This window comes from Sciurus vulgaris (genome assembly GCF_902686455.1).
Source record: "Sciurus vulgaris genome assembly, chromosome: 9".
Taxonomy (NCBI): domain Eukaryota; kingdom Metazoa; phylum Chordata; class Mammalia; order Rodentia; family Sciuridae; genus Sciurus; species Sciurus vulgaris.
In genome coordinates, this window is record NC_136469.1 from 3,276,077 (window position 1) to 3,347,338 (window position 71,262).

At 51.2% G+C, this 71,262-nt stretch overlaps 1 protein-coding gene across 1 annotated transcript; it reads right to left on the reverse strand.

The window, feature by feature from the left end:
* Positions 1-1,509: 1,509 nt before the first annotated feature.
* Positions 1,510-38,463, reverse strand: QRFPR (pyroglutamylated RFamide peptide receptor). The gene is made up of 6 exons (XM_079153064.1): positions 37,988-38,463; positions 10,886-11,044; positions 8,144-8,205; positions 4,359-4,594; positions 2,792-2,889; positions 1,510-2,101 (listed from the first exon to the last, which is right to left on the reverse strand). Exons 1-6 carry the CDS (start codon positions 38,325-38,327, stop codon positions 1,704-1,706), a joined length of 1,293 nt encoding a protein of 430 aa, XP_079009190.1. The 5' UTR covers positions 38,328-38,463; the 3' UTR covers positions 1,510-1,703.
* Between the last annotated feature and the right edge of the window lie 32,799 nt (positions 38,464-71,262).

The following is a 71,262-nucleotide window of genomic DNA, read 5'->3' on the forward strand; positions in this document are numbered from 1 at the left end:
AGAGCTTTGGCCAACAGAAAGACACCCTCCGTCACGGGCTCCCCTGTGCTCCTTCCGCACTTTCTAATGGAGCAGGTTATCCTGTGGGTAGAAGGAGCTTCCCCTTCTACCGGCGTCCGGAGATTCTACAGCACACGGTCGTCAGCACCTAGTATCTACGTGCTCCTAGACCAAGCTCTGCAAGGCTTACGCATTTCAGAAAACCAAACATTAAGTGGTCAACAGCCATTGATCAGCCATTTTTCTCCTTCTGGAACGTGTGTACCCCGTTTAAATAGTTAGGCGAATATTTCCTGGTTAAGTAAGGAGAGCCCACATCGGTGAATCTGATCCACTTTTAATGGTCAATATTTAAGGACAGTGTGTTGCCACAAGGCAACTGGACACAGCAGGTAAATCACAAGATGCCCCACCTCCACCCGAGCTGGCCATCTGCCCCGTCTCCACTCTAGTTTCTGTGGTTCCTTGGTGGCTTCCCGTGACCACACACTTTATCATTGTCAATCACGTAAGCTTTGACATATAAAGTTAAAGGTAACTCAAGGCTTTGAATGGCCTGGGCTCTTTGGTCCCCAAATCTTAAAGCTTAAATCCTAAAAGGTCCTGAGAGTTGCTGGACTTCTCTCCCTTCCTGTTGCCTCGCTGGACGAGTGAGTCCTGGAAAACTGGGGGCAGAAAAGCCATCTTGACCAAGAGGCTCTTACTGGGCCCCGGGAGTCTCAGATTTAGAGGGGAAACGGTGGGGCAGTACGGTGGCCTTGGGTCCCTGACAGTCAGGAGTCGGAAGACTGGAGAGAGCAGGATTGGGTTCAAGGAGGCTGAGGGAGGAACACCAGTGGAGCCAGCTCCTCCTGAGCCAGCTCAGGGGTTCATGGAGAGTCTCTTCCCTGTAGGAAGAGTCTCCATTCTGCTAGTGAAAACAAGGGGCTGAAAATCCTAGTGGAGACTGGTAGAGGGGTCTCAGTACTTCACAGTCCCTTGGCAAATGGCACCTCCAGCTCTTCTTGGAGTCAGAGACACCAGTTATAGAACAGGCACAGGGAAGTTGTGCAGGGTTGGGCGGATCTCAGAGGGACCGGGACAGAAGAGGAGCTGGGGGGCAGCCAGGACAAGGCTGTGGAGCTGAGGAGCTCAGAAGACAGGGGCCTTCCACCCTGGACGCACTGTGCCCGCAGCGACTGCAATAGACAGGGCTGCCTGCAGTTCAGGAGGGACATGGGCAGACAGAGGGCTCAGAGCTACACGGAGCTACCACACAGGCGTCTGCCCCTGGGCCTCGCCGCGTGCCACCTTCTTTGACTTCATGGTACGGACCATGTGCACAAAAGACCACATCCCCTGAAGCCACCAGGGCACTAAGAATCCCAGCCCAGCCTTCAGCCATTAACCTGACAGTCAGAAGGCACAGCTGTCATGTCTTCATTCAATCCAGCAATTCACAGAGAGCCACGCATGGACTGCACAGGGGACCACTGCCAGCCAAGAACAAAGACCTCGGTACAAGACAGTTCAAAGAACACTTTAATGATCAACAAGGATGGTTCAATACTTTTCCTAAATTCTATCTGCATGTGCCATGCAAGATTAAACTGGAAAAAAATGATGTATTTCCTTCTCGTCATCATTCTAAAAATAAAGCCTCTGACCTTGGCTCAACATGATCTGCGATCACAGCCTGAATGACGAGCCCAGAGCTGCTCCAGTCAGCGCCCACCGCCTGGGCCAGGGCTCTCTGAGCACTCCCGGCTGAAGAGGGCGAGCGGGCGCTTGAGGCTCCTGGGGCCCCGCGGTGCCTCCCACAGCTTGGCCTCGATGTTGCCGTCACTGAAGGCAACCTTGGTCTCCTCTACCGGGTTCTGTCTCCCAGACAGCTTTGCCTCCTTCTGCATCATGGTGATCCCCAGGTTTCCAGGCCGCCGCGCCGGGGAGCAGGGTTCTTTCACTAGGCAATAGCAAACGGCAGACAAAAAACTCTTTTTGAAGTTCTCATTCATAAATGCGTAAATGATGGGATTGCAGATGGAGTTGGAAAAGCCGATGATTTGAACGATAGCAAAGACCATCTTGATGGTGACGTCATCGTACTCCTTTTCGAAATTACCTGGAATAAAGCAATAATTTAGAATGCTTGTTTGTTTCATCAAGAAGTAGACAGGCTGCGGCTCGTGCCTGTCTTCACCCCAAACTTACACTGACACAGTGGGTAGAGGCCTGGAAAGTCTCGACACTTGGGGAGGCACCTGGTGTCTGAGTAAATGACCTCTGGGATGGGGCTGCGTTCTTAGGAAACTTAGTCCTGCCTGCATAGCCTGGTGCCCGCACATGGACTGTCCTTCAACCCCAGGATCCAAGTGTCCTGCCAGCTAGAAGCAACAGCTGCCTGTGAATGTTGGCTGGTGTTCCAAGACAGGATCACACCAAGACCCCGCAGGGTCCTGGATCACCAGGTAGGATTCACTGAGGGTCGGGCTGAAATCCTCAGCCTCACAACACGATGCTGGGAAGGCCGGCCCTAAATAAAGAAGGCCCGTGAGGAGCTCGCCTCGATCAAGCTGCCAGGGAGAAAAGGAGGAGCAGAGTCGCAAAGCTTCTCTTTGTCTTCATGGTCATTGACAACATGGCCACAGTTGTGCCTACTGGCCTCCCACACAATGACTGGCGGTCCTCAGCCTGAAGGAACGGCATTCTGCATTTGGCATGAGGTCACCCAAGTGGGGAGAACAAATCCCAGAGACTCCTCTCCCACCAGCAGCCCACGAAGCAGAAGCCCTCACCCGGCAAGGACACTCACTGTACTCGTTCATCATGTGGACGACGTGGAACGGCGCCCAGCATGCAGCGAAGAGGACCACTACTGTCACCATCATGATGACCGCTCGCTTCTTCCTCCTAGACCCACAGGAAGACACTGGACAGTCATCCCGCCTGGCAAGTATCCCCGGCAGCATCCGCCAAGGGTGTGCTCACTGCGAGCTGGTGCTCAGCTGGCGACCGGCAGGACTCTGCCATGCGCCTTCCATCAGGCCACCGCGGAGGTGCAGCCAGAGGCAGAGAAGCTGAGGTCCTTCGCCAAGCACCAGTGGGTGCTTTGGATTTGAATTTGGGCAGTCTAACTTCAGTGGCCACGCTCTCATTCACTGCGTGTGGAAGAGCATTCACACCCGTAAAGTGTGTGTTAATGTAAAGTGTTAATGTCTATGAAATGTGTGAGCCTCAAGGATAGAACAAAAACCACAGCCTGTGATGACCAAGGAACAAGCTCTTTACGCAGGTGGGCACCAGGGGGCACTGCACACTCGGACTGACGGAAGCCCGTGGGCTGCTCCACCCCTCCATACCAGGCACTGCTTAGCTTTCTAGGAGTCACGAAGCACAGACTGTAAAATAAATAAATCACGTGGACCACCAGTGTCGTAGCAGTGAGTTGTGTTTTAAAATGCTATTAGTGGATCAGATAAGAAAGTACAGCCTTAATACAAATAAAATATCAATAATACTAATTTTTAAAAATAACATGCTCCAAATAGCATGCTAAGTGAAATGAGTCAATCCCAAAAAAGCAAAGGCCAAATGGTTCCTCTGACATGTGGGTGCTGATCCATAATCGGGGGATGGGGGGCGAGGGAAGAATGGAAGAACTCTGGACTGAGCAGAGGGGAGAAAGCGGGGAGCGGAGGGGGTATGGGGTGGGAAAGATGGTAGGATGAGATGACATCATTATCCTGCATACACGTGATTGCACCATGATGTGATCACATTGTGCACAACCAGAGAAAGGAAAAGCTGTGCGCCTGTTGTGCACAATGAGTCGACGTGCATTCTGCTGTCACGTGTAACTAACTAGAACAAACAACGACAAAAGCATACGGTGCTCCAGTCTGGAAGGATTTTCACACATGCTGTTGCAGGGTTTTGAGTGACAGCTTTGGTCGGGGGAGAATGGAGGTATCAGGCCCCTCTGACTATGAGGAAAGCAGGGGCCCCTCTCCAGGGTGCCAGCCTACATCATGGCTGGCCCACCTCTGAGAGAGCCCCAGGGGACCACAGGTCCTGGCACCAGCCCTCAGCTCCCGCCAGGCCATCTTCACACACGGATAGCAGCATAACCGTGTTCCCAATGCCAAGGAAGTTTCTGTCTACAGCCGGAGCTTCTGTTTTGACCTCTGAGCTGGTCACCTCGCTCTTCCTGCCTCACACATCATCTCGCAAAACCTCAGGCTTCTTAGTCCAGCCATGCCCTACCTTTGAACCAAGAATGTGCTGTGACTAGATGGCCGAGGGTCGGGATCCCTGGCGAATGCCCCACCCCAGCACAGCTGAGAGCTCGCGGACAGAGCCGAGCGTCTCGTGGGACCGACCTGGTGATCTTGGACATTTCCTTCCCGTGAATGGTCCGGAGCACAGAGCCGTCCCCCACCCTCTTCTTGACCCAGAGCGCGTAGCCGATCTTGCCGTAGAGGAGCAGCATGAGCAGCAGCGGCAGCAGGAAGAGGGAGACCAGGATGAAGGTGGCGTAGGCCCTCTGGTGCGCCGGGCTGGCCCACTCTTCCAGGCAGCACACGTGCTCTTGGTCATACAGGAAGTCGTACTTGACCTTCACAAGAACACAGAGGGTCAGGAGCGCCAGCAGGCAGCGGTCCGAGGGCGGAAGCCGACCCGCTCGGCTCTCAGACTCGCCGCTGGGCCTCTCCCCGAGAATCGCCTTCCCACTGCTATTTGGTTATAAAGTAGTTTCCCACCCAACCGCTCAAGATCTTCAGAGTTTGTGACTTTATTTTCATTTTTTATCTTTCTCAACTCTTATTTCCATGGGCCACAAGCTTTCAGTTGGCTGAAAAAGCACAATTAATTAAGTAAGGTTGAAAACATTTTGCCAGTGAGCTCGATATTCACTGAGATAGTTAATTGGACTTTTCTTTCCTAGTTGCTGAGGAAGCAGGTCTGGGGAGGCCTCAGACTTCTTCCTAGCAGAAGGTTCTGAAAAGCCTTGAGGTTTACTACAGTTTCACAGTGGAATGAGCGGGTTGCTTGGAAAGGTATCAGAGGGCAATGGAAGGATTCTGGGATGGAAGAGAAATTGGATTCAAACTTCCATCAGATTGTATTTACTTGCTGACGTGTTTATACGGTTTCTGGAGGACTCGTCCTCTACGTTCAAAAATGTTATCATCAACCATGACAACACCACATGGTTACTAAAGGGCTGATTTCCAGGACACACTAAGCATTTGGAACACATCTGAAAGTCATGTCTGTGCGACAAGAATAGCAATGAGGGAATTTATCCAAAGTACCAGAACACTTCAATCATGCGGAAGGTTCCCGATGAGTACTTAGGTATCGGGCATACTCTGCTTACATTCCCTGCAAATTCTATCACAAATCTTCAACATCAGTTGAAAAGGTAACAAAATTCAAGTTCTGATCCAGGTGTTGAAGAAATGAGGAAAGGTAACACAGTGGGAAAAAAATTCTAAGCCCCCAACTCCCTGGGTGTAGGAGGACAAAAGGAAACTCATTCTGACTGCAGATAAGCATCCCTACAGGGTCACAGGGGCCTGTCCCAACACATCCCACAGCTGCTTTTGAGACTGGCGGCATCCACACAGGGTCCTGCAGCTCTAGGGACCAGGCTTTCCGACAGCACACTCTGTTGGACTTAGGACAACCAGAATCAGGTCCCTCATTGCTCTGGCTGGCCCTGGGCAGGGACATGCTGGGCCCACATTCCCACCTCCCCTTTCATAATTGCCCTTCTCCCACCTGGTAACGTGCCCTCTCCCACCCTACCCACACCTACCATGGAGCACCAAGGAGAGAGTTCCAGTGGCAGCCATCAGCAAAACCCTGGACCAGGCAGCCTAGCCCACGCCAGGCCCTCCTGCTTTCCCTGCTTTTCCTTACTCAGGGTGAAGACTGGCATTTGGGGAAATGGTATTTTGACAGGTGCTGGGACACTGTGGATTTGCATGTCACAGTGAGGGAGCAGAGGGGATGACAACTTTGATTTAATCACCTGCTTGCTTCCGAGTCCTGGAATCTGTCAGAGACATCTCTCCTGAGAGGCAGGCCCACAGCAGGCTGGGGGGCTTGGGAGCATTGAGGCAGGAGATGCCGCCCCCACCCCAGGTGGAGCCCCGGTTCCCGCACCTCCCACGCCCCGCACCCTGCTGACACTCAGGAGCCAGAAGGTGGCCCTACTAATGCACTTATGGATCTCAAGAAGGAAATCCGATGTGGCTGATCTGTCTGACAGGGCAGCTTTGGCAATTAGATGATGCAGTACACGTTTCTCAAACTAAATAGATGATATATATATTTAAAATACATTTACAGTACACAATAAGATGATTTTATTTAAGAACTTGATAGATCTTTTTCTTCCCCACGGGTCAGAAATGGAGCCCACGTCATGGTCTGGACCTGGAATGTCCCCCAGAGGCTCCTGTGCTGGAGGCTGGCCCCAGGGCAGCAATGGCCACAGGGGGGCTTTGGGGAGCGATGCGATGGGGAGCCCCGAGCTCCTCAGCGGATCCACCCCCTGCGTGTTCATAGGCGAGTGGAGTCCTAGGAGACAGCGGAAACTGGAGGAGTCTCCTTCCTGCCCCGGGGCCACGTCTCCCTGGCTCTTGCTCTGCTTCCTGGCTTCCACCAGGAGAGAGGCTCCCTCTTCCACAGCCTTCCACCATGATGCTCTGCCTCACCTCAGGCCCAAAGCACTGGAGCCAAAATACTGCTTCTCTCCTCTAAGTCATTTTCCTCAGGTACTTGGCCACAGCAGGGAAGAGCTGACTCTCATTCCCTGATTGAACTAGGCTGAGTCATCTAGGCTCCATCCTCATGAGCTTCCTGTTGGACATGAGGGTAGGGTCAGCATCAGGAGCTGGGGCCCAAGGTGTGTGGCACTGAGGGGTCTTCCTGAGCAGCTGGCTGGAGGGTGCAGCCTTGGGAAGCCTCGGGCTGTTACCTGGGGAGACCCAGGGGGTAGAGTCAACATGGGCCACAGCCCTCCCCAGAGGGCACCAATTCCAGGGGACATTTGCCCTCCCTCTCCCCACTTGCCGAGGAGAGAGAGGCAGTGAGTCGGTTAAGAAGGGACCGAGAGACCAGAGGCGAGGCAGAGAAGGACCCTCCGTGGTTCTGGGCCTGAAATCATTCCAAGTGGAGGGAAAGGCAACATTTAAATGGATTGCTCCTATGAGTTGGTGTGACCCTGTCTCTGGGCTGGATGTTTGACAAGGGACTGAAAGTGACCAGAGGCAGGTGTTATCTGTGTGACTGCAAGAGTGATGGTGTCCACCTTGGGCAGCAAGAGATGGCATAAAGCCAAGTTGGTCTCACTACGGAGCCCGGCTCACTCAGCAGGGCTCACCGCGTTCACCGGGAAGCATGGGCTCCTTCTCAAGTGTGCTGTCACCTTGAGGCCCACTGGATTTCCTTGCTGGCCACGCAGTGTGCCTAAAGCTTCACGTTTGCCCATCTCCATTTCTAAAAGAACAGAGGGGCACGTCCCTTTAGACGTTGCCTTGGTACATGGGTGTCCCCTGTCTCTGGAGCCTGCTCTGAGCTAGGATCCCTGTGCAGGACCCTCTAAGGCACAGCCAGGGGACAGGCTGGGCCACCCACAAAGAACACGCTGCTCCCTTTACTGTGAACCCCAGGCCAGGCTAGGCCTGTCTGGGGAGGTGTGGGAGAGAAGTTGGACAAGATGACCCCTTCACATATTTCCAATTTCCATTTGTCAATAAGTAAGAAAGAACTTACAAAGGCAGGTAAGAAAGAGGTAAGGAGACAATCTCAAAAACAAATTTTTATGTGACTTAAAAATATAAGAAAATTCCACAGCAATCATTGAACTCTTAAAATGCAGCGTGACTGAGAGACCCAAGGGAAGCCTGCTCCCTTGCTCTGAAATGCCCAACGTGGTGCTGTGAATTCAAAAACATCTACTATAAGCATTAAAGTCTTTACGATATCAAGAAGACCTGGATAAAACGGGGGAGGAGTCTCCTCTCACTCCGGTTAGAAGACTTCCTGTGAATGACTGGTCACACGTTTGCTCAGCGCTCGTGGAAGAAGGAAAATGACTGCCATTAGGATGGGAAGGGTGGCCCAGGGAGGCGCCTCAGCCCGGCCAGCGTACCTGCAGCTGCTGCACGTGCCACATGGGCAATCCCACGATGACGGCCACCAGCCAGACCACACCTGCAGAAGGCAGACATCGTCAGAACGGGACTCCGCCGGGAGAGCACCTGGCGCCGAGGCCAGCTGCCCACCGTCCCTGCCCACCCGTCTCCTGCCCTGACTGCCACCAGCCAGACCACACCTGCAGAAGGCAGGCGTCGTCAGAACGGGACTCCGCTGGGGAGAGCACCTGGCGCCGAGGCCCAGCTGCCCGCCGTCCCTGCCCGCCTGTCTCCTGCCCGCCTGTCTCCTGCCCTGCCCGCACAGTGAGCTCACGGGTCCTCAGTCCTTCGCCCCTCAGAGTTGCTGTTGGAATGATCTTCCTAGGCCAGTTTTAAATATTAAAGACTCTTTAATGCCGTTCTCTTGTCTGTAAGGTCCACTGACTCTCGGGCATGGCTGGAGTCCTCTCCCTCAGGGCCCCGTCCTCCGCTGAGGATCCATGCCCAGCTGGTTTCTGTTCGTGCACCACAGCGCCTGCCTGCTCCCTGGCCCCAAGCATTACCAGGACGGGCCACCCTGTCCTCACCATCCCCCCACGATCTTCCTCTCCAGGATGATTCGGGACACCTTCCCCAGTGTCCCCGAAGGCTCCTACCACTTCCAAATGAACTGAGCACCCAGTTCCTGTCATCAACTTGTGTCCCTACGCAGCCCCTCACGGCCTGACAACCCCACTCTTTCTTCTCAGCTTCTCCTTGAGGCAGGACAATCCACTCACTCTTTTGTTTCCTCAAATAAAATTCCAAGGAAAGTTTCTGGCCCTCAGTGGGAGCTGATCCACATCTGCTGAGCAGGCAAGGAACTTTATGCACGCCCTAGCTTCTTCTTAAATCTGAAGTGCATTATGCTAAGCAACATAACATGGGCAGTATTCGCTGGTCTAGGAAACAAATAAGTGTGACCAGCATGCTTTAGAAACCAGCATGCTCTTGCTGAATATCCTACCCCTCCGTCATGCATTTGCCGAGAGGAGTCACTTTAATGATAGGATCTTAGCAAAGAAGAAAAAGGATATGAATTACCAAGGAGCATCTCAACCTGTGCATTTTAATGAGTTAAAGGCCCCTCTTTGATTTTGGGGAAAATCAAAGTGTTTTTTTTTCTTTTACTGGGTGAGTCATAAAACAGCACATTGCTCTGGGTTCCAAGAAGCTGAGACTCAGGCCATAACCTGGGGTTGTTAGAGGAGATACTTGTACTGGGGCTACCAGCAGAAAGTCCTCAGTGATTCCTGGTGGCTCGGGGCTCTTGGACCTGTCTCCTCAGTCCACGCCTCTGTCCATATCTATTCTATTCCAGTCAGTGCAGCTGCTGTGTGTCTGGCCATTTTTCCTGATCTGTAGCAAATCTGGAGGAACTGAGTCTCCCGGCCCTGGTTCACTGCCAATCCTTTCCTGGGCTCCTTGACCAGCCCTGGACGGTTGGCACAGGGTGAGAGGGACAGGCTCATACAATCCATGACTACTTCCAGGCAGGAGAGCCTAGGAGGCCCCCCAGATGGGACTTGGGGGGCAGTGTCAGCGAGAAGGAGACACAAGGCCAGGGACCCAGGTGTGACTGAGGAGGCTGGTTCACAGGGCCAGGAGACCACCTCTGGGGAGATGCCGGGTGCAGGGTTGCGCCGCGCCCAGGGTCTGCTTGACTGCTGAGCTGGTCTGCCTTCTCGGCTACTGTGTGTTAGACCCCTCACTCCTCCTTCCCATCTGGTCACTCTGCCTCCAGGAGTCCCTTTCCTCACCCGCCTCCCACCCACACTGACTGACACACTTCAATGCCGGAGGTTGTCAATTATCCAAAGCCCAGAGATCTGTGAATTCTTTGTAGAAAAGGTGTGACATACATTTGAAGATAACTGAAACTGATGAGTTTCTCCCTGTTGATTTACCTGTTCATTTCCAACTATTTAAAGTGAGTTTAGGAGTGGAAAGCCCTCAGGAATTCTCGTGTAATTCCACAATCCAGTACTAGCTAAATTCTCATTAGCAGGAACAAATGTTTGCCAATGGCTTTCACATGATATCTTAATAAAAACTGCTCTCTCGGATGACCACTCAGTGGCCTGCTATGCCTCTGCTGGTTTAGCAGCAATAGATCCCGTCAGTGTCTGAGTGCTCAGCTACCCACTATGGAGAGGAAAGGTCTCCCGTGTTACTGTGCCAGGCAACTGGACGCACTTCAGATGTGCCGCTTGGCATGTGGCACATTCACCCATGCAGCTAAACGAGCAGCCGGAACAAGCTGAGGGTCCAGGGATGCCTGGGGCACAGGGGTGACGTGGGGCGCCTGACTGGCCGGGCATCCAGGAACCACTCTGCTCTCAGGCAGAGTGGCTTCCTGCTGTTCGCTCACCTCCAGGTGCACCCCTGGGCAACACCCCTGGGCAGTACCCCTGGGCAGCATTCCAGTCCTCTGCTTTTCTGGCCACACATTCCCTGCCACCTCAGGACCTGCCCAGCTCAGAGCCTGTCACCTCGGGCGACAGTTCCTGGTCCTGCAGGTTAGGGGCAAGGCCGCTGGCGGGTCCAGAGGAGCTTGCTGAGAAGGTACGTCTTCAAGAAGTCGGTGCTGGGACAGTCCTTAGCAGCGATGGGTGGGCTAGCAAACGGGGGGCAGTCTGAACCCCTCTAATCGCACCCAGTGCTGGCAGGCTCAGGGGTGCGTGCCTCAGGGCATGCCCGAGGTCCTCCCCGAGCCTCACCTAGCATCGTGAGAGCCCTCTGGTTGGTGTATTGCCACTTCATTTTAAAAGGGTGGACGAGGCCCTGGTGCCTTTCCACAGCAATGCAGGTCATGGTGAGGATCTCCGTCACGATGGCGGTGGACTGGACAAAGGGCAGCAACTTGCAGACGAAGGCACCTGCAGGAGGGAAACAGGACAGGTCACTCAGAGAGCAAGGTCTCCCTGCCGCGGGAGGCGCACAGCCTCTGCTTGAGGACTCATCGCTATAGCAACACACAGACACAGCAGCAGAGACGGCGCCTTGGCTTCTGCTTTCTCTCTATTGGACTCCCAGTTCCTAAGTGCCACATAATTACGTACGACCACAATGGTGGGGGACAAATCGCTATCTAGTCATTGATAACAGGTAGGAAACAATCAACAGCACCATCACGTGGGAGAGGCAGCGTGAAGTGGTCTCCTGAGGTCTAAACTGAACAAGTCTTAGATTCTTCTTCCTTCTTGGTTCCCTGTCAAGTCGTCACAAAGGCACAGTGCTCATTAAACACGCCTGATTTCTTCTCTTTGACTCCCATCCAGAACTCTATATGCAGATCCTGCCATGCACTTTTAGCTGATTTTACTTTCTCTAATGCAAAGGTTTCAAGCTGGTGGCAGCCAGCCCAGCTATGGCCCACAATCAAGCTTCGTTTGCTTCAGATAATATTTTTTAAAAATTTATTCTAACTCCATCTGAGATACCCATGTCATTTTCATCCTTAAAAAATCCTTATGAAATATATCAACATCTCTTTTGAATATAGTTTAAAAATGATATACAATGTTTGATTGTATCCATTGGTTTTCCTCATTTTATTTGATTGGGGCTTTTTAAAAGAGATTTATATGAATATAGAGTGTAAATATAAAAAAAAAAAAAAAAATCTGAGTTCATTGCCGATCCTTTAAAAGTCGATGCAACCTGTCTGGCCCCTTCCCCATCTGGGTTTGTGAGCTCTGGTCTGGCATCTCTACTCGTGAATCCACCCTGCTCCCTGCACCCGACCCTCAGAGAACCAGAAGCTCGAGTGTGTGAGGACCGGAGCAGATCGTGGAGGCCCTGCAGTCCAGGCTGGCACACAGGGCAGAAAGAAATGTGCTCGGCTCGACTCGCAAGCCCGGGGCCAGGCTCAGCTGGCCGCCTGTGGCTGCCTCTCCCAGGCATAACTCCCCCGCGCGGCTCACTGGAGTCTGCTCACCCGTCACTGCGGCGGATGATGTAGGTGTCAGGTCGGCTGGGCTAAGGGATCCCAAGACAGCTGGCAGCACACTTCCTGTTTGTGTCTAAGGGTGAGTTTCTGGAAGGAATTGGCCTTTTGATTGACAGGCAGCGTAAAGAGCACTGCCTTCGCCTCTGCAGTGGGTGGCGTCCAGCCTGTGGAGGGTGCAGACAGAACGAGAGTGCAGGCAGGGTGACCTGCCCTCTACTTCCCTGGGACACACGCCTTCTCCTGCCCTCGGAGGTCAGCAGCCCTGGCTCTCAGCCTTCTGGCCTGGACTGGAGCTGCGCCCCTGGCTTTCCTGGGCCTCCAGCTGCAGGTGGCAGGTTGCCAGACTTCTCAGCCAATCCCTCAACAGGAGTCTTTCTAACATCTCTCCATCCTGCTTCTCTGGAGCTCCCTGACTGACCCGGCCACCTTCCCATGAGGCCCAGCTGCTCTAATGACCCTGTTTCAAGCAGCCTCTCTTGTTCCATTCCCACACCCTCTGGCTCCTCGTCTTACCTCTTTCACCTTCTGACCTACTGACACAGACAGCTATAACAGATACACACGTAATTTCTACTTGCTGCTATTATTTATTGGCAGTCTCCCTGCCCCTACTAGACTATAAACATCCCAAGAACAAGGATGTTTGTCTATTTTCTTCGCTGATGTATTCTCAACATTTAGAATGGCACACAGTAGGCCCTCAATAAATATTCATTGAATTGAAGAAATGAATCACTAGGAAGCCCTTAACCTCCAAAGGCATCCCATTCAGTTTTGAAGAGGCTCTTGGGGGAAAAGGTGCTTTTCAATTTCAATCTCTTTTGAGTTTTGCATTCAGAGAATCTCAGAACCGGACAACTACCTTTCCCAAATGTGTATATAAAAAGGGCTTTCTCGTCACTCCTGGGCCTAGGCTTCCCTAATGTCCCTCGCCGTTCCTCATCTGACATGCCCGTGAGACCTCTGTACTGGCTGGACCATGCAGACAGGAGCCCCCTGTGCTGAGGATGCAGACAGGCCAGGGCAGAAGCCTCCTGGCATGTGAGCCTCTGAAAGTTCACACCAGCCTTTGCAAACAGTGGGCTGCTATGGACCCTGAAATCAACCTGGTAATCCAAGATGCTCTCACCTCCTCTCCTAGGACTAAGGGGACTGGGGACTTAGAGTCACTCCATCCCCTGTTAGAACTCTAAAGAACAACCCAACAGCCAACCCCAGGCACTCCCAGTGCCTGCTCCAGTCTTCCAAATCCTAACCCTGCTGCAGGTGAAGACCCTTCCTTGTTCAGAAGCCACTTTAGATGCCAAGTGCAGAAATGACCGTCAGTGGTGACCCTTTTCTCTGTCTGAATACTTACACCACCAGTAAGTCAGCTCACCTCGAATCCTGTTTAGGATGTGGCTGTGGTTTGGATCTGGAATGTCCCCCAAAGGCTCATGTGCCAACGGCTAGTCCCCAAAACGCTGATGTTCAGAGGTGGGACTCTGGGGACGTGGCTGGATCAGGGCTTCATCCAGTGATGGAGTCACGGCCACGTGGACTACTGCAAGGTGGTGGAAAGTGTGCAAGGTGGACCTGGGAGGAAGGAGGCTGAGTGGTGTGCCCTGGAAAGGTGGGCCTCAGCCCTGGCCCTTCCTCTCCTCTCTCTCTCTCTCTGCTTGCTGGCTGCTAGGAGGGGAGCAGCTTCACTCTGCCATGCCCTCTGACATGATGTTTCTGGGCCTATGATAAGGCCAGAAATAATAGAACCAAGAGACCATGGACTGAAGCCTCAGAGATTGTGAGCCAAAAGAAACCTTTTCTCCTTTGATTCTCTCAGGTATTTTAACACAGCAACAGAAAGCTCACACAAATGTGATGCTTGCACAAAGAAATATGTGAATAACTGTCAATCCTATTTCTTATAGGTTTTCCCCCACTATTTCTGAAAGCTTGATTGGATTTCTCAATTCTTTTGATCAAATTGTTCATAAAAATGTTGACCAGTTCAAGGATAAGGGAACGCCAGATGGAACTTTTCATAAAATGGACACGTGCATTTTAATATATTTTAGGGAAAACCAAGCAGATAAGAATTTGTATTGTAGAGTTCACTGTAGAGTTATCTCATCACAAACATTTTCATTTTTGTTCATAATAACACGGGATACATATCACTGGTTTCTCAGTATCAGGATATACTCTGCTCCTGACTGATCTGTTGGCCACACTGAGTTTCAATTTCATCATTTATAAAAAAAGGTCAGAGAAACCCACCTGCCACAGACCAATGTAAGCGGTTTAAAGTCCTGAAAGCCCAGTTCAGAACATGCTCTTTAGTAAATGGCCTTTCTTCTCTCATCAGGCAGCCCAATTAAAGAACTGAGGTCAACCTGAACTCTTGGGGCTGATGGGTTATTTGTTGCTAAACAGACGATTAAAAGACGATTAATTTAAAAACTTATCTTCTAGATAAAGACACTGTGGTTCAAAGGGGTTCAATGATGTGCTCATGTCTACAGGCTACTTGTAGAGAGAGCGAGGTCGTGAACCCAGCTGCCTGACTCCAGCCATCGCATCACGTCACCCCAATCTGTCTTGATGTGGCTCTGCTACGTGGCAGTCTCCTTGTCGGTGTGCTCACAGATCCCCTGGTCAAGAGCCCACTCGACCCTACACACCACACCGAAGTTCCGGGATCTGTCACGTTAGCCTGCTCACGGATCCCAACAGCACTGGCTCAGCTCCTGACACCCTCAAACCACTATCTGAAGGGCCCCTGACGGGGCTGCCCGGCCATGTCTAGGAGTCCCTGTGATGTGTGACCCCGGTCTGTCCAGGATGCAGGTCTGCACTCTGGCCACCACGGGCACGTGCTTCTGTGACCTGCCCTGTTCTCTGGGGTGTTTGTTTCCTTCAGCCTTTGCTGGGAGGCCGCCTCAGCCTCTGCCGTGCAGCAAGCCTCCGTACTACCCTCCCTTTCCCATCAGTTCCTGTTCTGGTCACTTCTCTGTTGTCATCTCTTCCGTCAGCCGGCTCCACGCCTTAGATGTCCCAAGGCGAATCCTGTTTTGTAACAAGAAGTCCCTGGTGACATCTCCTCTCAAAATCAGCCACTTGAACTGCTTGTACCCTACATCCTTCCACCAAGCACCGTTTCTCAGGATGCCCGTCCGCGCTTTCCCCGCAGGAGCCCTGACGTCGAGAGCAGAGCTGTTTCTTGACCCGGCCGCGCAGGGGTCTCCCCACAGTTTGATGATCCCACATCCGCCTGCATTTCTCCTGCTGGCAGCGACTTCCTCTCCCGGAGGCAGGTTGTGTCAGGAGCCTCTACTGAGAAGGAGGAGGAGGGACAGGCAGGACGCTTTGGTGTCCCAGTGCAGGAGCAGAGGCTTGAGACGGGAGGTACTTGTTCAGCGGGCACCTGCTTCCACTGCCGCCACCCAGGGCGCCTGGACCCTGCCTGCGGGAGTCCACCCCCCAGCTTCGGACTGACCCCTGGGCCCCCAGCTCCTCCAGCCCCTTCCGTGAAGCCACTCCGTACCAGCAGCTGCTTGTGACCAAGTAAGCTTCTTTGACAAGCTTTCCTGCTGACTCTCTCTACTGTTTCCTACAGCAGCACCCCAGGGCTGGCGTTCATGTGCTCCGCTGCCTCTAAGGTAAGGCAGTCCTGAGCCCCCCATGCAGGCTGCCCACGCTGCTTTCCTGTCTGCCGCGTCCGCCTCTTGGTGGGAAACCTCCGTCGTCTGCCTGGCTGGCTGGGTCGGGAACCATGCTGTGGTTCCACAGCTGCCGGCCACGTCCAGCCCGGACACACTCTGCTGACACTTCACCATCAACATGACACTCACCCTCAGGGGGAGAGGGTTCAGGGTCGCCACCCGCTCGCCACACCCCGCCACAGAGAGGGCAGCTCTGTGATCCAGGGAAAAACCAGACCACAGGCCTGAAAACGGAAACAGCTGGGACAGTGTCTGTGTCCACTGTGGCCTGACAGTGACTTTAAAAAGGATCCAAGCGGAAGGAACAGGATTTTGAAAAGAGAGCATTCATTCGTAGAAAAGATTTTTAGAATTGTCTTATTAGTTTAGAAAATGACATAATGAATTATAATGGTGTGAAAGTAGCTGAGGAGCATGAGCACTCGGCCTATGATGAATCGGCTCCAAGGCGGGAGAAAAGCCACATTAGTTCAGTTCTACAAAAGGAAGCCTGCCTCATACAGCCACGCTAAAGCACAACCCCACAGGCCGCAGCAACCGCGCGCCATCGCCCCGATTTCCTGCACCACACTGTGTCCCAGAGGAGCCACACGCCTGTCCCCATACAGCCTGCACGTTTCCAGCTTTGCCCAGCATGGCTTTTAGGCAGGGGCTGATGGGCCCCGGCCCCTTTCATACCTCAGCTGTGTCCTACAGGAGAGTGGGGTACAAATTAAAAACGGCCCAGATCAGAACTGCCACCGAGCTGTGGCTGAGGACCACAGGGCGGCAGACCACAGCATCCCTCCCCTGGAAAGCACTCCCGGCGAGGACCAGGCGTGGTGCATCCAGAGCCCTGGGAGGGGCTCCGGTCTCCAGCCTGTCCGGCTCTGGTGGCTGGGGCTGCAGCACAGAAGCCACCCACCAGCTTAGAGATGTCAGAAAGCCCGACGTGGACGACCCTGGCGATTCTAACTGCAGACTGAAGAGGACCATAAGCACTGAATTCTCCTACAAAGGCATGAGTCCTCCCTCTCCTAGAAACTGACCCCCCCCACCATCCACCCGACATACGACCATTGCAAGCACAGCAGTGATATCCTGTGGTATAGGAACCTCGGCTGCTGCTCCATCCCGTGGCAAAAGGCAGGGAAGGAGAGCTGGCTGGGGCAGGAGGCAGGGAAGGAGAGCTGGCTGGGGCAGGAGGCAGGGAAGGAGAGCTGGCTGGGGCACAGAGGGAGGCGCGGGAGGAGCCCGGCCTCTGCAGGGCGCAGGCAGTGGAGACAGGCCCCTCCCGCCAGGCCTGGGGACGAGGAGAAGAGGGGAAGAGGCGGCAGCAGGGAACTGGCAGGAGAGAAGACAAGCCACGTCCCCTGGGGGCTCTTCTGAATTCATGGGAGGACAAAGCTGGCCCTGAGGAAGGACGCTCATCCCAAACGAGACCCAAGAGACGAGAAGAACTAAAATGCTGCAGGAAGGAGAGAGTGAGCTGCGCCCAGCAGGCGGAGGAGGGGGGGCCCAGCAGCCCGCAGGTGGCCTTGCTGTGCACAGCCCTGGGGGCTGCAGGCTGCTCCCGCCCTGGCTGAACAGCACCATATGGCGTGACCAGTGTCGGGGCAGACAGTCCTTCTCTCTCGTTGTCTTGTTCTTTTTCTTATTGTGGATTCGCAAGCAGCGGACAGAAACGGTAGGACAAGCCCCTGTGCTCTCTGCCCCGTCTCCGACAACAACATGCTGCAGGCGTGGTCCAAGGCCACAACCAAGACCTGACCTCCACACGGTCCTGTTTTCACTCCGACTTCCTGGCTTTACCTGTGCGTGCCGTGCATGATTTTATTACCAGCTGCACAGGGAAGACGCTGAGCAGTTCCAACGTCTCAAGGGTCCTTCTTGCTGCTTGTGACCATGCTTATGATCACGTTGATGAGTAGTCGGATCCCTTATAGCACAGAGACCTTTTCCACGCTTCCAGTGATTATGTGGTCAAGATCCTCAGGCATTTACATTTTGCTCTAAAGTCTGCCATACTATTTTCTGCTTTCTATATGGGTAGAAATTTCTATTTGGTAGAGTATTTTCTCTGGAGTTTTGGTTTGCATTTATTTTTGCAGTTGGAAGAAGAAACATGTACCTTCCATTCACAGTACAATGGATAAAGTATGGGCTCTGGAATTGGGCTGCCTGGGCAAGCATTGAGGGCCCACTGCTGGCTAACTGTGTGACCTAAAGCTAATGACTTAATACATTAGTCCACTCTAAGTTGCTGTCACAAAACACCTGGGGTTGGGTAATTGATAAAGAACAGAAGTTCCTTTGCTCAGTCATGGAGGGAGGAAGTCCAAGACTGGGTGGCCCATCTGTTAGGCTCTGGTAGAGGCCCCTTCTGCTGCATCATGGCAAGGCAGGTGGCAAGGTGGCACGAACACGCAAGAGAGGAACAGACCCTCAATGACAGGTCAAGTCAGAAGGCAGGCAGGGACCAGTCTTGCTCTCTGTACACCTTGATGGTGAGGACTCACTCTGAGACCAGCACTAATCCCTTCTGAGGGCCACACCGCCCATGACTTGATGATCACCCCACAGCCCCACTTCTGGAGTTCCACCTGTCTCCATGGCCACAGTGAGGCCAGACCTCCAACACTAGAGCTTTTGGAGGGCGCTCTGGAGCCAGAGCCGGACAGCAGCACCTGTCTTCTCTGGTCCTGCATTTCCACACCCATACGACACGGATGAGGACAGCGGTACGTGCCTCGCAGGACCTCAGCAAGCGTCTGCCTGAGGACAGTGCTTGGACCTCCGAAAACTCACTCACGGCTGTTGGCCATGCCAGTACTGCCAGCAGCAGCAGCGGCAGCGTCTGGGCGGCTTCGGCCCAACCCCCACTCACCCCAGTGCTGCCTTGGCTCCACTGGGCGCCTGGGCTCCGAGGCCTCCTTCCGGAAGACCATCAGCTTCCTGCTCTGACGCCTGCAGCTGTGCTGTTTGGTTTCCTTCCTATCGGCTGCTCTACAGTGTCTTCTTGACATGGGTTTGCAAGGATTCCTTCTTCAGTGTCTTAACTTCACTACTTCTCATCCCCTGTGTTTTATCCTTGTTTTGCATGAATCTTTTCCAAGTATCTTCTTCAAGATAAAAAACAAGCCCGCTCCAGCTCTTGGGCCTCTGTGCGTGGCTACAGCGGGGACGTCGTCAGTGCGCCTTCTCGGGAGTGTGGAGACCTGCTTTATCAACCGCTGGCATCCGGCTGCTGTTGACGTTGCCAGTCTGGTTTCCACTTGACTCTGGGTCGGTCTCCTTGCAGCTGGGACTCGGGTGCCGTGGGAAGCGTGTGTGGCTGCCTCCTCCTCCTGGGGCCCTGCGAGCCTTCTGCACTGGAGACATCACTGCCTCATCTCCGTGCCGTCCAGTGCTTTGGTGGGGAGTCCCCAAGGCTGGGACCCTGGATGGACCCTCCTGTGCGCACGCCTTCCATTCATATGGATTGCTCTGTTTGTAGGTTCTGTCTGTGGAGATGTTTTCTCTCTGTCTTCCAACACTTTTATATGTAATTTCAGTAATCATGTACTTTTTACTTTTGAGAGCTTTATCTTGCTCTTGAAAAGGTTCTTTTCAGAGCAGCTTGCTGGTGACTTACCAGGTCAGGATCTTCTTAAACCCGGACACCCCCGCTTTGTGTCAGGAACCCATCCTGAAGACGAGGCAGTCAGTGTGGGTGGCCCATTTCCCCTCACTGCAGATGCCGAAGAAATTCCAGTGCGTTTCCTTCCATGTAACTGACACGGAAGGACCACCACTTCACAGACAAGACGCCTGAATCGCGGCTCCATGATCGCAAGACCATGAGGACGCTGCTGTCACCCACAGGTGCTCGGTGCCAGCCACACACAGTGCTCACTGTGACCAGGAACACTGTTTCCCACAGGGGGTGGCAACCAGACACAGCCATCAGTAGGTACTTGAGAAAAAAGCCAGTAAAACCTGCAAATAAAACAGGGCAGTTGCCTGGGATGACCTGATATTATTCCTAAAGAAAAGAGTACACCGGAAACCTGACGAAGCAGGGAGGTTAGGATGGTCATCGGGGGTTGGGTGGAAACAGGGCAATTTCAGACTGAGACGTCTGTGTGGCCCTTCACCGGAGACCCTCAGTGCAGGATGAAGAACTGGTACTGAGTTTTCCTTGCTTGGCTTGGTCTGGCCTTGGAATTCTCTGCACGGTGCAATAAGAGGCAGCAGTCAGTCCCAGCCCGCCAAGTTCAAGGGCATCCCTCATCACAGCTCAGATTATTTTCAGTTGACTTAATGCTTCCTGGGTATCATCACCACAACAGACTCTCCTGGACTGCTGTTCTGAACAAGCTGGGTACCTCTGTTCTCAGCATGGCATTTAAAGAGTCTTCAGCCTCTTCTCCCATCTCTTCTCAAAGCCCATCTTCTCTGCATGAGCCGAGTAGCTCACAGCAAGTGAGCTGGTGGGGTGCTTCCTTCTCCCTGTCAGGCACGTCTGGCACTCTCGACCCTGGGGGAACTCCAGCCACGCTGCTCAGAGCAAGCACTTGTGCTTCCAAAGTGCTTCCGACCTTTTGGAATACAGCCAGAGAATGTTCCTCTCTGTCACTGCTTAGAAGGTGGCATGGAGGTGGGGACATGCAGTTTTCTCTTATGCCCATCAGCTAAAAATTGTCATGAAAGGGGCAGGTTGCAGAAGCCAACAGGAATTCCAGTGGAGAAGCAGGCCCTGTCGTCACATAGTTCAGACGGCAGCCTGACCTGGTGGGCCAGCGTGCTCGGCCCTGTACCCTGCCCAGGGTGCTTCCTTGACTCCTGAGAGCCATCTGCATCTGTGTGAGCCAGAAAACAGGCTCTCCAGAGTACGACTGTCTATTCTGGGTTCCTTCTTGTGTTTTCAGTGTTCTAATAGTGACAAATGCCATTAGGAAAATAACTGTGTTGCTTTTCTACTTTCCACTAATAACAGCAATTAGACCTTTCCAATAATAGAAAGAAAATGAGCCCAGGTCAGCCCTGAGGACGATACTGCAGAAATGACAGGTTCTGCTATGTTCAGAATGTCTCAGTGGCTCAGCGTGAAATATTGAGGAGGGAACCCGTGTACTGGCTGAGAAGTGGAGAGGGTCCAGGCCAGCAGAGAGGGATCTCCTGAAGGCGGTGACCAGGCGGCCATGCATGATGAATGGGGCAGGAGCGTGTGCTCAGCGGCTCATCAGACCCTGCAGCTCTGAGTTGTGTTACCTGGTGTGGAAGGGCCGCGTGCTCACAGAATACAGATCATGATGGCCACTTGGAAAGGGCGCTTACAGATGCAAAGGAAAACTCACTAAAATCACACAGTAAACAAACAAGGGAGTTGTTTCTATTTTGCTAGAGAAAGAAACCACACCGGATGCCATACACTAAAGTGATCATCATCATAATAAATAAGTTCAATTCTCTATTTTTCTCAATATTAATTAGGATATTTTAGGTGACAAGGAATACAGAGTTCAACTCAGGAGGCTCGAACACTGCAGGAATGTATTCCTCCACAACACAACCCAGCAGGACAACTGTGCACAGCCAGGCTCCCTCCGCCCTGCCACTGTGTCCTCCTCGGTGTGCCTCTGTTTAGTTCCAAGATGGTCACTTGTGTAGACGGGATGACTACAGCATCTCCAAGCACTGCATCCCAGCAACATTCTGAGACCCAACGGGGAAAGAAAGCACAGGCATGCCAGGAAAGCCTCGGACCCAAGGGCCGGCATCGGCTGACCACCACCGGCAGGGAAAGTTAAATGTGGACACTGACCTGGCAGCTCAGATCTTGAGGGGCCTTGTTGGATCTTGACATGTGGGACCCACCTGCCTTCATGCTGCACGCACAGTGCCGTAGATGTTGACTGTCTCCAAAACAATGTGCAGATTACTGAAATGCCAATCAAAATCCTAGAAGTTTTTTGGAAGTTGAAAATACATGTACAAAAGTAAAGGTCCTCTACATAGCTACCTCAACTTGTGAAATGAAGGCCAAAGGGGTGGCAGACTTTTCCTATGCAATATTCAAATATGCTAAAAGCATTTGCAATCAACACTGGTCTGGGACAGCTGGGGAGGTGGGAAGGGATGTATGATCAGGTAGTCCCCTGAATCCCTGGGGAAGAGGCGCGGTGTTCATTGGTGATGTGGAAGAGACTGTGGAGAAAAGTCGCAGGCAGAGTCAGACTCCAGCCAGACGAACTGCCCAGTACTAGCTCAGCAGCAGCTCAGAGAGACGTTAAGGACAGATCAGGCCAGCTGACCATGCACACACGCAGCCAGGACACAGCAAGCCAGAGGACACGCATCAGCAAGGACTGCAGCTTCCTCTGCAGGGGAGAGAGGCCTGAAGACAGGAATGGAGATTTGTTTTAAATATATATGGATGTGATGAAACAGGAGAGAATCACTGCCCCAATGATAATGACAGTGTATTATTAATCCAACACCATGAACCTGAGATCCACAGCGGGCAGGTATGTAGGGAGCTGGGTAAAGAAGGAGACAACAGGCAAACATTTTTGCAAGAGGGTAGAGGGAATTGGGGATTCTTAAAGCCACCACCAGGCCAAGGCTGCCCGCTCCTCCTGGGATTCAGACCCACTTCCTGAATGATGAGTTAGCAGTCTCCGCCCTGCACAGTGCAGAAGTATACTATCCACACGAGTGCATGAGACGTTTTTTCAGTAACTGAGCTCTGCATTTATTACAGTAATAAAATATTCAGGGGCGCAACGAGGTCATAACACAATCACAATATGACAGCTGTCCCCGCTCAGCTATGGTGGCATCTCATCATACTGTCATGGTCTCACCCCACACAGACACTCCAAGTGGACAAAACGCACCATTTCATTAGCACCTGCCCACGGGTAGGTGCAAATCTCAGTTGGCTGTGTTCCTGTAAGTTGCTACTCGGGTTCCTCTGGTTTGGTCATGTAGTCCCAAGGGTGGCAAGATGGGCATGGCCGTGGTGCTGCCCAAGGTCAGTCGTACTTGCTGACACCCGACTCCCCTCTTGGTGACGTCTGACCATGCCATTGTGCGCACACGTAGGTCTGCTTGCCACCACCATAAACTCCCAGGATAATCAACCCATGAAAAGGAGAGGTCCCTCTGGGACCACAGCCCTGGTCCACGAGCAGCTGGCCCTGCTGCTTTCAGCCTGTGGGGGCAGCAGAGCACAGGGCAGGCACCTGTCCTGGCAGCGCCACCTAACCACGGCCCGAGACAAAAGGAAGAAGAAGAAGGGCCAGGGTCTGCCTCTCCCCTTCAAGGGTGGCCCCCAGTGACCCAGGGCCTCTCCGTGGGACCCACCCCTTGAGGCTCCGCCACCACCCGAGGCGCTGGGCTGAGGACCAGGCCTGCAAGTGCCTCTGGGGATGCTCAGGGGCAAGCTGTGGCGTGCACCTGCAGGGCCACGGCCGAGCAGACATGCTCTTCAGTACGTCCTAATCCAAGACGGCCCAGGCTTTGAAACTGCTAATGTGGCCTTGCTGAAAGACTTCAGGATTCCCCAAGAGGCTGCTGCTCCCAGTTGAAATTCACCGCCTCAGTGGGATGTTGTCCTCATCAAAACCCACTCGGAACAAGTCTTCTTATTTTTATTTCTTGGTACCAGGGACAGAACCCAGGGGCACTTAACCACCAAGCCACATCCCCTGCCCTTTTTAAAAATGTTTTATTTAGAGACAGGGTCTTGCTAAGTTGTTTAAGGACTTGCTAAGCTGCTGAGGCTGACTTTGAACTCAGGATCCTCCTGCCTCAGCCTCCTGACCCGCTGGATTACAGGTGTACACCACCATAATGTTTTCTCACGATAACATCTTTCAGGTTTCAATGTGAAAATCCTGCCACAGGACACAGAGAGGAGAAAAAGCATCAAATAGGCCTTGTTTCATTATAAATTATCCATCCTTGGTTATTTCAGTATAGTAACAAAAAATGGACTAATTCACAGAGGAAGCATGTAATAAAGAGTTTGTCTACTGGAACCGGGGTTGTGGCTCAGTGGTAGAGCACTTGCCCAGCATGTGTGAGGCACTGGGTTCAATTCTCAGCACCACATATAAATAAATGACTAAAATAAAGGTCTATCAACCTCTAAAACAATATTTTTAAAAAGAGCCCGTCTACCTCGAGGACATTTTCGCCATTTGATGAGGGCCAGCTGGATTTGGTCATCATGAATTAGCAGACAAGTAACAGGCTGGGCAGAAATTCGGCCCCTCCTTGGTGTGATGATGACGTGGAAAACAGACTTTAATGGCAGTGGTCCTGATTACGACAGCGATGGCCTCGCGGTGTGATAGCAGCAGGGAGAAGTGTGCCAGTTTGCCCAGAGGTGCTTGGGAGGCCTCTTACCAGAGGCCAGCGTACTCTACCCCAAGTCCTTCAGGAGCAACAGTGAAGCACAGCGACCACTGGGAATCTGCCAGCGGGTCTCCATCTCCTGTGTGCATATGGCTCACCAGGGACTTCTGGGAAGAGGGCTCACCCGGGAGCCGAGACAGTTAGGAGCAAGGTTCCAGGCCGAGGTGGTGGGCAGACACGGTCCACGGCAGAGAAGGAAAAGTGTACTGCAGACTAGAGACGCTGATGCGCTCCTGGGAGCGCCATGTCCTGGACGCCAATGCTGTTGTCACCATGGCAACCAGGCCATGGTGGTCCTGAGAGCGCTTGGTGCGCTGATGAGCTGTGCTGCCGCAGAGCGCCTCATCAAAGCACCCTCTCCTTTCCCTGGCATCCCCTCTGCTGGCCACATTGCGCCCTGCTGCCCTCCAGACTCCCAGGAGCCAGTCCGTTTCCTCCGGGACGCAGCGGCTTCTGCTCACCAGTGGGGCAACCACCGCTCATCTACTTCCTTACACTGAAAACTGTTTTTAAAGCAGAAATTGTGGCTGGGCTGCGGCTTGGAGTTGAGCACTTGCCCGACACGTGTGAGGCTCTGGCTCCATCCTCAGCACCCCAGAAAGCAGCTGCCATCTTCTGCAGTCCTCCAGCGCGCCTCTGCCTGGGGAACACGCCGCAAAATGCAAAAGTCCAGCAGAGCCCAAACGGCTCGGAGCACAATTTCAGCTCCTGTCTGTCAACAGCCGTTTCTCGGCTAGAGATCTTCTAAAGCCGCCTGCAGCAGGCCAGGCCCGGCCCCTTGTTTTTAAAGAACGGTAGCCAATTCCATTCTCGTGTAGTCAACTAACCCTGTGTCCGGAACATCTGTAGGTCGGGTTTTCTAACAATAAGAGAAAAGCACTAAGTCTTTTCACTTCTCTTTTTTTTCTAAAAAGTACATTTGGTATAACCCTCATCCCAGAAGAGGGAAAAAAAAAATTAAAGTGGAAACGTGTAGAGAGATACAAAGAAAGTCTTTCCCCGCTGCGTTCACAAGACAAAATCCCAGCTCATTAGTTTGTGGATTCTGACGAGTGGATTCCCGAGACCCAGAAGAGCCATCTCAGGTGGGAACGAAACGCAGGACGGTGGAAAGCCCAGGCGCAGAACCACAGCAGGGAGACGCCTGCCCCAGGCTTGGCCGGAAGCGGCAGGAAAAGGAGGGAGGCAGCAGCGGGAGGCGAGGAGAAGCCCTAGCAGGAGCGAGGCCTCAGGAACGAGGAGGAGGACCAACCCAACAGCCAGGCAAAGAGGGTGCATGCGAGGCCTTTCTGGCCTCGTTTCTGCCCTTCTCCTGATCCTGGGCTGTTCCAGCTCATTATAAAAAGGATGCGGCCCACCTGCCTACAGAGCAGCCTGTCAGAAGGCCGGCGAGGCTGGGAAGAACGTGCTTCTGGTTTCTTTTCTCTACTGCCCCCTCACTCCTTCACCGAGGGGACACTCAGTGGTCACTCCCTCTGCTGGCCATCTAAGCAGCCACAGTGTGTGAGGCCATGCGGGTGATGCCAGGAAATCAGGACGTGGCACTTGCCCGAGAGAGACAGAGGGAGAGGTCCAGATCGGGAAGAAAGGCCACAGAGGACATAGGGCAAGGTGTGGCAGGAAGGACCCAGACTGCACAATCGCTTCCCAGTTACCTGGCCCCACCTGCTCCTGGTCCAGGAGGCGCAGGAGGGTGAGATGGACCCTGGGACATGAGCACTACAAGCCAGGACGCGGGTCAGGGCCAGGACAAGAGGTGGTAGGCAGCCCTGCACCTTCAGAGAGTGTGACCCCAAAAGACAGGAGCCCTGCAGAGCGAGGAAGAGCATGGGGTGCGACTGGGGGCCACAGGAAAGACCCGAGTGGACGGGAGGAAGGAAGCTTGACAAACGCCTGGCCCAGTAACTAGCTGGAACCTTCCAGTGTCTTTGAAATGCACGGTTGGAGACGGAAGTCAGTGTGCGTGAGTGTTGGTCACTGGACTGCCTTTCTTTGGAGTTGACACTGCCTCCTCGGGGCCTCCACTGAGCCACACCCCAGCCCTATTTTGTATTTTATTTAGAGAGAGGGTCTCACTGAATGCTTTGCCCCTCAATTTTGCTGAGGCTGGCTTTGAACTCACGATCCTCCTGCCTCAGCCTCCTGAGCCACTGGGATTACAGGTGTGCCCCACCACACCCGGCAGATAAAATTTGTCTAATAATATTTCTCTTCATAAAAACAAATGCTTCAAAGGCTCATGAAGCATGAGCGGATAAGCGGATGCTGATCCATGGTGGGGCCAGGGTAGGGAAGAATGAAGGGACTTTGGATTGTGCAGAGGGAAGTGAGGGGAGAGGTGGGGCAGCGGGGACGGGAAGGACAGTGGAAGAGACGGACATCATTGCCCTATATCCTGTGTGACCACACGACCGGTGTGACTCTGCACCATGTTCAGCCAGAGGAATGAGAGTCATGCTCTTGAGTTATTCTGTCATGCATAGCCAATTAGAACAAATACTCCCCCCAAATAAACAAATGCCTTATTGCTTCTGGGTAACTCAGTAAGAAAAAGAAATTAAAACCAGGTGCACAATTTCTGCTGCTAAGCAGCTTGGTGGTCACTCCCACTCTGGCCAGTATGGGGTTCTGTGAGCGTGTTCACCTCAGGGTCCACATGTGTGCAGGCCACGGAGAGGCAGTCGGCCCCATCTCCACGAAGGCTCTCAAAGGACAATCAGCAAATGTCCCTTGCTGGAATTTGTCCTCCAGGCCCCAAACCAGCACCAGAGTGTAAGGGGGAGAGGTGGTGGACCACGCTGCCCAGAGTGGACGGGGAGGTGAGGAAGCCTGAAGAGTGCCCAGCCTCCCGTCCTGTGTGACCGTGGCAGGAACCACCCAGCAGCAGAGTCCTCAGGACGCAGCTCTCGAGAGCTCAGCAAGGGCTTAACAGGACTGGCCAGGAGACAAAGGCCGCAGCAGCCGCTCCTCCATGGCAGCCGGCCTCTGCTGTGGGCTGAGCCCCTATCACAGCGGGTGGAGGTACTCCTCTGCGGTCTGAGTCTGGGCCCCACGGTGACTCCTTCAGCACAAGTGACGTGCCTTCAGCTCCCAGTCCTGGGTCCTGAGGTCCACATTGGCTCTCTCTCTCCGGCGGCGGGGCCGTGCCTCCTCCAACAGACTGGGTTCCCCACTGGGGGAGGACAGTCCCGGGCCCCTGGGCCCTCCCTGCAGAAGTCAGCCAGCACAAGGACCTGTCAGGTCATCAACCCTCCAGCGACCCCCAGGAGACTAGCCTAAGAGCCCCCCGGCAGAGCCCAGCCCAACCTGCTGCCCCTGGGCCACAGAAACAGTGTGAGTCCCCTGGCTTCTGAGGGGCCCATCCTGAAGAACAGAAAAACCAACACACGGCGCCTCTGCGCCTCGGCCGGGCACCTAGACCGAGGCGTCCGGAGCCCAGCACAGGAAAGCTCTGTCGGGGACCTGGCACTCTCGCCTTGGGCTTTCTGCTTCTCCACGCTGCAGGGCAGAGCTCTAGGGCCCTCGGCCGCCCAGATGGAGCCACTCTGTGCCTCGATGAGGACATCAGCAGGCGACCGTCATGAAACTGACCCCACCGTCCGTGGCACCGAGGCCGGGCCCTGGAGGTGCCTCGCGCCGCGTTTCCGTGATCAACGTGGGCGTCCACCATGCGGGCCGCCCGTGGCAGGGTCCGGGCGGGCCCCTGGCGAAGGGGTTTGAGGGACTGTCCCACTCTAGGAGGCAGGCCGGCCAGGGCCACTCCTCGGTGGGTGGTGCGGAGGCCCCGCCCACATCTGGGTGGCCTGGATCCCTGGGCCTCAGGGAGCCGCGGGGGCAGCAGGCCCAGCGGGTCTCTGCCCCAACCAGGCCTGCAGACACCTCGCGCTCTGCAACCCACGGACGCAGCCCTGTTGGTGCCACGCACACGGGACTAGTCGGAATCCCGAGATCAGAAGATCAGAAGAAAATACTCTTCAGGTGAATTGCTTAATATTTTAGCATAAATGAGCTCTCGATAGATAGAAGGATCACACTCATTGTGTAAATGCCCACGGTGCATATCTGAGATCACTAACGCTGCAGGGACCGTGTCTTTTTAACTTTCTCTCATTCTTGTTGGATATGAATCCGCTCCACACACAGGTGTGCATGACTTTTAAACAGTGAACTTTTTCTGTGAACCATCCTAACGTCCTATCTGTGGGTCCCTAGTGGCAGGTCCTTTTCCCTCACGGAGTGGTTCACATTCATAGCAGGTCTGAGAGGCCCGTCTAAGGCGCCCCAAGTGACAGATGAGGAAGCTATGCCAGAGGAAGCCAAATGGCTGCCCCAAGTCAGACATGACTCCGCCAAGGTACGCCATTAGCAGAGCGACTTACAGCTCAGTTCCACCTGGAAGACATTTTTTAATGCTGATGTCGTTTCTTACGTGGGTTGAAAAGGATTTTCAAAGGAGACTTTTATCAGTAAAAAAAAAAAAAAAAAAAAAAAAGTAAGGACTACGTGCTTGTATGGAACAGCAGTTTGACTTACTTATGTGTGTATGCCCCATGCTGTGTGGAGCATGAGTGAAGCCATATTTGTTGTTTTGACAAGTTTGATGTGAAATGTTTTGAAGTAAAAAGATGTTTTGAAGTGACTGAGTAAAATATAAAAGCAAATAATTGTAAAAACCAAACATGTGTGGCGCAGGGTGATAAGATACCCGTGACGTCAAAGAGTGACTAGAGTAAGTCAGAGTAAGTTGTTTTGCAGTTTGTTTTGGAGTTTGTTTTGGTAAAATTCCATAAGAACTAAATGTAACATTAAGAAAAATGTTTACATGAATGTTTTGACACTTGTTGACATGACTAAGGCATTAGGCCACGATTTGTAATAGAATAAAAGGCCAGGGAAACTAGAGCACGGAGAGAACGCAAGAAGACTCACTGACTGACATCTGGAGCACAGCGTTGACATCAGCCTTCTCCCCTACCTCGTGACCTGGACCTGTGTGTGATCTGCAATCAATAAAATTCTCCTGTGTTGAGAGCCATCTGCGAGTCCTGTAAGTTAGTTCACGTCTACGCAGCAGCCGCTGGAGCTATAGCCGCTGCTCGTAACAGTGCTTCATACAGAAATCAAACAGGAAATGAGACCTGGGTAAGTATTAATGCTTTTTGTAAAAAACAGCATGAAACAACTTGCTTCTTTCCCATACTTTCTGCTGCTCCACCAGCCTCTGGAGGGTGGCCTCAAATGTCCTGTTACAGCCTCTCTGGCCTCCACCAGATCTGGCTTCGTGCCAGCAGTGCCAGCCATATCCGGAGGACGTGGTGAGGAAGAGCCACGGGTGGAACGAAAGGTGAGGCTGTCCGAGTCCACTGTGCATGCTCCTTCTCTGCACCACACCCAGGCCTCTTTCTCCCCGGAAGTGGGAACAAGCTGTCTTCTGAGTTTCCTGTTATCCTGAGGAGCACACTGTCTCTCTGGTTGACAGGAAATTTCTTAGCAACCCAGCCACAGGAAGAAAGAACTCAGCTTTACTTTTAGTTTTGCAAAGATAGGTTTAAAAAAACTAGTAAGTACTGGCTCCACTGCTTCAGATTAACTATTAGAAATCCTTAATTAAGGACAGGAAATGCAACAATGCAGCTTCTGCAAAATCCTTCTTAGAGGCCCAAACTGAGGGAGCTGCTGAGGCGAAGGACCCAGCCTGCTCACAGGACTCAGGTAGTTCCTCAGCAGAGAGAGGTACGGACGTGGAGCACAGGGGACCACAGAGAGAGTGGCCAGCGCCCAGTCCACACCAGTACAGGGAGATGTCAGTGACCCATCCAAGCTGAGATAGACAGATGCGAGCACCCAGTCCAGGCCAGCAGAGAGAGATGCCAGTGTTCCGTCCAGGCTGGGACAGAGAGATGCCAGCACAGGACTGAGGCCTGGAGACAGAGATGAAACAAATCCCTGATGGAGGCCATGTGTGCACAGAGCGGATTCCCACAGGTAGGAAACAGTCCCACAAGGATAGCAACAACTCTGTGAAACATGTGCATCTGCCCATCTCCACCATCAGCACACTGTCCTAGACCCTCAGTAGGACAGACCCACCTCCTGTCTGACCCCATCTCCACCATCAGCACACTGTCCTAGTCCCTCAGTAGGACTGACCCACCTCCTGTCTGACCCATCTCCACCACCAGCACACTGTCCTGGTCCCTCAGTAGGAATGACCCACCTCCTGTCTGACCCATCTCCACCATCAGCTCACTGTCCTAGTCCCTCAGTAGGACAACCCACCTCCTGTCTGACCCATCTCCACCATCAGCACACTGTCCTGGTCCCTCAGTAGGACTACCCACCTCCTGTCTGACCCATCTCCACCACCAGCACACTATCCTGGTCCCTCAGTAGGACTGACCCACCTCCTGTCTGATCCATCTCCACCACCAGCACACTGTCCTGGTCCCTCAGTAGGAATGACCCACCTCCTGTCTGACCCCATCTCCACCATCAGCTCACTGTCCTAGTCCCTCAGTAGGAACGACCCACCTCCTGTCTGATCCATCTCCACCACCAGCACACTGTCCTGGTCCCTCAGTAGGACTACCCACCTCCTGTCTGACCCCATCTCCACCATCAGCTCACTGTCCTGGTCCCTCAGTAGGACTGACCCACCTCCTGTCTGACCCATCTCCACCATCAGCACACTGTCCTGGTCCCTCAGTAGGACTGACCCACCTCCTGTCTGACCCCATCTCCACCATCAGCACACTGTCCTAGTCCCTCAGTAGGACTGACCCACCTCCTGTCTGACCCATCTCCACCATCAGCACACTGTCCTGGTCCCTCAGTAGGACTGACCCACCTCCTGTCTGACCCCATCTCCACCATCAGCACACTGTCCTAGTCCCTCAGTAGGACTGACCCACCTCCTGTCTGACCCATCTCCACCATCAGCACACTGTCCTGGTCCCTCAGTAGGACTGACCCACCTCCTGTCTGACCCCATCTCCACCATCAGCACACTGTCCTAGTCCCTCAGTAGGACTGACCCACCTCCTGTCTGACCCATCTCCACCATCAGCACACTGTCCTAGTCCCTCAGTAGGACTACCCACCTCCTCTCTGACCCCATCTCCACCACCAGCACTGTGACCTAGTCCTTTATTATGAGCAACCCCGCTCCCCTCTGTGTACCATAACACCATGATGGGAACAGGACTTAGCTCTGAGCAGAGGACTTATTTCTTAGTTCACATTGTTTTTTTCATTGGAAGTGTGAACCCCAGCTGGCTGGAATCTTTTCCTGAATTTTCTGGAGCTACCAGAAAGTGAAGTGTCATTTTGAGAAAGTAAGTTCCTTTCTTTTTTCCTTCCTCCCATCCTCCCTTCCTTCCTCCCTCCCTTTCTTTTCAATATGTATATTACAAAACCTATGATTTCATCCCCTCCCTTTTTCTCAGTCCTGGGGATTGAATGCTGATTCTTCCCTGGAGCTATACTCCAACCCACCCACCTCCACTCTCTTTTTTCATTTTGACACAGGGTCTCGCTAAGTTGGACAGACTGTCCTCTTACTCATGATCCTCCTTCCTCAGCCTCCTGAGTAGCTGGGATCAATGAGCGTGTGATTGTAGCTTTTTAAAAGCATGTCATTAACGGTATGAACTCTATTGACAGTGTAATGGAGTCACCACTTAAACTCTTCCATGATCCGAAACACAAGCCTAAACATGAACTCTCCACTCACCCCTGCCCCTCATTCCCGATAACCTTGAATCTGTTTTCTATCTCTGTAATCTTGCCTGTTCTAAATAGTTCCTGTAAGTGGAGTCAATCATATGTATCCATTTGTGTCTTGCTTATTTCACTTAACATAATGTTTTAGACTTCGTCATATTGTACTAAGCATGAGAACCTCATTCCTGTTGGCGGTGAGTAATTGCTCATTGTGTGTATATACCACATTTGGTCTATTTATTTATCTGACAATGGACCTTGGGTTGAGAAAGGAAGTTTTAAAGAAATGTAAGTGTGTAGTTCCTGGGGCCTTTCTTAAATGCTATTTGCAAGAGCTAGTTTAAGAACAAGACCACAGAACTATGGCTGGGAGCCTGGCATAGAGATGGGATGCGCCCTGCTGGAGGACCTAAGTGAAGCTGGGCCTGAACTGTCCTAACTGAGCACTTTCCTGCCGTGTTCAAAGCCTCCCCCTTTCATTAAAGGGAGTTTAAGCTGGGCTTCTCTACTTGCAATCAAGAACCCTAATAAACCAGCCCAGGGACAAAGAACACGCTGGCCTACATTGTAGAGAAGCAAATTCAAAAGAGGACGCCGTCTGTGCCTCCTACGTGTGCAGTGAGTGTTTTCAGACTGTCCCGGTGATAGAGCCACTTCTGCCATTGTGGTAATGGCAAACTGCCATGGTCCTCAGCAGGAAAGACCTTCCGTGTGGGCCCTGCTGCTCTTACCGCCCCTTCCGCTTCCCCAGTGGTGCTTTCCTTGGCTCGCGGGCTTTCCCTCTCAGGCGTGAGCAGGCTGACTCCAGGGCCGGGCCCAGAGGCAACCCAGGGCACCTCCCAACTTCACTTCCAAACTGAGTGCTGCCGTGGGCCTCTCCTTCCTCTCCTCTTGTCATCTCTGCTTTAAAGAGATTGCTCTTCATCAGCAGCCGTCACTATTCCTGCCAGGAGACTTTCTAAACCCCACACTGCTCCTGATTCTACATCAGTTCACAGATGTATGTTTCCGAAGTGTCATAGAAAAGGAGGATGTTATGAAAAAGGAAAGGGATGTTTTCTAATTGCTAATTGCATCTTCAACCTAAACTGGAGAAGCTTCAGGGTCAGGCCTCTGCTCAGACCTGGCCCCACAATTAAAGCCCGCAGCCTTTCTTTAGTGCATGTCACCAAGGATCACTCCAGCTCTCTAAAAACACACCTGAATGTTTTATGCCTTGCCCGGTGCCTATTCCTCCCCTCCTTTCCTTCCAGTAAAATCCTTTTCTTTCTCATCTAAAGTCAGAGGCAAAGCTCTATTTATTAAAAATAGAGACAGGCGCCGTTCTGGTGAGGCCTGGGAGTCGCCCACCCGGCATCCACCCACACCAGTCCCCAGGGCTCTGGAACAAGGCGCTGACAGTCTTTGCTCAGAGGTGTGCTAATTTACAGCAGGCATCCTATTCTCCAGACGACAGAAAAAGGCTTCTGATCTTAGTGTACCTCATATTCCAACCTCTGTACCACTTTTTACTCCTTTCCAGATTCTTTTTCTTTTCCCCTTGGTGCTGGGAATTAAACCCAAGACCCCTAGCCAGGTGTGGTGGTGGGGCACCTGTGATCCCAGTGACTCCGAGGCTGAGGCTGAGGTTCAAACAGTTGAGGCTAGTCTCGGCGACTCAGCAGACCCTCAGCAATTTACCTAGATCTTGTCTCAAAATAAAAAATAACAAAAGGGCTGGGGATACTGCTCAGCAGTAAAGCACCTCTGGGTTAAATTCTCAGTGTCAAAAGAGAAAGAAAGAAAAGGAAGGAAGGAGGGAGGAGGAGAGGGAGGAAAGAAGGAGGGAAAAAGCAAAGAACAGAAAAGAGTCTCGTGCATGCAGATCGAGCTCTTTATCCCTGAGCTGCATCCCAGGTCTCCACACTCATCTGGAAGACTCCGTGAAGGAAGGTCAGGGTTTCCATGAAGACGTACAGACTGCCCACAATGCAGCATTGCCTCAGAGGTCCTGTGCGACTCCGTCTTACACGACCCACTTCTGCGTTTCCCAGGCCTATGTCACTCCTGGTCCTACTTTGCGAACACGCCGCCTGTGGTGTGAAGGCTGCGTGCTCTCTGGAAACCTCGCTTCCGTCACTCGCTGAGCCCCGTCCTCGGCCCCGCCCTGGTGCTGGTGCTGGCAGCATCCATGCTGTGTCGGCCTGGTTGAAAATAAAGATCCTCTCTACTTGGGGAACTTTGGAAACTTGGCACCAGGGATCACACTCAGACCAGTTAAAGTCCGAATCCCCAGGGTGGGCGGTGGGCAGACACAGGTCTTAAAACTCCCCAGCCCCATCGGGGCGAGCCAAGACTGAGGGCCACTGTGGAGGGAGCTCAGGTGTTCTCGTGCAGCCGCGCTTTGCGGTGAGAGGACACACGTCTACCTTGGAGCCCCCACTCAGGAAGCTTCTGGAGCTCCTTCCTCGGAACTGCTTTCAGTCAGCTGCCAGTCACCATCAGGAAGCTGGCAGCAGGGGTGCAGGGAGTACCAGGGAGCTCAGCGTGCACCTGGGGAGGCCCTTCCTCCCCAGGCGCCTGCAGAGCCCGCCCCACGCCCTCCCCAAGCACGCCTTCTCACCTCACTCACGCTGACTTCCACCTGCTGCGGGGAGATCTTCAGAACTGATCCCAGCACTGGGGCTGCGCGCCCTGGAACCCTGACCAAGTTCCCTGTCCTCCCCCCCTTCCTTGCTTCCTTCTCCTGATCTGATGGAACCCTGGCTGTCCCACAAGGACACAGCTCTGTCAACACCTTCAGCACGCCATGCACACAGCAGATACCCAGGAATGCCAGGTGCAGGAGCAGCTCACGCACCGTAGATTAAGTTAGGACTGCAGGCAGAGGACGAGATGCACGAGAGTCGGGATGCCGATCAGATACCCACGTGTGCGTGCCCAGCCTTCAGGTCAGCTGAAAGACGTGGCTCAAGATAAAGACCAGATGCCAAGCTCAGAATCCTCAGCGGAGAAGGGAGACCCGGCAATGGCCTCTGTGCAGAGATGACTGATGAAGAAGAGAGACCGCCACTAAGCTTCAGCGGACACTGGCACAAAAGAGGAAGCGCAAGAACCATCAAGGAGAGAACATAAGACATGGAAACAAAGAAAAGGAAGAAAGAGGAATTTCGGGGACCTGGAGAAGAGAGCCTTGCTCCTGAGCCTCAGTTACAGCAAAATCAATTGTTCTGAATTTAGTTAGAAGCAAAACGTGCTCAGGCAGTGCACTCGGAGGACACTCAGTGCACAACTTGCAGTTGTGAAGAAATAAAGAGAAGAAGGCAAATGAGGAAGTCCAGACAAAGATGGTAAATGTCACTCTCAGAGGGCAATGGGGAAATTCACTGGTGGCATCTGACAAAATAGATCAGAGGGGGAAAGAGGGAGGACTCTTAGGACGGACTTCTAAGTGCCAGGGCAACACCATCCCAACCCGTACCAGCCGTAGGGGGTCCTGAGCCTAGGCTGTTGACCGTGCCTGGGGCCAGACCCGCTCCGGTCACTGATCCAGAGGTCGGTAGGTAAAAGCTCTGCACACTGCCCCATCCTGCTGGCGCGCTTGGATGCCACAAATCAGGGGTTCATTCCTGACGTCAGTGTGATTCACCCAAATAAACTGGGTGTTCATGGGTGACTTTGCCAGTTTGCTCACAGGGTGCCGGAAAACAGCCGTTTGACTTCTGTTTGTTTGTTTTGCAGCCTAATTTGTAGCCACTGGTTTCTCTGCTGTAAATACGCCCACTTGACTGACTGCAGGCCAACAACCTGGACTGCTGAAGGAGGAGCTGGGCAGAGCCTGACGCAGGGCCAAGTCAGTGGGAGCGGGCTCCACTGAGCCGAGCATAGCTGGCAAGACTGGAGGCCGGCAGGGACAACGTCCACAGCCCTCCAGCAGATGCCTGTGCAGGCAGGTCCAAGTGTCACCCAGCAGCACTTTCACAACGCAAGCTGCACACGATCATCAGGAGCTGACACTGTGGGTGCTGCTGGCCCTAGCAAGGAGGTGAGTGGACCAACGGAAGATCAGCCGCGGTTCCCAGCCCAACACCGTCAGAAATGCTTGGACGGCAGAAATCCCAACCAGGAGGTGGGGAGTGGTGTCTGGCTGGGCCACAGAGGTGCTTTCTGTGAGTCAATGGCACTATGCTCTTTTATTTCAGTTCAATGCCAACATCATACACACTGACGTCCCCTCCTTCTCTGCAGAGGGGGAATGGCCATCTCAGCAAGGAAGATGTGCGAAGCCGGGCCCCATGGGGCAGCCCCACCCTTCCCCCAGGGGTCTGCCCTGGGCCTTTGACACCACCTGCTGATCTTGGAGGCCGTGTCTGTCCTGCCTCACCTGTGAAGTAGTCCTGTGGTAGGTTGTTACACAACGTGTGCATGTTCCTCCCTGGCAGTATTAATCTGTCTCACCTCTCACCATTCCCCACCTGAAAGCTATGTACTCTGGAAAAGTCCTACATGGAGTTTTTAAAATGCAGCATCTTCTTCCTCTCTTCCACCTTGTGGAGGGAGCCCAGCTCCTAGGAAACGCCATCCTTGTCTACTGACAAAAGCCTAAAGTATCCAAGCCCCTCCCCCGGGAGGCCTTCCTGACCCACCCCCCTCTCCACCAGAGCAGCCCTCCTCCCCTCACTCCCTGGCTTGCTCATGCAGGGACAGCGCTTGTTCTCTGAGGCCCACAGGACCTAGATGAGCTTCCTTGGTGTCTGTACCCCCAAGGTAGAACGCTTTGCCACCTAGGAGTCCTCAATGGCTCTGTGAAATAATAAACCAATAATTAATTTTCAGCTCTTGAACCATTTTATTTTTTTGCAATTATTTTTCTTACCTTAAAACATACAAGTTGACTCTTGTTCTCAGCTGTTTCCCAGGCACTGTCCTCTGCCCTGGACTTCAACTTAGGTGTCCTCTACTTAATTATAGCACATCACTTACTCTACAAATCCCATCCCAGAGAGACACAGGCTGCCTCCAGCTGAACACCCACCCTTTGAAAAGGGCCCACCTTTTCAAAGCACATTTCCCAACACTCATCTCTCTCCAATCCTACACAATACTTCGGCCACATATCACCCCTTTTTCAGTATTTAGAAGCTGACGTGAAATGCCCCCATGAAACAGGAAGCAAGGAAAGCAGGGCGTGAGAAAAGCCTTGGCAGTGCCCCTCTGCCATCAGCAGGGGACGTCCTCGGTCAGTCTCCCTGGACATCCGTCCTCAGAATGCTGCTGGCCTCATTTCACTAGCAAACGATGCTGATTCCTAATATGCTATTGCAACACTGAGGCCCAGACATGTTGAAGTCATGTGCAGTAGAGCCAAGGTGGTAACCGGGGTCTCCTGATTCCCAGGAAGAGATCCACGTTCCTTGTCGTTAAACGGAGCTGTAAGCACACAGCAGCACGCAGGCTTCACAAATCTGCTCCTCTATCACTGGCTGCCTCACTTCTCACCATTCCACCTGTAAACTACACATTCCTGAAATGGCTTCAAGTGCCCTCTTCTGTCTCTCTTCCCAATTTTGGAGTGAGACCTGCTCCTAAGAACACCCCATCCTTTTCTGTTGATGAGTCTAAATTATTGTTCAAAACACAGCTCCAACCTCATCTCCTCAATAATTTCACACAGAAATGGCAAGTCTTCATCTTTTGCTCAAAAACCAAGTTCTGTAAGATGATCCAAAATTCTCCCCTTAATTTGATGGCATAAGTTACACCAGGCAACTTTTAAATGCCCAAATACAACAGCTGCAGTTGAGAGCATCAGAAAGTTTCTAACCTATAAATCAATTTAAAAATGTTCACACTGTCACTTTCAAGTCAATGCTATGTAAATCTATGTTTAAGGCTGTTTCAGAAATCCATTACAGATGAGAGGGGAGTCAAAGGCTTAGCCCCCTGACCTGCTGACAGTAAACTCCGTGCAAGTTAAAAGAACACAACGCCAAAGAAAGAAACCACGGATCGCCAGTTGGTAAGAGTGGGAAGGAAGAAACACCCTCGGCCAGGGTGAGGCACAGGGCAAGGCGCGCACTCACCCCCTAGCCAGTTGTCCGAGATGTTCTGGAGCATCGTGACCGGGATGCAGAAGAAGGCGATGAGCAGGTCGCTGAGAGCCAGCGAGCAGATGAAGATGTTGGTGACGGTGCGCATGGCCTTGCTGCGGGTCACCACGTAAACCACCAGCGCGTTGCCGAAGAGCGCCAGGGCGAAAATGAGCACCCCGGTGAGCACCAAGGCCAGCTTGGCGCGCGCGGGCAGCTCCGGAGTGTAGACGAGCGGCCGTAGCCCGTAGAGCGCGATGAACTGCTGGCGCGTCAGGTTGTGGTCGCGCAGCAGCTGGGAGAAGCGCTCCGGGGTGATGTTGAGCGCCTGCATGCCGCGCGGCTGGGCTGCGTCCCAGGGCGGCAGCCGCGGCTCCCTCCGCCGGCGACTTCACTCCAGCGCGCAGCGGGCGGGCGCGGGGGCGACCGCGGGCGGGAGGCGGGGTCCGGGGCAGGGCGACTGCATCCAGGGACCCGCAGGCGCGCTCCAAAAAGTTCTTCCCTCCCAGTCCCGAGGCGGGGCGCTGCGACCGCCCCGCTCCGCCCGCCCGCGCGACTCCTGGGGCGCAGTGCCCGCCGCGCCCGCCCGCCCGGCGCGTGTCGCCAGCGCTGGGTCAGGCCTGCATGTGAAAGTGGGCATCGAGGCTTCCCCGTCTCACGCCTTCTCCTCCGGAGAAATAACGCGGGCCACAGCTGGCTCGGAGCCTTCGCTCAATTGACTCCATTGATTGCAGCTTGCGGGATTATCGTTCAACACCACGCCAGAAACTGGACAGAGCTAGCGTGAGTGTCTTCTGTCATTGTATGGTAGGAGCAGATCCTGTAGGCCCTACCAAGTCAAAATGCTAAACTCGGCCACACCCTGCCATTTCTAACCCCTGGCCATCATTAATCTGTTCTCTGCCTCTGAACTTTTGTCAAAAGGTCGTATAAATAGAATCATACCAAGCCAAGACGTTTGACTTGTCTGTGACTTGTAAAGGATGACCAGAGTGCCTTCCGGGCAGCCGCTCCACTGAACCTCTCTGCTAGCCATGCCCAGGCAGCCTTTGGCGTTGCCACTGTTAACCTGCTGTTCCAGGAGACCTGGGATCTCTCCTGGGATCTTATCTGGGCGTTTCCCTAATAGCTAGTGGTGCTGAACGTCCAGGTGGCCTTTGCCACCCCACTCCAGTGAAGCGGCTGTCCTTAATTTTGGGCCATTCTACAATTGAGTTGTTTGGATCTTTTGCTGTTGACTCAGGGTCCTTTTTAAGTTCCACATACAACCCTTGGCCAAGCAAGTCCTTTGCGAGTATTCCTCCTAGTCTGTAACTGGCTCTGGCTGCTTCTCTGGTTAACAGGACTGTGGAGAGCGGTGAGGGAGGATGGGTGAGCGGTGATGAGATTGGAGTCCCTGATGCCCTCATGCTGTGGCATGCCCGTGCCTGGGAATGTTCCTGTGCAAGGGCACAGGATGCTCAGCTGCTGTGGCAGTGCCGTGCATGAGGAGGCTCTGTGCAAGAATCCTGTCAGCTCTGACCTTGATCTCAGGCACACAGCCCCCTGGTAGGAAGGAACTCTTACGCTAGACAACCACAATGTTTCACCAGCTCAGCTTCTCCCCCTGTTCCTGCCCGCCTTACAATAACTTTAAACAATGGACTTTCTTGAGAGCTACACAAAGCTCCTAACATTGCACTTTGCAACTGTGGATTGCAACTATGGAAAAGCTACATAGATGTCCTAGTTTCTGTAACGTTCCTGAATATAAAGAATAATGTTTGCATAGTCTTTAACCTGATAATGAGACCTACACAAATAAAGATTGCTGGCCTAACTCTTGAGACCTGCATCTCTATCAAAGAGCAGGCTCCACCCGATCCCAGCTTCATCTTCAAGATCTGTGTCTGTGGATCTTTGTTTTCCAATCCCCCTGCGCCCCTCGTTGAACCCGAGAGTTTGGGTGCGCGGGGCGCGGCACAGGACCTTCCACAGAACAGGGCTTGCTATTTTGACTGTCAGGCTGGTGCTCATTCCTGTAACTCCTCACCACACCCTGGGTCTTGAATGCTTTTTCTCATGTCTAAGTATTTTGGTTTCACAATTTATATTCCCAGGCTCTGTTCTGCTCCACGGATCACGTCTCTGCATTCCAGTCACGTGCAGGAATAAATATTGAAATCATTGAGTGATTTCTCCTACTTTACTCTTATTTTTTGGAATTACTATATCTTCTAGGGCCTGTGACCATGCATATAAATTTTACAATAAGCTCACCTATGTCTGCAGGAAACCTTGCAAAGCAGAGTCTTCCGATTCATAAGCAGAGTGCATCTCCCCATGTATTCAGACCTTGGTTTTCTTTCAATGGCATTTTGTATTTTCAGCATCAACTCTTGTGCTTGTTTTGTTAGAGTCTCATCCAAGTATTTCTTTTTTGAAGCACTCATTCAGGTATACTTCTAACTTTTGCTCATTACTAATATTTAGAAACGTGATTTATCTTGTATGTTGGTCTTGAGTTCTGTAATTTGGAGTTTTTCTTCTCCTTTTGTAAATTTCTTGGGATTTTCTTCATTAACAATCACGCCATCTGAGAAAGGAGACAGTTTCATTTCTTGCTTTCTGGTCTGCATGCATTTATCTCATCTTTATTTATGTCTTAGTTTGTTTGTGTTTGCCTTTCTCGGGGGTTAGACACCAGCCCTACCTTAGGTAGACAGAGGCAGCAGATGGCCTTGTCTTATCCTAACCCTGGGGAGCATTCAGTTCTCTTTCACGATCAGGTCTGACATTGGTTTCAGATGGTCTTTATAAAGGTGAGGAAGTTCCCTTCCATTCTTAACTTGAAATTGTTATCAAGGTAATTGAATTTCATCAAATAAACATGTGTGCCAATTAATACAATCATGTGATTTTTTTCATCTTCATGTGGTAGATTACATGGACTGACTTTTGAATATTGAATGAGCCTTGAAAGTCTGAGATCAAGTCCATTTAGTCACGGTGTAACTTCTTTATACATATTGCTGAGTTTTGTTAGTTATGATTTTTAAGATTTTCTATCTTCAGGAGAAAATTGGGCTGTAATTTCTTTATTTTTGAACTTTTTGTCCCCTGATTTTAGTACCCAGGTAATAGTAGCTTCGTACAGTGAATTAGAAGGTATTCTCCCCTATTTTCTGGGTGATATTGTATAGAATTAGTGTTAATTCTTCTTTAAATTTTTCTAGAAGTCTCTCAAGAAGCCATCTGGCCCTGAAGATTTCTTTTTCACTCAAACAGATCAAAAACCCCACACAAGGTTAGAGCTATCAAACTCTTAGAGAAAACGCAGGGAAGGCTGCGTGACATTGCATATGATCATGGCTCTTGGATATGACCCTGAAAGCACAGGCCACAGAACTGGAAGCAGACAGATTGAACCACATGACGACGTAAAGGTCCCGCGTATCCAAGGATAGGGCAGGCTGAAAAGGCAGCCTACAGAATGGGAAAAGTATTGCAAATCCCGTGTCCAATAAGGAGTTAATACCCAAAGTCTCCAAAGGCCTCCTGCATCTCAACAACAAAACACCTGATTACAAAATAATCAAGACCGGGAGTGAATATGCAAATGACCAGCTTTCAGAACGCTAGGAGGTAAGGAAATGCAACTCAAACTCACGCTGTCCCTCGCCTCTGTCAGAACGGCCATTATCAAAAAGGCCAGTGTGGACAGGGTGTGGGAAAGGAGAGGCTTCTGCATGAGGAGCGGGTGTGAATTGGAGCAGTCCTCACGGAAGACGGAACCAAAGTTCCTCCAGAAATCAATACTAGAGCCACTGTGTGATCCAGCAATTCCACCTCTGGGTAGCCACTCAAAGAATGGAGAGCAGGATCTGGAGGAAATGTGAGCACACCCACATTCATGGCTGCTTCATTTGCAACAGCTCACAGTAGTGGATGGATAAAGGAAATGTGGTCCAGGGCAAACACAGCATGGAATAATACTCAGCCCTGAAAAGGAAGATGACCCCTGAGGACAGCATGCTGAGGGAAACAAGCCGGTCACCAGAAGAAAGTGGGATGGTGTCTGCTGGGGCTGGGAGAGAGGAAGACAAGGTGGTGCTCAATGGGTGCAGTTTTCCGTTTCTCCGGAAATGTTTTTAGTTTTCCCCCATTGGCTATGAGGTTGGCTGTGGGGTTTTGATGATGTTGAGATGTTCCTTCCATGCCTCACTTACTACCGCTTTTCTCATGAGTGGGTGCTGAATTTTGTCAGGCCTTCTCTGCATCTACTGAGACGACTAAGTGATTTCGTCCTTAACTCTATTGTGTGAATCTGTGTATGTTAAACCATCCTTGCTTCTGTGGGATAAAATGAACTTGGTCGTCATGTGCAATCCTCCTAACGTGCTGTCGAACGTGATTGGCTAACATTTGATTAAGGATTTCTGCATCTGAATTCATCAGGGTATAGGTCTGCAGTTCTCTTTCCTTGGTGTGTGCTTACTGGGCTTTTGTATGAGAGTGGTACTGGCTTCACAGAATGAATCTGAAAGTGTTCCGTCCCTTTCTAGTTCGTAGAATAATTTGAGGAGCATTGGTATCAGTTCTTCTTTAAAGGTCTGATAGAAGTCAGCTGAGAATCCATCACTTCCTTTTCTTTCTTACTGCTCTGCTTAGGTTTTCTCTGCCTCACTGATTCAATTTTGGCAGGTTGTATATGTCTAGAAATGTATCTATGTCTTCTAGGTTTTCAAATTTATTGGAGTATACATTTTCAGAACAGTTCCTAATGATCCTCTGGGTTTCTGTGATATTTATTACCACGATTTTTGAAAAGGAAAAAACAATTGCAAGCATATCTTTGAACCATATCACATCAGCATTATAAATTCCCAACAGCCATGAGATCGGGACTTTACTTTTCCTTCATTTTATGGATGAAAAAGTAGGATTTAGACAATACTAGGAATCTTGTTCAAGGTCACACAGGTAAAACCAGCTTGCTTCTCAAAATTCCAGGCAGTCAGACTTACCAGCCCACACCGCACAGTGTTCACCACCGACCAAGTTAAGCTGTCAGGACAGAATGGAAGTAGAAAGCAGGAAGGGAGACGTGCGAGGGATGTCAAAGGGAAAGCAGGTACGTGCAGAGCAGAAGCCGGGGCCCAGGAAGCCGCCGCAGACAGTAGACAGAGCTGCCAGCTCTGCAGCCAGGAAGCGGCCAGAGCAGAATGCAGAGGAGCGCAGCGGTCCTCGCCAACCAGGGAAGAGGGACACCCACCGGCAAGTTGGAAGAGCCCACCTTCTCCAGCCCCACCACTGAAGGAATTGGCCGCATCAGCTTGCATATGAGACCAGTCCATGCCCAGCGGGTGGCATGGCCAGCGGCAGTGGAGATTCTGCAGGTTGTCTTTCCTGATGCCAAACAGGGTGCAAGCTGATGGCCTGATTCAGGTGGCGCCTCTGCACAGCCATTTCTGTGGCGACTCAGAACAACGTGATGTGGGACACGACTGCCTCTGAGGTGGCCCGCGAGGAGAGAATCCCGCAAGCATGTGGCACTCACATCTCAGGGCCCCCAGCCCTGACATCAGTCACCTGCCAGGCTTTGCACAGGAGCCAGGCTGCAGATGCTTTAAACTGGAGCAAGGGAGCCAGTCTGCTGCGGGCTGAACAGAGACGCAATGCTGTAGCGTGGCAGGGTGTGTGAAGGTCGAGGCCTCAGCCGTGTGGTCCACGGCCACCCAGACCCCTCCCCTCTGTATGGGCGGCAACAGATGGTGTCACTCTGCAGCCTCAGGGGACTTCAACCAACCTGACTGAAGAGCTGACCCTGAAATCCTTTAAATCAGAAATCCATGGAAAGCCACGAAGACCAGGTTCAGGTGACTTCCCAAGATCCAGAGAAGAAAATGGGACTTCTAAGCCACGACCCTGAGACCACTCTGGAGCATGTGGAGCGAGGGAGGGAGGACATGGGAGAACGGGTTTCGCAGAGCAGCACAATGTTTGCCTTCGCTCTGGCCACGGACCCCTCCTAACCCCGAGTCCCCACTCCCCTCAGCGTGGACTCTCACCAGCTGTGTCCCCGAGACTGCAATACCTACCTGTTTTCTCTGGAGCCACAGAAAATCACGCGGAGCATGCAATACAGGATGTGAACAAAGCTGGCTGACACAGCCTTGCGATTTCTTTTTCAACAGCCGACGGCCACCAGAGGAAACAGCGAACTTGACGCTCGATCCCCTTTCCAGCAGCCGCCCTCCCCTTGTAGGAAGTCACCGAGGGGTCTCAGGACCTCACTCTGACATCCCGCCCCAGGCCTTGGTGCCAAGGAAGCCCAAAGGCAATGCTGAGCCGATGGCCAGGAACCAGGTCCTTGCAGGGCCTGGAATTTGAATCGCACCTTCGTGTGTTTTCCTGACCTGCCTACAAGTTACAGACCAGGGAGATCACGATTCCACATGGAATATGGCTGATGAATACAATGATTCAATGCACTGCATGTAACGATACATATGTGTGCATAATAAATGGAAAGATGATAAAGAATTAACGTCAGCTTATTTCTGGGTTGGTTAAGAACAGATTTTTTTTTTAGTTTCTTTGGGTTGCAAGTATTTTATATGTTTTCCTATAGTGGAGAAATATAAAAATGGAGGAAAATATTTAAAATTTTAAAAACTAGGGGAGTCAGGAATGTTAAAATCTAGGGATGGAGATATAGCTCAGTTGTTAGAGTGCTTACCTCGCAAGTACTAGGGCCCTGAGTTCAATCCCTAGCACACACACACACACACACACAGAGAATGTTAAAATCTAAAAACTTCATAATTGGATATGTACGTAGTTGGAATGCTTTGCCTCAATTTCCTACCACTTGGGTTCCGTGGACAGGAATCCTGGCTTCCAGCCTTAGGAAGACAGGAATCCTGGCCGCCAGCCCTGGGAAAAATTAAAACACGTTTCAGAAAACACATCTGTTTATTCATCAAGGCCCTGTGGCCAAGTCTCTGTGTTCCCTGCTAGGAATAAGGAGGAACTGGGGGCGAGCTGGTTGGGGCTGTGGCACCTTCTCACCTGAGTGCAGAGAACAGCCTGGATTTCTCCAGGTCTGAATTCCTTGGGCTTGAAGAGATTGGAGTTCCCAGGGGAGCTCCTAACACTGCCATGCCAGCTCCCAGCTGGCACCTGCGGAGCCTCTGGCTTAATTAAAAGTGATCCTGCTGGCTCTGATATTCAGCCCAACCTGCAGAGTGTCTCCAGATTGGGCAGCAGGCTGAAGCGAGGGCTGTTGGGGGTGGGATCAGGGTAAAGGGAAGGATGGGTCGAGTGAGGCCGCGTTGGGGGAAGGATTGGGGGTGCATGGTGTGGGGGAGGTGGTGCCCAGTGGCGCCCTCAGAGATACTGAGTGCTCCATGCAGTGTGGCCGTTCAAATGTGACACTGAAAGGAGCTGGCCCCTTTGGTAAAGGAGTGGTCCATGCCAGACTTCCTGAGGCAGGTGGGAACACAGCCAGAAGACGGGGACGCAACTCAGTAGAAAACAGTTCCACCTGACTGTGACAATTGATCACAAAACCCAGCTGAGGGGGAGAGGCTGCCAAAGGCCTAGGCGCCCCAGGAGGGCCAGGCTGGGAAGGAGAACAGCCAGGAGCACCTCAGGCTGGGGCCAGAGAAAAGCAGCACACCCAGCGCCTGGCAATCAGAGGCAGAAGGGCCTGAGGGTAGACCTGGGGCCAGGAGACCAAGCAGAGGCCCAGGGAGACCTGGAAACAGGAGGCCATCTTGCTGGAGGCTGGAGCTGGGGACTTGGACAACAGATGCCAGCAGGTGTAAGGGAACAGGAAAGGACCACAGTCCCAGTCTGGCCCACATCAGAGGCTCGAATGTGAAGTCAGGTGTGGAGCAGAGAAAAACAGATGTGATTCTTAAAGCTAAGATGCAGGTGGACACAGGAATAAGTCAGCTGCTCACTGAGGGCCAGCCAAGTCGGGCCAGGCGCCCCCACCATGGCCAAGCTCAGGCCAGGCGCCCCCACCATGGCCAAGTCAGGCCAGGCACCCCCACCATGGCCAAGTCGGACCAGGCACCCCCACCATGGCCAAGCTCAGGCCAGGCGCCCCCACCATGGCCAAACTCAGGCCAGGCGCCCCCACCATGGCCAAGTCGGACCAGGCACCCCCACCACGGGCAAGTCGGGCCAGGCGCCCCCACCACACACGTCCATGCCAACCTTACCAAGGGACCTCCTGGGCCTGTTCCAGGGCCAAACCAGGCCCAGCTGGCCCCTGCCTAGCCAAGGAACTGGTGCCAGGAGCCAGCCTGTCCCAGGACAGGACGGAGGTGCAGAAGGCCCAGACTGTAACACTGAGGAGGCAGGACATTTAGTAGAAATGTGCCTTGAATTTGGGCTCGTCTCTCCCCAGGCTAGTGACAATCAGGACCACTCTCTCATGATGTCCAAGGGCAACAAGCTGAGGCCCCCAGTCAGCTACAGGATCATGGGAGGGAACAGCCCACGCTCTGCAGGGTGCTGTGTGCTGACCTGTGACCCAGGAGGGCACGGTACTAAGTTTCCTCCACTGACAGGGTTTTGAACTCTACCTGGGAGGGCGGCTGCCGATTCAGATTGGGAGGGGCAAGCAGAGGCCCCTGTTGGGCTGAGGCTGGTCACAGGAGGCAGCTCCTCTTCCCTGTGCCCTGAGGGACCAGGATAATGGTTTCTGTGAAATCCAGGTGTCAATGAGGCTGAAAGGACGTAGTGGAGATGTAGGGAGGCCAGGGCCTGGAAGGAGAAGCCAGCACAGCAGGGAGAGCCTCCAGCAAGCAGTTACCAGTTCTGGGACTGGACTGCAGGTGGGAGGAGATGAGTTTTATTCAGAGAGAGAATGATAAAAATCAGCGTTAGATGGAGCGGTTACTCTAAGAGTGGCGCTTACCCAGAGTTTCTTACTATCCCTGCTTCTCTGTGCGAAGCTCTCTGGAGTGTGCTGTCCACAGGAAGTGCAGGATCAAAGCCACCTGTGCCCCCTCCACTGGACGTGTGTAAGTTCACCAGAGGCAGGTCACGGGGTTAAGAGCGGAAGGAATGGAGCGGAAATCACTGTCACTTGTAATGTGGGCAACTTACAGAAGCGACCCTGATTTTCACCAGCTTTAACACAGAGACAGCAATAGAGCAATCAGGGAGTGATAGTGAGGATTAAATGTGTTTATATTAATAAAGTGCTAATAAAATGCAGATGGTAGACAAAAAATTCACAATAATAGGGAGTAGCTTTTACTTTGAACTGCCTGGTACACACCAAGAACAAGATAGCAAGCGTTCCCCATCATCCAAGCTTACTAAATTACATTACTGTTTTTAAACTCCCTGTATGTCATTGTTCCCAAATTCAGCTATCTGTTGGCATCATTTGGGGAACAGTGTCATATGTGGATCCGACCCACTGAGACGCAGATGATGCTAAAGGACTCCCAAAGGACTCTGGGTAATCAAGTCTGAGAACCACTAATATAAATAACCACTGCCTTGCTTTATCACAAGAGGGCTTTGTTGAATTAAACAGATAATTTTATAATGAAATCATAAGTGAGTCCAATCTATCCACTAATGATAGCTAATCAAACTGCAGATAAAGAACCAATTGGAAAGAATCAGCTGTGTGGCCCCAATTTGGGAGATGATAGTGTTCTATCTGCGTTTGTTTTATGGATTCTCGTCCTATGGGAATGACCGTAAAGTACTGCAAACCTGTAAATACTTGCCAAGTCAACAGAGCAGAGAACCAATTGAGCAGATGCTTTGTCAAGGAAACCGCGGTCGGGGAGTCGCCTCTGCTCAGAATGGTGTGTGTACTCATGCAAGGGTTCTAGTCATAAGCCTTTATTTCTTCTCTGGGTGGGTTCATGGTGCGAGTGGCACATGATTGCTGATATTCCCCGGATAGTATTGCCTGCACGCTACCAGTTCAAACAGAAACTCTGCCCAGCCACTCCTCAGGTGCTGCTACAGAAACAGTCACTGGCACTCCATTTTCCAGAAAATGCCAGAAAGTGTTGTGAAATGCAAAATCGGTTTTCAGTTCAGGGCCTGAGTAGCAAATGGTTCTTCAGGCCAAAGGCAGGGGAGAGAGCTCAGCTTATCAGCCAGCAGAGCCTGAGGATGCTGGGGCCACAACCAGGAAGCAGAGCAGGGTGCTCAGAGCAGAGTCGGCTCTGCCAGACTCGAGCTGAGGAGGCAGGGCAGGCTGCCAGGATCCCGGGCAGCCTGGAGGGTGCAGGCAACCTTTCCTGAAGAAATCAACTGTGTACTACTTAAAGATCAAGCTTGGGACAACAAGCAAAGACAGAACATTTGCATCAGGGACTTTGAAGTGAGAAGTAACCATCATTGTTCAGACTCCGCCCTGAGGCAAGAGCCTACCAGGACGTCAGATGACGGGCAGCGCGTGGCTTCACCCAGCGCTCTGGGCCTCCGGGAGTGTTGGCGGCTGCCGTGGCGACCCTGGCTTGCTTTTTCCTCTTGTGTGCCCGGCATGGCCTCGAGACACAAGGTTAGCCAGGACAGCGCACGGGGAGTCCTCAGGTTGGCTCTGTTCAAGGCAGAGACAGCCTTTTAAATCAGGAGCCTTGGCCAGCGTCTTCCCCTGGAGAACATTCATGCCACCCTGGGCCCCGGCTTCCCAGAGTCTGGAAGCCCAGGCCCAAATTCAGCAGGGTCTGCCCTTGGGATGGGAGTGCTTGGGGAGCCCAGGTGGCATCCTGCGGCCCAGGAGCTCTGGGCCACTAGTCACAAGCCCGTCTCGATGGGCCAGTGGTCCCTGAGCAGGTTCTGTGGTGAGACACTGTTGACACCAGAGTGTCAGGACATGGCAGGAGCTCCGGCTGTATGGGTCCAGGGGATCAGGAAAGGAGAAGGGATGCAGGAGAGAGGACTCAGGGGAGGGGACTCAGGGGAGGGGACTCAGGGGATGGGACTCAGGGGAGGGGACTCAGGGGATGGGACTCAGGGGAGGTGATGCAGGGGAGAGGACTCAGGGAGGGGACTCGGGAGGGGACTCAGGGAGGGGACTCCGGGAGGCAACTCAGATGGCAGAAGCAAGCTTCGCCTGCCCACTCTGCTTTAAGCGCCATCCTTTACAGCGTCTGACACAGTGACTCAGGTCTGCACCCACACAGACCCTGGAGTCCCGGGTCTTCCCAGAAGGGCAGGTGACTGGGGCCCCCGCCTGCAGCTCTTCCTTCCCTCCTGGGAAATGGAGTCACACTGATGGAGTCCAGCAGCTCAGAACTTACCGTATTTTATTTTGGACACCAGGGGCTGGGTCTTCACCTGACCTGCGAGTGAGTGTTTAGGTGGCTCTGGGGACACCAGTGCCAGTCAGTGGACCCAGCTCATGTGCCTGTGGCCGGGAGCCCGTGGATGGCCTGGGAGGCTGGGCCTCACTGACTGATGCTCTGCCGCTGGAACTCGTCTTATAGACACAAACTTCCCTGGCCCCATCATCACCCGTCCGTTCCTTTGCCTGCAGTGACAATCACGGGGCTTCGATGCCACCAGAGGTAAAGCAGGGACTCGGGAGGCTGCTTCCTGCATCACCCCCATTGCCCTGCTCCGAAGTCCTGCCCGTCGCCTTAGGTCAGCGAGTTCCCACTCTTCCCGAGAGGATGGCACTTCATTGTAGGGACCACACGTGCACGGCTTTGTGTCGCTGTGACAAATATCCGAGGAAAGCCACCCAGGAGAGGAGACATTTATTTTGGTTCAGGGTTTCAGAGGTAGGGTCCACGGTCAGCTGGCTCCATTGCTCTGTGGGGGTGGGGAGCAGCGCAGGATGGTGTGGGGGCCCTGGCAGTGAAAAGCTGGGGGCAGTGGCGAGGAGGGACAGGGACAAGACAGACCTACTTCCTACACCCACGGCCCTCCTGCCCCCAGGTGCCACCATCTCCCAGCAACCCATTGGGTGGGTCGATCCTTGACGAGGTGAGTACTGTGATCCACTCTCTGACACGTGACTCGGGGAGGCATCCCCCCAAACCATAACAGACCCAAATGTCACAATGGGAAATATTTGCACTTGAGCATCTTTTTACCCTACATTTATATTTTACTTAATTTTACAAAGTAGCTGATATCAAATGTAGATATTTGTAATCATACTGAAAAATTGTATGGAGTTAACTTCTTGGTTGTGTGCATATAAGTGTACTTAATTAAAATGTATATCCATCAGTTTAAGTTATACAATGTGTCTTGATTCTCCAAAGTACTTTCTCCAAAGGTACTTTGGAACACAGTGATCAAATACTGACTTTAGACTCAGCATTTATTGATATTTCTAGCTTCTATATATGCTTGCCACTGTATCTTATGTAGTACTTTGTAGTGTTTGGATTGCTTTCATGTGCAACTTGTATTTGTTGTTTCGATTGATGCCATAGCACTTGCATATTTTTGTGAGGTACAGTGGGACCTTTCAATGCACACACACGTTGGGTAGTAATCACTCAGTGATCAGCATATTCATCACCTGGGGCAGTTTTAAAGCCTGTATTGAGAATGCACTCAATTCCTGGTTCTGTCTCATGACTCCATCAGGAGGCAGCCAGGCATTCTCCACCTTCCCATGCACAGTCATATACATCCTGGAATCCCCTGGGTTTGCCTATGACTGTCATTTATTTTCCAGAGTTTAGGTGGGTTGCTTCATGTCTTTGTCCCCCTCTTTCCTCAGTCCAGATTGAGGCCATTGCAGCATCTGCCTCACAGGCTACTGAATTATTCCATATAAGGCTTCTGTATGGTACCCAGCACACAGTGACACTCGGCAAATATCATTACCTGGATTAAACTAGGAGGCAGGGTGATTAGTTGTGGCTCTAATTGAAAGCCCCAGTGTGTCCCCAGCCTCACCCTGGGTCTGGAGTCTGGAGTATAGACGCTGGTGGACTCCTTTCCACCTTGGCAGTCTGATTCGTGTTTAACATGTTTCCCACTCACAACATGCAAAGCTAATTTGGAAATTTTAAACATTTTTTTTCTCAGTTATGTGTGCTGCATATTTTTTGTCTAAATTGTAGTGGACTACTTTTCAAAACTCTTATAAACCAAATTGCTTCACACAGAAACTGAGCAGTTGTACCTGGGGCACAGATGGGGAGGTGGTGGGCCTTGGGCGATGGGCAGTGGGCTTCCCCTTTGAGCCGCATGCTGGCCTATAAAGTTTATATTTTTATAACCAACTTAAAACTGTGATTGCAAATATTTAAGACTCCAATTAAATTAAGCTACAAAATGAGTAATTCCTTAAGTTGATGAGCACCCCAGTCGTTCTAGCAGACTGAGGCTAAGCCCAGCCAGCCCCACAGCCCGACCCCGAGGCCAGGCATCCCACCAGCTTCACCTTGTCTGCACACATGGCTTTGAAGATTCTGGTTTCCAAATGTTGAATCCAGATCTCAAAAGGTTGACTGTAGAACAGCTGAAGGTTGGGGATGTCTGGTCAGGACAGGTGGCATGGCCAGGCCTTGTGACTGGGGAGCTCCGGGTACACGCTCACCTTCAAGGTGCCAGGCTTGGAGGCTCCCACACAGACAGGCCTGCCCAGGGAAAACCTGTGATGAACTGCTTTATGATAAGCGTGTAGCTTCACTCAGGCTATTTTTCTGATTTTGTAAGTGTCCTTCACATCTGGCATCACCCTTGACCTGCCTGTGAGGCCCCTCATCACCAACAACCCCAGCGCCTTGCAGCTGTTCTGTTTTCCTCCTCTTACACTTTCAGCTGCCCAGCTGAGACCATTCATAGTGACCCCACCAGCAGTTAGCTGTGCTGAGCCGGGAGCCAGCTGGACTGTGCTGCTCCTGGCTTCCTGCGTGAGGGAGGCAGGGTCAGGCCCTGGCTGAGCAGTACCTGTCCTCCAGCATCCTGTTCCCAAAACCTCTCCCTGTGGGCCAGGGGTCCAGGTGTGCCCTACTCACTGTTCACACTCAAGTGCTGTTTGAGATTTTATACCTAAAATTAATTCTGAGCACATAGTAAGACATTTCTAATTTGAGAAGATTATTTTGACTAATTTCAAAGCTTAGGAAGAATAAAGACTGCTTACAAACCAGAGAGTATTCAAATGCTTTCCATGATGCCTCAGAGAATCCATGCTCTGTGGGCCTTGGAGGGATCTGGGAGACCCAAGAAGGCTTTTGAATTTGACCAGACTTTACCATACCTTATCCCCAAATTGTCACAGATTTTATGCCAATGTTTTTGCAAAAAAGTGTGTGACTATTATACAAAGCTGTTTTTTTCCTAAAAATATGCCTTGTTAATTAAAAATTGTTTATTACTAACCTGCTTTGGTGTGGAATAGGATACACAGAATGCTCATGAATTCAAGCTAAAACTGAATAGTCCAAAACAACCCACATAGTTTCTTCATGACAGTTTTGAGAGCATCTTTCTGGTAGAAAATATAAATACATGCATTCAAGTGTGTCTATATCCAATTGCAAACATTTTTTAAAGTAGGGAGATGATGCCGTTGTTCCTGACTTTAGCAAGGATACTGCTGACTTTCCCTGAGTGAAAAATCTCAAATTACCCATCAATTCTAGCCTGTTAATTGATCAAACATGTTTTTAGTACTAAGGGATGCCTTATAATTTTCACTTTGATCTAATGATATGATACATTCTATTAACACGTTGATTAATATTGAAAAATTCTTGCAAGAATGAAAGAAAACCTATTTGATACTCAATTACTTAATGTACCAGTGGATCCTATTTGCCAAATTTATATTTCAGGGTTTTTCCATCAATGCTTATTTTTAAAGTTTTATCTCATTTATATGTGAAAATTAAGCATTCATTATAAAAATAATATGTGCATTTCTCTGTTTATATTTTCTTGAAAATTTAATTTGCAAGTGGGATTATGCGGTGTTTAAATTTTAGGGCTATAAATAGGAAAAGTAGAGCTCAAATTATCCCTATTTGCCAATGACATGATTGTATACTTAGAAGACCCAAAAAAACTCCACCAGAAAGCTTCTAGAACTCAAATGATTCAGCAAAGCAATATGCTATAAAATCAACAGTCATATGTCAGTTGCATTCCTATACACCAATGATGAGTCATCTGAAAGAGAAATCAGGAAAGCTATCCCTATCTCAATAGACTCAAAAATTAAAATAAAATACTTGGGAATCAACCTAACAAAAATGGTGAAAGACCTCTACAATGAAAACTACAGAACACTAAAGAAAGATGTTGAAGAAGACCTCAGAAAATGGAAAGATCTACCATGCTCCTGGATAGGTAGAATTAATATTATCAAAATGGTCATACTACCAAAAATTCTATACAGATTTAATGCAATTCCTATTAAAATTCCAATGACATTCTTCATAGAAATAGAAAAAGCAGTCATGAAATTCATTTGGAAAAATAAGAGGCCCAGAATAGCCAAAGCGATTCTTAGCAGGAAGAGTGAAGCAGGAGGCATCACAATACCAGACCTTAAACTATATTACAGAACTCTAGTAACAAAAACAGCACAGTATTGGCAGCAACACAGACATGAAGACCAATGGAACAGAATCGAAGACACAGAGACAAACCCAAATAAATACAGTGATCTTGTACAAGACAAAGGCTCCATAAACATACATGGAGAAAAATAGTCACTTCAATAAATGGTGCTGGGAAAACTGGAAATCCATAAGTAGCAGAATGAAATTGAACCCCAACTCTCACCCTGCACAAAACTGGGTGGATCAGGGACCTAAGCATTAGACCAGAGACCCTGCACTTACTAGAAGAAAATGTAAGCCCAAATCTTCACCATGTCAGCTTTGGAACTGACTTCCCCAATAAGACACATAAAGCTCAAGAAGTAAAATCAAGAATCAACAAATGGGATGGTATCAAACTCAAAAGCTTCTTCGCTGCAAAGGAAACAATCAAGAACATGAATGGGAGAAAATCTTTACCTCCTGCACCTCAGATAGAGCACTAATCTCCAGGGTATATAAAGAACTCAAAAAACTAATACCAAAAAAAGAAAGAACCCAATCAATAGATGGGCAGAGGAATTGAACAAGAACTTCATGGAAGAAGAAACATGAATGGTGAAAAAATGTTCAACATCTCTAGAAACTAGAGAAATGCAAATTAAAACCACACTCAGATCCCAGCTCACCCCAGTCAGAATGGCAATTATGAAGAACACAAGTAATAACAGGTGTTGGCGAACATGTGAGGAAAGGCACACTCATACATTGCTGGTGGGAAGGCAAATTAGTGCAGCCACTATGGAAAGCAGTGTGGAGATTCCTCAGGAAACTTGGAATGGACCCACCATTTGACCCAGCTATCCCACTCCTCAGTTTATGCCCAAAGGACTTGAAGTCAGCATATTACAGTGACACAGTCACATCAATGTTTACAGCAGCTCATTTCACAATAGCTAAGCCAAGGAACTAACCTAGGTGCCCTTCAAAAGATGAATATATAAAGAAAATGTGGTACACATACACAATGGAATATTACATAACCATAAAGAATGAAATTATAGCATTTGTCAGTAAATGGATGGAACTGGAGAATATCATGCTAAGCGAGATAAGCCAGTCCCAAAAAACCAAAGGCCAAATGTTCTCTCCGATATGCTGATGCTAACACATTACAGGGAGGGTGGGCAGGGGAAGAATAGAAGTCCATTGGATTGGACCAAGGGGGAGGAAGGGAAGGGGAGGAGGGAATGGAAAGGAGAGTAGAGTAAATCGGACATCACTTTCACAACCACGGTAACTCCGCATCATGCACAACACCAAGAATGGGATCCCAGTTAGAATAAGGCACACTCCATGTGTGCACAATATGCCTAAATTCACTCTGCTGTCACATGGGTCCATAAAGAACAACTACAACAAAAAGATTTGGTAGATGCCCATGAAACCCTACCAGCCTGCATCTTTGAGATTTTCTCTATGTGTTCTATGGAAATTGGCTTTTAAATTTCTCTCCATAGGCAGTGGCTTTGCCATACTGTATTTTCATAGAAAACATGCCACTTCATTTGGTTGTCAAATGTATTTAGACTTGTGTAAAATAGTTTCTTATGAAATTACTAAATTTTATTTCCCCTTTATCATTTATTTGTGTACTAATGATTTTTTTCACGTCAAAAATTACTGATTAATTTCTGTTATACAGTTTTCAGAGAGTGATTTATTATGTTGTTTTACTCATTTAGTTTATTTTGATACATTTTTTACTCTTCTGTGGTAGAAGTTTAACTCTCTGTTCTATTGACATAAATATTTAAGGCTATAAATTTTCTTTTTTGTGCTTTAAGAATTTAGCTCTATAAAATTTCATTTTAATTTTCTTTCAGAAATTTCACAGTCTGGGGTGTGTTTGCCATTTGACCCCAAATTTTGTTTTTACTAATTTTTTTTATTGTATCCTGTGCTCAGAAATGACTATTCAAATCATTTCAGATATTTGGAATTGTCCCATTTTTCTATGGCTGCCATAACAATCCCCATGAAGTCAGTGTAGTAAAATAAGACAGTCCCGTGGTGCACTGTCTTTAAAATGAGACAGTCTCGTGGTGCACTGTCTTTAAAATGAGACAGTCTCGTGGTGCACTGTCTTTAAAATGAGACAGTCTCGTGGTGCACTGTCTTTAAAATGAGACAGTCTCGTGGTGCACTATCTGTAGGCAGCAGTCCAGAGGGGCCTGCCTGGTTTCTTGGCCCTGGTCCTACAGGGCTGAAATCAAGAGGCCCACAGCCTGGGCTCCTATCTGGAGGATCTGGAGGGTCTCTGCCTCCAGGCTCCCTGGGCAGGGCTCAGGTCCACAGGCCCTGGGTCTGCGGTCCCTGATCCATGGCTGGCAGCAGCCGAGGCTGATCTGTGCCCGGGGCTTCCCACATTCCTCCCCTGCCTTCCACAGACTCCTCCCAGCAACAGCAGTGAGTCTGTCCTGCTTGAAGCTCCAGGATTCTCCTTCCTCTCAACTCTCCCAGTCCAGCTGAAGAAAGTTCTGGGCTGTCCAGGTCTCCTTGATTAGACTGGGTACACCCCGATAATCTAAAATAAACTCCCCACTTTAGGGTTTATTGTCCTCCTGCCACCTGCCAAGCCCTTCAGACGAGCAGAGGCTGGCAGGGCTGGCAGGCTGCCGATTCTAGGCACAGACGTCTTTGGGGCCATTCTGCTACTACGGGCACTTGGCAAGGTTTTCTTTGTGACCCAACATGGTGAAGTTCTCCGGGGGCCCAAGTGTGCTAGAAAGAAAGCTGTGTTCTCTGTTATCAAGCAAGTGTGGACGGACACACACACACACACACACACACACACGACCGGCCTCCTTTGCTTATGTTACTGGGATCTTCTGTAACCTTAACTTCTGTCCACTTGAACCTGTCAGTGTGTCCCAGTCTCTGCACCCCCGTGCTTCTCCTTTCTCCCCATCCTGCATGTTTCACATTTTCTCTGCATCCTGGGATCTCTCTTTTCTCTGCATCCTGGGATCTCTCTTTTCTCTGCATCCTGGGGATCTCTCTTTTCTCTGCATCCTGGGGATCTCTCTTTTCTCTGCATCCTGGGGATCTCTCTTTTCTCTGCATCCTGGGATCTCTCTTTTCTCTGCATCCTGGGGATCTCTCTTTTCTCTGCATCATGGGGGATCTCTCTTTTCTCTGCATCCTGGGGATCTCTCTTTTCTCTGCATCCTGGGATCTCTCTTTTCTCTGCATCATGGGGATCTCTCTTTTCTCTGCATCCTGGGGATCTCTCTTTTCTCTGCATCATGGGGAATCTCTCTTTTCTCTGCATCCTGGGATCTCTCTTTTCTCTGCATCCTGGGATCTCTCTTTTCTCTGCATCCTGGGGATCTCTCTTTTCTCTGCATCCTGGGGGATCTCTCTTTTCTCTGCATCCTGGGGATCTCTCTTTTCTCTGCATCCTGGGATCTCTCTTTTCTCTGCATCCTGGGATCTCTCTTTTCTCTGCATCCTGGGGATCTCTCTTTTCTCTGCATCCTGGGTGATCTCTCCTTGCATGAACTGCTCTGCATTTCATGGTGTATAGATAATCCAGTTTGGCTACTCCACTGAGTATTGGGGCTCCAATCTCATGAAGGTTCTACTCTGAGTCAATGCCTGCTTGACTCCAGGTGGATACCTTCCAAGACTCTTCACTTGCTATGCCTTTTGCTTGGTCTTTCTGATCACTTCTGCCTAAGTGTCTTCTGTATATGACATTTACACAGGAGCTGGGTTTGCTGTCAGGCTAAAGTCTCCTCGTCTCTATCAAGCTGTCTGCCCTTAGGGAAGTGATGCTCCCTCCCTCCTGGACACACCTCCTTGAGCTTCAATGACAAGTCTCCTCCTTTGTTCTCCTGACAGAGGGCATGGCTCCATCCACCATGCCTCCTCTCTTGCTCACCTCTGGAGCTGGCCTGCTCTGGGATCAGGCATGGAAGTCCCTCCTGCACCCATACCACCTCCCCTGAGATGCTCTGAGCCCCAGCTGTAAAGCGAGTATTCATAGACACCAACTGGAGAGATGCATCTCCAGCCCTGGGCTCCCCTGAGCTACAGACTCACACACCATCCCTGGTCTCCCAGCCTGTTGTACAGAGCTGCTGGTGGCTGAAAACAACAGTTACTCTCTCACAGTTCAGGCTGTAAGTCTGAACCCAGGGAGCTGCAGGGCTGTGCACCGCCAAAACCATGAGGACTCTGCTGGCCCTGCCAGTTCCAGTCTGCCTTGAACTCATCGGCCTTCTCTTCCTGTTCTGTCTTCTCCTTTCAGCCCCTTATAAGGAGATTTGTCATTGTATTTAGGGCCCATTGAGTCATACAGGATATTTATCTCAAGATCTGGAACTTACTCATCTCTGCAAAGATCCTTTTTCCAAATAAGGCCACATCCACATGTTCCAGGGACAGAGCTGAGGACACCCCTTTGGAAGGTCACCATCCCACCCACAACATGAGCCTGCCATGGACTCTGCCTTCAGGTTCATCCCATGTCAACCACTTCCCAGTCTTTACAGCTTCCAGTTCTGTCCACATCACCCTCACCTCCAGTGTGAACTCTGAGCACCTGCTTAACGGGTGCCCTGCTGCCTCTCCACTGATGATTGTCCCTGAATGGTGGACCAGAGGAGTCTTACATGTAGACAGGATCACATCTCTTCCCTCCTCAAGTTTCTCCAGCACATTCTCCTCATGCTGGACATCCACAGTCCTCAACAAAGCCCTTTGCTGGGGCTGGAGTGCCCTGGAAGTTCACAAGTCAGATCCTCAGTCCTCGGAGAGGCAGTGTTGGGAGGTGGGTGTGCGGGAGGAATGTGAGCAACAGGTGGAGACCCAAGAGCTGGCTAAAGTCTCCTCCTGCCATGGTCTCTTCTCTCCTCCACACAGGTCTGCTGGCCCTTCTGCTCTTCACCAGGAGCCAAAGCAATGGGAGAACCACCAGAGTATGGAGAGCAGCTGGCCACACCCTTGGACATCCAGCTTCTAGAACCAAAAGCCAAAGAGACTTCTTTCCTTTATAAATTACCAAGCCTCAGGTACTCAGTTAGAGCAACACAAAATGGACTAGGGGGCGCCCTCGAAGCTCAGCTCCTGCACAGCCTCCTGTCTTCTGCCTTAGCCACACTGATTTGTCACTCTTCCTTGGTACACCATGTGTGTCACCTCAGGGGCTAGGAGCACCTTCCCCCGGGTCCTCCAGCTCTCCCCAGGCTTCTTTCAGATGGCAGCTCAGAGAGCCTGTCTCCCAGAGGTGCTCTCTGGCCCTTCCTTCTGAACAGCCTTGCCCGGTCACCCCCACCTCTTCCCCCTATTCCTGTGCAGCTCCAGCCACCACCTGTCATCATCTGTCCTTTCCTAGCCCAGTGAGTCTCTTTCTCGAGGCCTGGGACTCACCTTCACTTCCGCTTTCCTGGTAACTGACAGCAAGTGCACAGACCCCTCAGACATCGCGCTGGGGTTAATGAAGAGGCCAGGCAGGAGCGGGGCGGCCACGGAGGCAAAGCCACTCAGAGAACGCTTTTCTGTGCATCTATAATTTAATTTTGAAGTTCAACACTTTTATGTGTATCTATAATTTAATTTTGAAGTTAAAAACTTTTATGTGTATCTATAATTTAATTGTGAAGTTAAAAAATTGATGATTTCCCCTTCCTTTGCTTTCCTTTTTTAAAAAATAAGACAGCGTGTCTTAGACATTTGGTGTTGATCTTCTCACTGAAAGCTAAGGGAAAACTCTGATTCAGAACAGAGGCCCAGTTACCAGCCACTACCGGTGCGTCTGAGCCACGTTTTGGGGCTGCTGGGTCTGATGAGGGCGGGTGGGGACTCCGGGCTGGCCGTGTTCCAGGGCGGGTCTGCGCTGTGTAGCTCAGAAGGGCCCCGAGCCAGGACCAGGCGGGCCGTCTGCCGACTGGCTCAGCAGATTCCCTGGAAGAGCTCCGTCTCCAGGCTTCCTTTCCTGGGGACAAGTCGACTTCCATAAGGAGAGTCACGCAGTGCTAAGGCAGGACTCGGGTTTCAGAGGTAACATGTGCCAGGCAGCTTCACGGCCGTGACCGAAACACGTGACCAGAAGAACTCAGAGGAAGAAATGTTGATTTGGGGCTACCAGCTTCTGGGGACCCAGTCCATGGCCGGCCTGCTCCAGGGCTCTGGGCCTGAGGTGATCCCCATGTCATAGGGAAGGGCCCAGCAGAGGAGACCTGCCCAGGAAGCAGAGAGACTCAGGGGCGAGGCACCAGGACAAAACACAAAGCCCGAAGGGACACTTCTGGTCACCTCTGCAGCCACACCCTGTCTGCCACAGTTACCACCGCAGTCCTTCCAATGCCTGATCCATCAGAGGACCCATCTGCTAGGCAGGCTGCAGCTCCCCTAATCTGAGCATGACCCCCAGACACTCCTGCCTGGTCTCCCATGGGAGCTCTCAGGGATACCTGGGGTCCACCCACACCCACATGGGTGTCAGAAAGCCCAGGCTAGCCATGTGACTCTGTCCTACTCTGTGGGAAGGAGCATTTCCATGGAGACAGTTACCTCTCCAGTAATCCACTGAGAAACTGGACGTCTGCACACAAAGAGCAAGCTAGGTGCCCCACGCCAAAGTGAAAACAACCCACAACGGGTCAAAGACCTGAAGGAAGAACGGAGCGTGCACAACCGCCGTGAGGAAGGGGGCATCCGTGATACTAGTCTTGGCAAAGATTTTTGGGTTGTGACCCCACAAGCATCAAAGCAAAAGTAAAAGTAATCAACAGAGTGAAGGGACAGTTCATGAAATGGGAGAAAATATGTGCAGATCATGTATCAAAGAAGGGGTTAATATGCAAAATAGAGAGAGAGAATCAACAGCAGCCCCCAGACACGGTGGTGCAACACCACAGCCCAGCGGGGACCTGAGCGGAGAGCAGATGACGTGCAGGCCGGCCGCTGGCCGTGAGGGCAGGGTGGCCGGGCCTCTCACTCCTGTGGACTCGGCACTCACACAGCAGCCTGTGGACTTTCTGCTCTTCCCTCTCATCCCAGTGAGGAGTTCACAGGCTCTGGCGCTCAGAGGACTTCCCACAGGTCGGTGCACACAGGGCCGCGGTCACTAGCCTAGGTGCTGTGCTGCCCCAGCTCCCTGCAAATACCCTGGTGAAGAGGGAGGTTGCCATGATGGCCGCCGTCTCGATTGTCCTTATCTGCTTCTCAAAGACCGGGAAATGGAGTCAGAATCGGTATGAACTTCCCAGTCACATTGCAAGTGGCAATCTGAGTCACATTCTTTATCTTAAAAGCCTGAACTCTTTCCTGTTTTCACATTTCCTAGGCAGATAGATCTTGGCCTGGGAAAAGCCGTTTCAAAACAAGGAAAGAAGGGGAGCCTCTGGGAGCCAGGAGGGAGTTGGCATATCAGACAGTGCAGAGCAAGGCGGTGGGGGTGAACATCCCCACCCCCAGGGACCTTGCAACCTCATGATGTCTGTGTCCTCTCCTGTGACATCCATGGAACTCTTTGTTCTGGGCAGGTTCTGTGACCCTACAAGACGGTTGCTGAGTGTGTCCCCAAAGTTCATGTGTTGCAAACTTAATATCAAAGTTTACATGTCAAAGGCATCCCAGGTGGGCCTTTGGGAGGGAATTGGGTTAGATGAGGTGATGAGGGTGGGGTCACCATCATGTCCTTTGTGGTCTTACAAGAGGAGACATTTGCTCAGTTTAGCTACATTGCACCCTCTGTCATGCTGTGATGTCACCCGAGGGCCCTCGCCAGATGCCAGTTCTGTGCTCTTGGACTTCCCAGCTCCAGAGCTGTGAGCCAAGTAAATTCTGTGATTCCTAAGTTACTCAGTTCGTGGCATTCAGTTACAGCAACAAAGAAACAGAGACAAATACCAACAGCCTAAAATTGATTATATGGAATCACCTCACCCTTTAAATCACACAATTAGATGAACTATTATCAGAATTATCAACATTTTTCTTCTTTTGTTTCCCAACCAACCAAATCAAAGTTTTGTTTTGTCTGTTTTTAACCACATTAATAATTATACTGATATTAAGTAGATAGTAGCAGTTGTCTTCCCAAATTATTGCAACTTAAGATGAAAAGAAAACCCAAACCAGTAAATCTTTTAAAAATATTAAACTTTAATTTCAAAATTCCATGTTAGAGAGTCAAAAGAGAAACATTAAGAGTAATAAAATCATGACTCTCATAGAGATGTAAACTGAAGATGTGGCAAAGAGTTTGTTTAGCTGTTGATTTCTGAGGGAACCAGACTATTGTTGGTTCTCCTTATCTCTCTCTGTTCAAAGGAGAGATCAGAGAGTCATTTGCTCATGTAAATAAGGGAAGTGGGAAAGAAGATATGAATGGACTCCAAGTATATTTTTTTCTGCCAGACAGAATCTGTTCCAGTGTCTGTAGATAAGAATTATTTACACTGCTATCAGGTATCCACAACATGCAGTTATAAGAGACCTCAAAGTGATGGAGGTGCAGAATCCCTTAAAGAATCAAATGACTCCCCAGAGACTCCAGCATTCCACTGAAAAGATATTTAAGTAGATTTTCTGGTTTATTCCAAAGTCTTAATTTTTTCCTTACAAAAGATATCTTGTAATTGCTATATGATCTGCTTTCTAAAAGAGCAATCTTTTAAAATCAGGAGCAGTTCTGCAAAAAGGAAGATTCCATTTCTGCCTAAGCTGCTCGTGGTGTTGCTGGGCTTCCTCCACCAGTGGAAAATCATGCTTCATGATTAGGGAGTGCGAGAGAAGAGCACTCACCTCTGCCCATTTAGACACTGAACATTCCTGTCTCTGAGCAAGTTCTGCCCTTGCATAGAAGTGGGGGAGAAGCCCCCAGCAGGGCACCAAGGAGCCAGAGGCAGGGTAGGCTGAGTCCCCACAGCTGCTTGGCATAGTCCACACCTGTGACTCAGATCCACAAGAAGGACACTGCTCCTGAGATGTGTGAGAAGCTGCACTGTGGGCTTCCTAAAGGGTCACTGGAGATCCTCTTCTACCTTTTAGAGGGACAAGATGATGGGGCCCTGAACACGCAGAGCCTGGGACCTTAATTTCTGGCTTCCTGGTTCTCAGCTGTCTTCCAACCCATTGGACACTCCTGTGGCAAAAGCCTCAGGCTGGTGCGGCTCAGCTCTAACTCAACACTTGCCTCTGGTCTTAGTTATTGTGAAATAACGTGGCCTGGGACTCCATCTTTGGCCAGCAATATGAAGGCAGCTTATCTGAAGAGACTTTCCTAACTCAATTTTGTTTCGATGTATTTATAGCCAGTTCCCTTCCACTGGAAAACAGACACAATGGATGAAAAGTTCCCCTTAAGGAGATGAATTCGAGTAAAACAGTAAGTCACAGAAAACACTGTAAGTATAGCAGGTGGTGGCAGGCTGGTGGACAAGAGCAGACCAATGCAGGAGGGACAAGCCAGAGCCCGAGGACAGCTTGAAGCCCTTCCCCCACTGTGTGGCCCTCCAAAGGCCACTCGCCCCTTCAAGGCTGAGGTTTCCTTAGGTGTAAAATGAGGACCTACCACTCTCCCTATGTTTCCAGGATAAGATGAGTAAGCACAGCAGAAAGCATTTTGTTAAGTCCTAGAGAGCCATACAGGCAAGAGGGCTCAGACAGAGGGAGTTTGCATTTCCTGTAAGGATTCATCTTCCAGGTGAGGCTTCTGAGGCAGTCAGGTGATGACTGGAGGTGACCAAGCCACCCAGAGCAGTCCTGGGGCCACTGAAGCATGCACTCTGCTCCCTTCCAGGAAGGCTCTCAGCATCACAAAGAGGAGCTGGCAGGCGGTTTGCCTCAGAGCAGGTGCTGCCTTGCTGCTCCCTGGAAATGCAGTCGACACAGAGGGCATAGTTGCCCCTGCATGTCCTGGGATGGCTAATAGGCAGATCCCTGTCACTCCAGGGGACAAGAGCCTGCATGGGAATGGGAGTGCATAATTGTGGAGAAGCCCTGGTCTCAGCGTCCTGAGCTCTGCCAGTCCCAAGATCAGTGGAGAGAATCAGAAGGAAAGTTCTAGAAACAAAGCCACACTGATTTCCCCAAAGAAGAAACAGAAAAGATCAAACACAAGGTTGGCATTGAAGTTCATTGGGCCTGGCGGGCTGGACTTTGGACTGAGGGCAGCAGAGCATGTGCAAGGGGAGGATCGAGCATATGGCCTGTGTCTGTGCACCTGCCTGAGAGCACAGCCCCCACCAGAGTTGAGGGAGTGGGGCCTTGACTAACTGTCCCTGTGGGAGATGGGATTCCTCCCACCCCGCAGGTCATCGAACTTCCCTGCACACCAGGACCTACCTACAGACCCCACCAGCCATAGGACAGGCAGAGCTGGCCAGAAAGTGGGGACCACAGGGGACTGTATCTAGGCTCTTCCTTTTTTAGAAGTCTCAGATGGCACAACATGCAACATTTCAAAACGGCATTATTGTTTTGTCATTTGGGTTTTTTCCTTAATATCTTTATTTTTATACTTTATGTCTTTGTTTTCTACTGGACCTATGCATTTTTCTTCCTAAAGAATTGCTGATGGCCTTGGGTGCATACACACAGCACCATCCAGTGCAGCCTTGAATGCGTCTCTGCTCTGCCACCCAGAGGTCCTTGCCTCCGAGACTTCTCTCTGCCTCATCTTCCAAGGTAATAAGTGGCCACAATGGAGTTATGCCAGGATGTCCATTTTAATGCCCCAGAATTTAGAGGAATGAGCAAGAGGACAAGTGAAACCCAAACCGTGTAACCATTCAGACTGTTGAAATCTTTTTGTTTCCTGACCAAGGTCTTTTTAGAAAATCAGCACTGGGCCATCTTAATCCCGAAACCTGTGGTTGGGAACACAGGGAGCCAGAGGAGCCGATGAGTGGCTTTGCAATCACAGTTGCAGGAAGCAGCAGTGGGTCAGCTTCACTTGGGTCACTGCCATCAAGCTCTGGAGGAATATCTAGAAGAGTTAACAATACAAGACAGTCATGATGCCTGGAGGCCAGAGATGAGGCTACGTGCAGGGAGATGAAGAATCAAAAAGCTAACACCAGAGAGCAAACCACAAATTCACAGGTGAGTCCCTGAGAGGAGGGCCTGGGCTCTGGGGGCAGGAGAACCCTCCTGTAGAACTCACTCCCAATACCAGCAGCTCAAGATGGTAGGAGGTGACATCCCAACAACCTACAAATGCCACAGTGACTGGCAGTCAGTTGGCTGGGACCTCAGCTCAACCAGTGGCACTCTGATGAGGATAAGTGACATCCAGGTCACCCACAGACCTGGTAGCACTGGAGCTGCTGCCGAGGCTGCCATGATTCTCAGGGAGACATGGAGGGGACCATGGCCATTTCTGTCTGTAAAATTAGCAAGTCAATGAAATCATCTGGAGATTCCTGTGAAAACTGGAAGACGTCCAACTCTCTTTTTGAAATGAAAACTTTTAATAAGATATATTCAATATTCCAGAAGTCTCCAAGTAGAGTGACGGCCTCCAGAAGGAAAGGAAAACAGAGAGAGGAGAGGGAGGTGAGGGAGGGGGTGTGGGAGCCCAGCCCCTGGCGGTGCTGCCTCCACCCTGCTGGACGGAAGCCCATGCAGGGCGTGACCTTGCTATCTAGAGTGGAGTGAGGATGAGGGCCCCAAAGGTCTCCAGCTTTCCTTCATTCCCAACACCAGATACACCTGGGCAAGGCTGCTTTGTGGATGAGGGCAGCAGGCGACATTGCTACCAAGGCCACAGGCCGCATGGCCCCAGCTGGACTCACCCCTGAGCCTCAAGCTTTCCTCAGATCTCTCTGGGTAAAATCAGCTTCTCTGCCCACTTCTCTTCCCCCAGCAGAAGGTTCACAGGTGGGTTCTTGGTCTTGTCCTGTAATCACTGGGAGCACTCAGAACATGGGGAGAAAGCCCTTTATGCCCTGGGTCCATCATTCTCCCCCCTGAACCTCCAAAGAGGGGATTCTTTTCATTTCCATGGTGTTCACAGGCTGCTCCCTGTGGTCCTCCCCCTCCCCGTCATGACCCTCCCCTCCCCCTTCCCTCCCCTCTCCTCCTTCCTACCACTCTGCCCGCTCAATTTCATTTGGTTCTCAGCTCTCCTCAGGAGTCATGAATTTCTTGTCCTGAGGGTTTGCCAAGGCACTGTTGACTTTTCTTCAATCAGGATCTGCTGGAGAAAACAGCATCTCCTCTAGCTAGCATCAGCAGGAAGAGATGCATTACAGGGATGGAATTACAGTACTTAGAGATTTGCTGCAAAAGAAAAGTGAACTCAAGGCTGAGTTTTCAGGAAGCTCTTCAAAAATACAAAAGGAGACACCATTCCTCACGGTCTGAAAGCCACAGCAAAATTGTGAACTCCAGAACCAAAGCCCCACGGCCAACTCAGGAGTCTGATGGTGGGGGTGGCACAGGACTGGAAGCTGCCCTGTGGGGAAGGGTCTGTCCCAGATGGTGCTTAGCACTGAGACTGAAGGCATCCCAACAGTAGATCCTAAGCCATGTCCACAGGAGGTAAGCCACACCCCAACACCTATAGCAACTGCATATTGGGCTGAGTGAGCCGGGTGGGCATCACTGACTTCTTAGCTCCAGGTCCTTCCACCCACACTCAAACATGAGCAAAGCCATCCCTGCCACCTACCACAAGGCTCCATGCCTCAGACACATGGAAACATGTTCACACTGAGTCGGAAAGGGCAGAGCGTGCCAGTCACAGAGTCCCTCCTGGTGGCAGTTCTAGTTCAGCCACAGTGCTGATGTGACATCCCGTACTTTGAACAAGATTACAAAGTGGCCACTGCCATCATACAACACATGGGGGCATGGGGGAGGAAAAGACAGGATGCAGGGAACATGCAGCTGCCCATCCCTGCTGTAGGGCCTGCTCTGGGACACACCTTAGGTGGCTTCATCACCATGCAGGCACCAGGGTGCACCTCCCTCTCTGGCTTTGGCCAGTCACTGGACAGGGACTTGTGCAGCTGTCAGGAGATGGGGAGGCTGTGCGGTTTCATGGGCACACCACATCACAGAGACCTCTCCACCCACAGAAGGAGCAGACTTGAATACAATTAAAAGCCCGTGGACACATCAGTGGGTGACACAGTTATTTGCTATTGTCAAGGACTGAGTTCTGCAAGAAATTGTCAGCGATGCACTTGTGTTTTCAGCCTTGCCACCAATGGGGAGCAGTGTGCTGGCCTGGGACTGGATGTTACATTGTGGCAAGTCCCTGTGACAGGCCTATCTCAGTTGCATCATGATCTCATGAGCCACCATCACACAGGCAGCCCCTGGTTGTCTGGAATGTTATGAGGCATGTGACTTCAGAACATGTGCCTTTTATAAATAGTGTATATTAATACACAGAAAGCCTATGAGGGTCTACAGAGATCTCACTTCTGCATTGTCCACCAGGTTCCCTCTACAGACCCTCCTCAGGGAGCACCCACATGGGCCATGGCTCCTTCTGGGCCCTGCACTGTGCTCACTTGACACCTGCTCTGCACAGCCTTCTGCAGCTGCAAGAGCCCCACTCCATTCCACCTTCCAGATCTCTCAGAAAGGTGTCTGCCTTGGGAAATCATATCTCACACTGCAGCTGCCAAGGAGAACATGTCGCAGGAAATGGAAAGTCAGAAAACAGGGCTTTCGTGGCCTAGAAGGGAGGCATCCCTGAAATCGCTTGTGCAAGAAAAGGCAAGAGTTTGCAGAGGGAAATGATTAGCTTATGAGAGGGTTAATCCCTTCATGGTAGCTGTAGGCAGGTGGGGTGAGGCTGGAGGAGGTGGGTCCCTGGGGACATGTGGCTGAGGCCTGTATTGTCCCTGGAGAGTAGAGCTCCCCCTGCTCCCTCACAGCCATGTCCTGACCTGCTCCTCCACCATGTTTTTCTGCATGCTGTCCTACCTCACCGTGGACCCAGAGCAATGGAGCAGGTCATCTGTGGACTGAGACCTCTGAAGACAAGGGTGAAAATGAACTTTCCCTTTTCTGATGGTTCTCAGCAGGTCACGCGGTCACAGGGAAAGGAAGCTGGCTGACACAGGTGGGTGGGCAGTGGCCCTCCAGTGTCAACTCAGCCACCTTGCACTTGGCACCAGGCCCTCCCTCAGGTCCTGCCTGCTCCCAACACCACACAGGTTCACAAACCTTGGAGGACAGGGGCTTGGAATTCACATTGGTCAAGGCTCTGGAGCACCTGCATGTACTGTGATTCTAGCACTGACAGCAAAGTGGGCAACAGTGGGTGCTGGCATTCCCACACAGATCACAGAGCAAGCCCACTGTTGGACAGACGGGGATGAAAACAGCTCATCTTGGTTGGTGGCAGGATTGGCCTTGGTGCATTTGCACAAAATGTAAAGATAAAAGCATTTGGCTTTCAGAGCTTTGAGATCGGGTTGGATGAGGAACCAGAGATCCCTACCAGCAGCTGCCCATCATCCCCTGCCCAGCCTGAGCCGGTTCCACCCACACACTCCTCTGCACCCTCAGCCCACTCCACAATGTGAAGCTCAGAACAACCCAAATGCAACCCAAGACCCAGTATCACCCGCGTTCTCCTGCTCCGCAGAGTATCTGCACCAACATCCACCTGTTTGTTGGAGCTGGAAACACCAGAGTTAGTCACTGAATCCTGCCCATCTTGATGTGAGGCCCTGCTCCAGGTCCTCACTACCCCAATGCCCCCTCTCCTTTTAGGACAAGCGACCCTCATTCTGGACAACTCGAGCCTGCGCCTGGCTCCTGCCTCCCTCGCCGGGTCCTCTCAGCACAACAGTGATCCTGTCACTTCCCTGATTACAGCCCTCTGTCTTGCTTCTAGAAGCTGTTTCCCGCAGGAAAAATTCCCCCTCCAACATACTCAGGAGAGCTGGTCAGGCTGCAGGGTTCACAGAATCCTCCTGGCTGAGGGTCTCTCTCTGGGCAGCCCCCCTGGCCCTCAGGCCCTGGCTGCAGTGGTCTTTACCTTGCAGATGTTCTTACCTCTCCCATACACCATCCCTGTCCCTGCCCCTGTCTCAGGCTGAACCTTAGGAGGAAGCAGAGGCCAAACCTTCCTTATCATCCTGGTGACCTGTGCTTGCGAGAGTAGATGCCCATAAGTATTTTAACAGTGGTTAGAAGAACAAGCAAGTGTGCCTCCATTCTCAGTCTTTCTCCTACCCAGATCAGCACTCCTCCATCTTGGAAGGAGGGAAGGAAGAAAGAAAAGATGGAGTGAGGAGGGAGGGAAGAAGAGGGAAGGAAGGAAGAAAGAAAAGATGGAGTGAGGGAGGGAGGGAAGAAGAGAGGGAGCAAGGGAGGGAGGGAAGGAGGGACGGAGGGAGAAAAGGAGAGAGGAAGGGAGGGAGAGAAGGAAGAAAGAAATGTGCTTCACCCTCTTGAATTCAATCTTAAAAGAAGAAAAAGCACCAACCAGAAATGGTGCATTGTAACAACACAGGACCTGAACCAATCCATCACCAAGTAGCCTCTTGGTTCTCTCTCTGAGACACATGGGCACAGAGGGAAGCCTAACATGAACGCTGTGGAGAGGAACAAGAGAAGTCAGGATAATCAACTGCAGAGAGTGTGTTCTGCATCTCAAACAGCTCCAGAGTTGCAGAGGGGACTTCGGGGCAAAATGAGGAACTTAAAGTCACAGAGCCTAGCTAGACCACTTCTGTACAACCAGAGTGATGTGGGGTGGGCTTCTCATTTCTGTTTTGGGAAGAGCAAGGTCACAGGCATCACAGGAGATGGTGGTGCCGGAGCCAGCTCAGACTGGAGGGACACCAGGAATGGCAGAGTTGGCCCAGGAAGAGTGGAGTCTGGGCAGTAGAGGGGACTGAAGAACCCAGGGTGCTCTGTCTGTGACGTTGGTGTGGCCTCATTTGTGACTGTGCTTGAAGAAGCCTTTGGACATTCTTCTTACATAGAAATAGCCACTCACAATGGTCTCCAGTTCTGGGAAGCTGACACTTTTCTTCAAGTGGACTGTTGGAGGGATTCCTGATCTCTCTTGGTAAACAGCCACATACTACCAGCCTTCTGTCCAAGTAAGGGAGGCTTGAATTTTATTTCAACTCAAAAGTAGATGGCACTTTGTGAAAAGAAAAGAAGAACAATAAAAAATTATTTGGGTAGAAGCAGTGACAGAGAACAGGGACACTTCCACCAACTACAATAGATGCAATGATTTTTCCTTCACATTTATTCCTGTCAGACACATGAAATATAAATGTATGCATAAGAATGCTCCTTCTTGTTCAAAACCATCATTCCCACATAAAATAGAAGTACTCTTGTATCTCATAAGTGAGCACTTAACCATCTGCCAGCTGATTTGCTTGTCTCAATAACCTTTGCAAACAAAGAAAGAAGTAACTCGGCACAAAAGTCAGAGCTCAGGGGCAGCAGTCAGGTCAGCAGCTGCCTGAACTCAGACCCAGATTTGGCAGATCAAGGAGCCTCCAGTCATCTGGAACTCCCCAGAGCTGGATTAGAAGACCTCTAGGATTCTACCACATCTGGAAGCCTGCAGCCACAGGCCCGTAGCTGAGTGGAAGATTCTTAGTATCAACCTATCTGTGATCCATGCAGTGACTGTGCTGGCAGACCAACTGAGGGGAGACCCTCTAGCATCAGAGATTTTCAGCTCTGCACCAAACACAGTCAAGTATCCCCATGGCACCTGCACTTGTTGCTTTCTGGACACACTTGGTGGTTCCAGATTCCCTGTGGCATCTTCTCCTTCCAGAGAACCTCACGTGCCATCTTCCCTGACCCACCAAGAAAACCCACTCTGCACAGAGGTGCTTCAGGGTCCATCCTACTGGACCACCTGGTCTGGGACATGCTTGTGCTGTAGCACCCCTGCCCACCAGCTCTTGGGAGCCTGTCACCAAATGTGACGGCTTGCACAAACACACACTGATGCGTGTGTGTTTGTAAATGGAAGTGGATTCGTCAGCACTTCATCAAAGTTTCTCTGTGGTGGGCAGAGAATGAACCCACATCCCAACCTCTGAAGCCCATGGCTACCTTGCTTTCCATGGCAGAAGGGACCATGCAGATGGGAGGAAGTGAAGAACCTTGAGATGGACAGGAGGCTCTGGATTATCTGAGGGTCCTGTGAAGAGGGAAGGAGGAGGGTCAGAGTCAGAAGAGGAGACTTGGCAGCTGAGGGTGGAGGGGAGGCTTGATGACTCAAGGGTGCAGGAAGGTGCTACAGGCCAGGGAGTGAGTGCAGGAGGCCTCCACATGTGCAGACACCACCTGGGGCTCCCAGGAAGAGCAGAATGTATGGTCTTTGGACTTCTGACCTTCAGAACCATAGCACAGCACACTTGTATCACTCTAAGCCACCAGGTATGTGGTAAATTGTGACGACAGCAACAGGAACTTTTCACCCTGCAGAGTAAGGTGGTACTGTAGAGGTCAGGCTGATGCCAGTGACAGACAGAAAACAGGAGGTCAGGAGCCACGTCTCTTTCACCTGGTCTGAATAATGAATTTCCCAGTGCCCCATCTTAGCAATAAATGACAGAGTTTTCATAGAAAAGCCTAAGACCAATCAAACTATGTGGCATGCTGGACGGTTCCTTAAGAGGGTGGTGATCCTGCTGTAAATGCATCCTTTAACATGTGCTCTGCTGAGGAACAGCTTTCTAAATTACAGGTCTCCTGAAAGCAAGCAAGGGTACTGACTAAACAGGAGCTAACATTCCTCTTGAGGCAGGCAGCTCT

Coding starts and splice junctions, on each gene's coding strand:
- QRFPR (XM_079153064.1), bottom strand. CDS start 38,327: ATGCAGGCGCTCAACATCACCCCGGAGCGCTTCTCCCAGCTGCTGCGC. Junction 4,595..8,143: donor GGCACGTGCAGCAGCTGCAG/GTACGCTGGCCG, acceptor GTTCTTGTGAAG/GTCAAGTACGACTTCCTGTA. Junction 2,102..2,791: donor CCACATGATGAACGAGTACA/GTGAGTGTCCTT, acceptor GCTTTATTCCAG/GTAATTTCGAAAAGGAGTAC.